The sequence below is a fragment of the Mus musculus genome, chromosome 13 (genome assembly GCF_000001635.26).
Source record: "Mus musculus strain C57BL/6J chromosome 13, GRCm38.p6 C57BL/6J".
NCBI classification, from domain to species: Eukaryota; Metazoa; Chordata; class Mammalia; order Rodentia; family Muridae; genus Mus; species Mus musculus.
This window is the reverse complement of record NC_000079.6, coordinates 52,485,090-52,546,037: the sequence shown is the minus strand read 5'-3', so window position 1 is coordinate 52,546,037 and position 60,948 is coordinate 52,485,090. Positions and strand designations below refer to the sequence as shown.

The 60,948-nt window shown below is 45.5% G+C and overlaps 1 protein-coding gene across 2 annotated transcripts; it reads left to right on the top strand.

Annotated features, from left to right (window-relative positions):
• Positions 1-14,683: 14,683 nt before the first annotated feature.
• Positions 14,684-41,663, top strand: Diras2 (DIRAS family, GTP-binding RAS-like 2). 2 transcript variants are annotated; one of them, XM_006516950.4, is made up of 2 exons: positions 14,684-15,009; positions 37,733-41,663. In XM_006516950.4, exon 2 carries the CDS (start codon positions 37,769-37,771, stop codon positions 38,366-38,368), a length of 600 nt encoding a protein of 199 aa, XP_006517013.1. In that variant the 5' UTR covers positions 14,684-15,009; positions 37,733-37,768; the 3' UTR covers positions 38,369-41,663. The 2 variants fall into 2 exon arrangements, with proteins under 2 accessions (XP_006517013.1, NP_001019645.1); NM_001024474.2 differs by lacking the exon at positions 14,684-15,009 and adding an exon at positions 15,202-15,618.
• The last annotated feature ends 19,285 nt before the right edge of the window (positions 41,664-60,948 follow it).

The window sequence follows — 60,948 nt, the reverse complement described above, 5'->3', positions numbered from 1 at the left end:
TGGGGGAGACACGAATGGAGGGGGCACACACTCACACACTCTCTGAGCATATATACACATGCCTACCACACATACATAATGAGTATGGGATACACTGTCTTTACTGGCTGGTTTGGTATTCAACTTGACACAAGCTGGAGTTATCACAGAGAAAGGAGCCTCCCTCGAGGAAATGCCTCCATGAGATCCAGCTGTAAGGCATTTTCTCAATTAGTGATCTAGGGAGGAGGGTCCAGCCCATGGTAAGTGGTGCCATTCCTGGGCTGATGGTCTCGGGTTCTATAAGAGAGCAATCTGAGCAAACGAGGGGAACCAAGCCAATAAGTAACATCCCTTCATGACCTCTGCATCAGGTCCTGCCTCAGGTTCCAGCCCTCTTTGAGTTCCTGTCCTGACTTGCTCCAATGATGGATTGTGATCTGGAAGTGTAGCCTAATAAACCTTTCCTCCCTAACTTGCTTTCTGGACATGGTGTTTTGTCCCAGACATAAAACCCTGACTTAAGACACCACTGTTGCCGGGCAGTGGTGGTGCACGCCTTTAATCCCAGCACTTGGGAGGCAGAGGCAGGCGGATTTCTGAGTTCGAGGCCAGCCTGGTCTACAGAGTGTGTTCTAGGACAGCCAGGACTACACAGAGAAACCCTGTCTCAAAAAATCAAAAAAAAAAAAAAAAAAAAAAAAAAAAGACACCACTGTTGTGTAGCGATTTTCTCCACAGGGAAACATCCCATCCTAGAGGGATGGAAGGAAGAGACTCATGAGACCCAGGAAGCAAAACGATTCTCAAATCTTAGGAAAGTCCTGAAACTAACAAGACTCACAGGGGGTGGTCTGATGCTTTGACTGGGAATCTGCATATCTCTCATCCACCGATGCAAGGGAACCTGGGTGGGGGCTGGTGGTGCAGTCCACCCAGAGCTTAAAGCGGGGTAGTAGAAACAACATGCTACAAGGGCCATCAAGGTGTGCAATCAGTAATAACTGCCAAGGAGACTAAGAGACTCAACTCTCTTACACTCCAGGGCATCTGGAGCTCCAGGGGCAGGCTGTGTGGGTCATTATCCAGGCTGGGTACAGCTGCCCTTGACACACTATACTTCTGTAAGTAGCCCTATCCATCCTATATGTAACTTCTCCATGCTCTGTAAGTAACCTCTATAAACTCACTGGTCTGCCAGGATGGACTTTGGTGGGATCATTACTCCAGTCTGTTATTGGTTTCTTAGAATAGATATTTGTGCCTGTCCCCCCAGGAAAAGTCAACATGGCAGTCACCCTGTACAAACTATATATATACATAATACAGAACACATATTGTACCATATGTACCTAACACATGCCGCACACAAAATCACATTCTACACACCACATATTGTACCCACAACTTACCTTGGTCACACAGAACATTCAAACTATGTACCACCACCACCACCACACACACACACACACACACACACACACACACACACACACAGAGTGTCTGCACTGACTAATTCTAGAGCAACCACTGAGCCAGATTCTTCAAAACATGCTGTTCTGTCTACATGACTGATGCTTTACAAGTCTATGGCCTGGTCCCTGAGAAGAGGGCAGGGCTTTGTTTAGTGAACTGTAGCCAAGAAAAAGAACTTGGCCCAGTTAATAAAATAATCCACGGAGATGAATTGCCAGGGTCTCAATGTCGCTGTGTAACTGGAGGAAATAATTTGCTAGTTAGAAAGGCATCTTCCATTATTACACAGGCCATGTGACCTAGTGGTAATGTTTAATGCCATCATAAGGAAACAACAAAATGTTTTTTTTCTATCATTATTTCTAATGAAAGACCATGAGGTGCGTGTGTGTGCATGTGTATATGTATATTAGTACACATACATTTATGTGCATGTATGTGCGTACACTTGTATGTGCAGGTATATGTGTGTACAGATGTGATAGAATGGAGCATTCATGTGTTTGGAAATTTATTTAACAAAGTGACAGTGACAGGCCAGCAATTCCAGTCTGTGAGACATTAGGACGATGACAGTTAAAAATAATGTATGGTAGCTGGACTGTAGGTATTAAGTACACACACACACGCATGGTTCACATGTGAAGTAACCTATTAATGATGAAACTGCATAAATCATCTCTAACAAACATGCATGCCAAGATAGCACAATGTCAGCCTCCAGCTACGTCCAATTTTAGTTTGTCCATTACTCCTCTAAGAAGATAAGGATACAGTAACATACCACAGGTGACTTCTTACTTTTATTTTTGGTGTCTCCCTTTGCCTGTGAGGACGGCTCAGTTTTAATGTGAAAATATTAAAATGTATCAATAACTTTTATGTCCGTTAAAATAACAGCAGGTATGGTTTGTGATGGAAAACCTTGGTCTTTCAGATGCCAGGTTCACCCGTTTTCAGCGCCGAGTCAAAACAAAACTTTCTGCTCAGGAGCGCAGTGCACAGGCAAGCAGGCAGTGTCCACATTCTCCCATCGGAGGTCCCAGCGGCTCCATGCCCGACACTCCAGTCTTTTCTTGGCAAAAGAATTCACCATGTACAGCATCTTCCCCACCCCTGCTACTTTTCTTTCTTTCCTCTTTTTCCTCTTTCCTCTTTTCTCCTTCCCTCCCTCCCTTTCTCTCCCCCTCCCTCCCACTCTTTTTTCTTTCTTCCCTTCCTTCTTCCATTCCTCTTATAGGATCTCACAGATCCTAGGCTGGTCGTGAACTCCACAGCCAGCAGAGGATGGCCCTGCATTTCTCACCCTCCTGATGCTCTTCCATGCTGGGATGGCAGGCATACCCTGCCCTACCTGGTTTTGGTGTTGCTGGGAATCGAACCTAGGCCCCTGCGCATAGCAGGCAAGGATTCTGCCAACTGTGCTACACCCCCAGCTCACCATAACTTAAAGTGAGGCTAGGGAACCCATGGGAGGGGAGTCTTCTGCAGGCCTCCTTAGGTGATAGCTTCTGCCCAGTCCTGGCATCCAGCTGTGTGCCCGCTGAGCAAATGCTGCAGAGGAGGGGGATCTGCCAGCTCCCTCTCAGTCAGTGCTTGACCTGCTGACACGGGGCTTTTCATACCCACTGACACTTCCATTTTCTGAAGTGAAGATGCTTCTATCTCCTCACTGCTCACTTCACTGCCCAGCCCAGGCTGCAGAGACAGGGGACAGGGGGCTGTGGCCGAGCGCCTTCAGCATGGGCAGTGTGGTCATGTGGTTTGTGGTTGGTCTAGAAGATGTGACATTTTAGATGACAAAGAGTGGGACAGATAAACGGATCAGAATAGCATGGGCTTCACTCAGGCAAATAATCTATATCCTTCCTGGGTATTTTTAAAACCCACACTTGGGGGAAAGGGGCTCCAGGGAGGGGTCAGGCCAACCTTCTTCTCTAGAGTCTTTAAGACTCTTGAGCCTCCTGCCAATCTCATGAAACTCCTATAACACCCACAACTCTGCTTCTAGCCTACAAACATCCTCAAGTTCTGCTCTCTGTCTTGAAGGTGTTGGGTGGCAGAGGAGACAGGGGAAAATGCTTTCAATACCAGCAGTGCTAACGTAAGCTCAAATGTGCCCCGAGGGTTGTTTTCACGCAGTGGTTAAGCCCCACGTTTACAAGCTGGTTGGCTTTGGGGCAAGTTACTTCTCCTCTCTGTTCCTGGTGCTCATTTTAGCACAGGGAGACATCATTGGATAACCTTCTGCATGGGGAGGTGTCATGAAATTCCATCAAGATTCTAAGCATGTTAGAACAATGACCAAGCAAAGCAGAGGATGGGGCAAGTCTCAACATTTCTCTCCGTTCCTCTCTGCTACCGCCAAGAGGGGTTGGCTGAAGCTGCTGTAATTACCAGGAGCTCTCCTCAGGGGGAGCGGGGTGGGGGGGCTTATTAGCTGTATGGATGCCCAAGACTAGTGTAGGATGCAAGAGGCAGGCTGCTGGGGAGAAGAAAGAGGACAGGCTCCAGGCACCTCTATGCCGTCAGGGTGCTAGAGGCAGGAGAGGGCAGGCTCTCTGCCTCTCTCGTCTGATCTCTGGCCAGAAGCGTCATTATAAGATGGACTTTTTGCACACAGCTTAGAAGAGCTAAGCCAACCAAAGCCTCCTCCCAAACAGAGATGCCCCGGTGTAGGTAAAGCTTCAGCCACAGAAGCAGCTGCAGCTCAGCTTCAGGCCTCTGTCACTGAAGCCAGGCAGATGGCTGTCTTGTTCTGTGAGCTGTCAGTCTAGTTGTTTCCACTAATACAGAGTTTGAATGCTAGTCAGCTTTTAAATATTTTTCTTTCTGTTACTTGAAGCAAAGTTTTTAAAAAAATGAAAAAAAAAAAAAGGATTTAACATGGGCTGTTCCAAAGTTGGTTAAAGGCACATTCCATGTGGGAAGCCACTGGTAATTCTGGCGCAGAGAAGCAGAGGATGAGGCCTGGCTGGAAGGGGACATGCTAGGCAGGCTGTGGCTAACCACACAAGCTAGCCAAAGGGAGCCAGCAGCTGGCACCTGAGACACTGGTGCCAGTATAACTCAGCCCCACTGACCACTGAAGGTCAGAGCAGTGTTCTGGGCTGCCCAATTTGCATTTGGCATTCCTTGGCTCAGATCTTTGATCTTAGAGCAGTGACATAGATTAACCATCCTCGCTTCTCCTACCCAGACACCTTTGTTAGGACACAGGAGATTATACTTGCATTTATCTGAGCTCTTCCATGGAAAGAGCCACAGCCACATTGCTGGATCCTGGAGGCCCACAATTGCTGAGTGTATTTTCCATTGACAGATCATGAAGTCAGTGGGTGTTTCATGGGCCATTAATAATGCACAAGGCAAAGGCAATCCAGTGTGCCCACGGCAAAGCAGCAATTCTGTGGCCTTGCATTGTTGAGTGTGTATTTGCACATGTGTGTGTATATGAATGTGTGCATGTGTGAATATGTATGCATGTGTATATGTGCATATGTATATGTGTACATGCATGGATATGTATGCATGTTTCTGTGTGCATCTGTACATGTGTACATGCAGGTGTTTATGTGTACATGTACACAGATGGATGTGTGTGAATGTGTGTGTCTGTGCATGTATGTGTATGTGTATCTATATGTGTGTACACACATGTCTGGATCTATCTATCTATCTATCTATCTATCTATCTATCTATCTATCTATCTATCTTCATTTGTCTGTGTATATGCATCTGTGAATGTGTGAGTGCCTGTTTGTATACATGCATATGTGTATAGATGTGCATATGTGTATATTGTATGCATATATTTTCTGCCATAATTGTGTTTTCTGCCACTGGGTCCTTAAACACCTGACTCTCAACGTGGTGAGTCAGTGGCCTTTTCTCTTCTCTGGTCCTAAGTAAGTAGAGATGAGCTGAATTGCTAGGCTCTCCAAGTCCCAGAGCCTGTATGCTCAGTGTTAAAGGCTCAGAGATGAAGTTGTAGATTCTGGCTTAGCCTGCTTTCTTAAAGGATTAATCACAACATAGCCTTTGCCAAGCATCTACCCTACACAGAACATTCGGTATGTTATCTCATAACCAGGGCTTCAACGTTGGGCTGAAGGTACCCAGTCAGATTGGAGAGTGACTGCTTCAGGCCTCCTCTGTGCCCAGGTCCTGTGCATCTGCTGTAGGTGTTTCTGGATAACCTTTCTGCCTTTCTGCCGAGTGCTACTTGGGTGCAACTGTTGCTTCAATGGCTGTGAGGAGATAGCTTCATGGTGGATAGCTTGGAGCCTTGCTACCCTGTCCTCTTCATGCTTCCCCGGTCTTCTTGTCACTCAGGACCGTGGCTCTTCTTGGAAGTCCTCTAAAGATTATCTTGGCTCTGTCTACCCTTTTTTGTTTGTTTGTTTGTTGGAGACAGTGTTTCTTACAGCCAGGCAGGCCTTGAATGCACTAGACTGTTAAGGATGCCCTTGGACTCCTGATCCTCCTGTCTCCACCTCCCGACTGTTGGCATTACAATCATGCATCACCATTCTCTGGTAAAGTGGTAAAGGTATAGCTAGGAGTAGCCTTAGACTCATTATCCTCTGCCTCCTCCATCCCCCTCAGACTTTGCTACCCCAGGGTACCATCACAAGGGATCTGCTTCTTTCATTGGCCTGGAGATATCTTAGGGTTAGTTCTCATACAAAGTTCACAAGCTTATCAGCTCTACAAATGGCCGAAGCTGGCCTGGCTGGTAGGCTTATGTGTACAGCTCCATGTCTCTGATGCTGAGGCACAATGGCCCCCTACACGCCCAGGCTGGGCCATAGTGGTTTTCCACATGGCCGGGCTGGGGCAGACTCAGAGGTCTGAAATCAGTGGTTTCTCCCTGGGTACCGTTCTGACTGACAGATGGCTGCAGAGCTGCCAGAAGCCTGAGGCAGAACTGTGGGCAGGAGCATCTTCAGGGAGATGTGGGTCTTAGTAAAGGCACCTCAGCACCTTCCAAAATCCTTTTTCGCCTACCTTCTGGGTTCCCTCTGTTCTGCCAGGCTCCCTCCACCCACCCATGAGTGATTTCCAGACTGGAAACTTGCATCTCTATACTACAAGGTATATACCCGAAGGAGACTGTTGTCTGCCTGACTCCAAGCCTGCCTTGGATCACTGCTTCATGGGGTGCATCTTGTTCTCTGATGCCTGTGTGTGCACTGTGTTTCCTGGCTCTCAGCTTTCTCTTTACCCTAGTCCTTCGCTTGGCAACATGGGTGAGTCAAGCCGTTTTCAATGGGAAAGAGTTACTTATCTTTCTTTTTCATTAGCTATGGTTCTGTCTATTGGCATCACAAGCATGGTACAGTCCCAATGGTTAGGTTTTTGTCTGCAAGTTTATTTTTAACGCCCTTTGATCTGTGTGCATTGAGTGCTTCTGGCTCCTTGTTTGTATCTGATTTCTTCTTGAAAAATTTGAATCTTTCCTTTGGCTACTTGACTGGTTTATTTAGAAAAAGGACATAAGCCTTAATTTCTGTCTCTTTAAAAATTAGCTTTATATTTAATTATGTGTATGTGTGGGGGAGGGTGCAGTGTGAGCACAGGAGTGCAGCGCTCACAGAGACCAGAAGAGGGCGAAAGATACCCTGCCCCAGTTGGAATTACTGGTAGTTGCAAGCTGCCCGGCATGGATGCTGGGAACTGAATGCTGAGCCTCTGCAAGAACAACAAGCGTCGTTACATGTTGAGCTACCTCTCTAGCCTTCTCAGTTTCATGAGTTGTGGCTGTTGAGCAAGGCTTCCTGACTATTGACATGACGAAAGGACCTCAGAATTCTGCCATGTCCTCTCCTGATCCTGTAATTTAATCACAAGGCTTACTCTTGTCTGAGCTGTGTTTGTAATGTGTGGATATCTTCCTGGAACCATAGTTCCTGAGCGCTGCAGCACATGCTCCGTTGTTCCTGTTCTCTTCCTAGCTGGCCTGGCTTTGCCTCTCCAAGAAGGGTTCGTCCCTGCTTGTATTTGAATTTGTGTGTGAAAATAACATCTGTTTCACCACTTCCTCTTTGTGAGTTGAGGGCAGGTGTCTGGAGCAACACTCTGGTTCCAAAGCGAAGGCCCACCCAACATCTGTGCGACCTCTCCCAACTGAATCCACAATACCGTGTCCAGATAAAACCCGACTGAGTCACTACCTTATCCGGGGTGTGGGGATGGGTAATCCTGGTCATTGGTCAACTTGATTGGACTGAGAAGCACCTAGAAAACAAGAAACTCTGGGCGTCCCTATATATCCTTGAAGCAGGGACTTAAGTATCTCTGTATTGGTAGACACTTTGTTGTTCATGGGGAACCCCACCCCCAAATGTGGGTAGAACCATCCCCTAGACCCACATGAAATAAAACAGGAAAGCAGGAGTGAGCCCCGGAGGGTGCAGGCATTACCCCTTGCTGCTTCCTGTCTAACCGGAAGTGAGATGTTCTTCAATGCCTTGGTTGCCCGGATGGACTGTGGAATACATCTTCTTTTAAGTTGTCTCGTTAAACATTGTGTCGTAGAGATGGAAGACCAAACTATCACAGTTCGAAACAGCTCATCCTTACACAAGGCGGTCAGGTGAGGCTTGCTATATTCACGTGCGTGCGTGCGTGTGTGTGTGTGTGTGTGTGTGTGTGTGTGTGTGTGCGCGCGCGCGCGCGTGCGCGTGCATGTTACTTGTCTTATTGCTATGACAAAATACCAGAGGAAAGCAGCTGAAGGAAGGGTTCCTTTTGGCTCATAGCTCCCCAGTATAGTCCACCATGGTGAAGAATGTGTGATAGCAGGCCTGTGAGGCAGCTGGTCACATTGGGTCTGTAGTGAGGAAGCAGGAAGAGATGGATGCTGGCGGAGAGTTCACTTTCTCCTTTTTACTCAGCACAGGACCCCATGCTACCCACATTCATGGTGGGGTCTTTCCAACTTCATCTACAGATACACACAGAGGTTTGTTTCCATGGTGACTCTAAATCCCATCTACTTGCCAATCAAGGTTAACCATCACAGATGCCTATGTCCCTGACTATGTTTCTACCTATACTTCAGGTGGACCTGAATAACCTCACATGAGGTAGGGACAAGGAACTCCCCAGGTGACAGAGAACAGATGCCAGTTTTAGCATTGTGGAGCTTGGATAAACTGTAAAGATTGAAAGGAGCGTGCCAGTGTGGTGCCTCCTTCTAACTGGAACACATAATATCCAAGGGGGATCAGGATAAGGCATCCAGAACCCTCATTAGACTTAAAAGCATCCAGTGTGGTTGGACTGAGCCCAAGGGGATAATTAAAAATACAGAATTAGGGCTAGCCCCCTTTATTCTCAGCAAAGAGACTCACCCCAGAAACCATTTGGCTGTAGCCACTGTCCTCTACAAACCAACCTTGAGAACTGTCACGGACACAACATATGCCACTCAAAACTGAGCACACTGGCCCCAGCATAGGACATTTGTGCAGAATAAGCTGCTCCTGTCCCTTCCCTAGGCATTGCCCTCTGCCAAAGAGAGGCACTTTGCCTGAGATGACATCCCAAGAACAGAGGAAACACACATGCAGAAGTAGCTCCTTTGCCACAATGTGGGCCAGCTCTGGTTGGCCAGCCCAGTTTGAGAGATCTTACTGTGGAGCCAGTGAACTTAAGATGAAACTCAAAGAGACCTCTTTGTTTTCTTCTCCCTATCTGGAGGAAGCCTTTGTGTCTCTCCCTGATGCACTGAGCTCTCTGCTAAGCAGAGCTCATGCTTTGGCTTGCAAGGCCTGGCTCCTCCCCGGATAGTGGAATGAAAATGGACACAGTTGTTCTGGGCAAAGGCACACCAGGGCTCATCTGGAAGGATTGGGAAGAGCAGTGATGTTTTCTGAGAAGCAGAATCCTCAACTCGTATGTGGTAAAACCTTAGCATTGGAGGGCTGCGGGGACAGCTGCCAGCTACCGTGATGCTGTGAGAATCTGTTGAGTTCTTCCTTCCAGACACATCACCAGGGCATGAGAGAGCCTCTGCCCTGAGCACATTCTCTCAAGATGGTATCTTGCAACATTTCTGTTTGTTTGTATTTTTTTAGGGAGATATGCTAATGTGTATCTGTGGAGAGATATAGTTCTGAAAAGATGAACTTGTATTCAATGTATTTAAAATTTTGCTGTGCATCAGGAACACTGGAGGTTGTTGGCTATGAATGCTGTAGCCGGCCTCAGAGTCTGTTTCAATGTATCTGAGGAGAAGCTACAATGTGCTCACTTACCTACCTACTTTCCTCTCTCCCTCCCTTCCTCCCTCCCTCCCTCTTTTCAGTCCTGCTACTGTAGCCCCTAGGATCTCACATAGCATGGGCTGACTTCAAACTCAGTATGTGACCAAAATAACCTTGAACTTTTGATCCTCCTGCCGCCAGCACTCCAGTGCTGGGTTGAGAGGTACACACAAGCATGCCCCATTTATGTAGGGCTGGGATGGAACTTTGTGCGTGTGGTGAACACTTGGCCACAGCGGAAGCCCTGCACGTATAATTAGAACAATTTCCCATAGTTCCTGAGGCTGCTGGCACTGAAAACCCCATCTTAGGAAAAAGTTATAAAAAGAGGGCAGACTTCTGGAGAACAGCATCAGACTTACATTGTCTCTAGACCCACAAGTGTCCCTGTTCAGCAGCTCATGGCTCTTCTCTCCTCAGCAGTTTATGCCCTCTCATTAGAGTTGAGCATCACTTCTTGCTGGTAATTACCAGCATGCTATAGACCCAGGGGTCAGTTGATAGCCCTCATACAGACTAGTGCAGAGTCGTTTGTACAGAAATCAAAGATGGCCAGCAGAGGGCGATAGTGGTACTGAGGTGCCTCAGAGGAGGCCTTCGTCGGCCCAGATTTCTGGAGGGGACTGTACCTGCCCAGAGTCCTCCTTAACTCAAGCCATGCATGTTTGGTTGTGGGGAGAAACTGTGCCTTCTGAAAACTTGAGCATTGGCTAAGGGTAAGTCCTAAGTTGTAAGAGCAAAATGGAGGAGGAGGAGGAAGATGAAGAGGAGGAGGAGGATGAAGAGAAGGAGGAAGAGGAGGATGAAGAGGAGGAGGTATAGAACCATTTTCATATCTACCCCAACACTCTGCAGCAATCTTTGAAGAAGGGTGGGGCTTTCTCAAAATCTTGACACCGTATTGGTAGGCTATACCATTTTTCCTTTGCACATGTGAGAGAGGAACTGTTTCTTCCTCCCCAGCATAGAGAAGCCACCATCACCTGTTATCTGGTTCTGCATCATGGTGGAACATCCCTTCCATAGACCCCCTGCTCTAAGCACCAGTCCCATTACCACAAATCCTATCTCAGACTTAATTAAGTCACAGATTCTATATTCATGGCATTTAATGAAGAGAGAGAGAGAGAGAGAGAGAGAGAGAGAGAGAGAGAGAGAAAGAGAGAGAGAGAGAGAGAGAGAGAATCCTTTTCTTTCCACTCTTTCCAGTAATTCTGATGCTTGTGACTGTTGCAAGAAGTCTATTGCTGGAAGCTTCTCCTCTCAAAGGAAGGGCATTATGGGGTGTGTGTGAGGGTATCTCAATTAAAGGGGGATTCTGAGGGTGAAGTTCCAAGGTAGGGCCATGTTATTCAAATGAACGTTGGGGTGATGTGGTACAATGGTTTAGACCTGCACCTGCATATGCCCTTTTTTGTTTGTTTGTTTTTGTTTTTAAACTTAGCATGCTGGACTGGAGTCTTGGATTAAGATATTTACAGCTGCCCTGATAACCAGAATATATAGACGGAGAAGGGAAAGGGGCCAGAAGCAAAGGGGACAGACCCTTAGGAGAGCATCGGAGGAAGTGACAGGGTGTCAGAGCCAGCAGCATGGGGTAAGGCAATGCTTTGCTACGTTCTGCCTCTGGCCACAGCCGCCCCCCCCCCCAGCTTCCTGGTAAACTCTCTGCAGGAAAGAATTTTTGGACAGACCATCAGGAAGAGGAGGTCTGTCTGTCTGTCTGTTAAGCATTTTAGACAAATGTAAGAACAAGAATTAGCGGGAAGGCATGAGGCACACCCTAGAGCAGCAGGATGGGCTGCTCGGGAGAGAGCCGCTATGCTGTGTCTTTGCAGTTGCTACATGTGCCACTTTCGGTGGCTTCTGAAGCTACACCTCAAGGCTTGCTAAGAAACTCATATAAGATCCCAGGAAGGCTCTGAGGTGCCAGATAGGATCTCTCCTGGAGGGTAAAACTCCATCTCACAGCATCACAGGGAAACCGGAGGCTTTGACTGTTAACAAAGGTGTACTTGTGTCTGTTAGGTCCCTGGAGGAATCTGAGGGAAGATGAAGACTGCATACAAGGGCAAGCAGGTTTGGGCCTGACATGGTTCACTGCGGTTGTAATGCTCTTCTCTGTAGAACAGGAATATGGTTGCTATGTTGGCAACCTTAGCAGCAAAGGTTCTTCACTATGCAATGCTGGCATTTCTGATTCTCAGCTGACAGGAATCTTAGACTAGCTGCTAGGAGGAGGGGCTCATGACAAGTGACAGAGAGGCTAGGAAAATCATTTTAGTTGTTCCTTCTTAAGCTGGGGGCATCCGGAGCCCCTGTGCCAGACTCTTAGAGAAAATGGTGATATGGCTGAACACAGGGCTCTGCAGAAAGATCCCTGCTCCAGCTTCCGGAGTGGAGCAGGCGTTGGCCTTCAGTGTTTCTCCCTCTTTGGTCTTTCCACTCTAATGCTTACATCTGAGGTTTCACTTCATCATTTAGCCCGTGTTTTAGTTGTCATGGCAAGCAGGAACCTAGCTTGTTAGCCTGGGTGTTTTTCTCAGTTTTTAGACTTAGCAGCAGCGTGGTCAACATAAAGATTTACTCTTCTGGGTTAGTTTCCCCATTATCACAAAGATCTATCTATCTATCTATCTATCTATCTATCTATCTATCTATCTATCTATCTATCTTCCTTCCTTAGTGTGTGTGTGCACACAAGCAGGTAAGACATGTAGAGGCCACAGAGGTCAACCAATAGTTTTGTACCTCAGGTGTGTCAAACATTTTCTTTTAAAACATAAGATCTCTCATTGATCTGGAACACACCAATTTGTCCAGGATGGCTGAATGAGGATGCTCCTGTTGTTATGGTGTTGAGAACAAGGAGTTAACACCAAACTGTGGCAAGGTAAAAACTTATTTTTATGGCCAGTCCAAACTTAGAACAGGAGGCTTTTTTAAAAAAAATAGCAATGGAGCCAGTTATTACAAAGCAGAACATTGCAGTTGTTTTTATCATCATAGGACAAGAACATACTGTGGATTTGTAGTCAGTTATTAGAACATAGCATGGGACATTTTATGGTCAGTGGAAGTGGAAACTTTTGGTTTCTTTGGAAAGTCATGCCAGTTGGTGTTTTGCTGGGGGCACACAGATGAAAAGGTGTTTTACTAAAGCAGCCATGTGAAAGACTGTTTTCCTGAAGCAGACACAGGTGAAAGGATGTTTTGCTATAGCAGACATAGGAGAAAAGATACACAATGTTCAGAAGGAATATAAATGTGACCCCACAGACAGTTGGACCTTGAGCACTGGTTTGCTCTGTTCTGCCTTGCTGTTCTTCGCTAACAACAAGCACGTATTGGTTTGCCTTACACTGTGTTGCTGAGCCCCGCTTGATGTGGTGATGTCATAGAAAATTGCCAAAGAACTTCTTGAGAGGCCTCTAGCCCCTTGGTGAGCCTTGCACTTTCTTCTGCACTGAACTGCCCTTGCTGGTTTTTATGTAGTGTCTGCTGAGAGAACTGACTACAGCTGCTGGTTCGTATTCGGTGTTTGCTACTGGACTGAACTGCTGGATACCATGACAACAAAGATTGGACTCACCTCTCCCACCCCACAAGAACTCTTTCTAAATAGGTTGACTTCCCCTGTGTCCTCATAACTTTTCTCTTCCACTACCTCTGGTGGGTGGTAGGCTAGAAGGGAGGGAGAATCCTTATTAAAATAGGTTTAGAAAAAGACAGAGTCAGTCAATTCTTGGAACATATCATGAAACAATTTATGATGAATATATCACAAAGTTATAGAGGAAGAACAAGTTTAAAAAAAAAAAAGACAAGGTGGCCTTCATGTTAGGACATGATTAGAGAAAAACACACAGTTAGGGAACAGTATACAAATAAATCAAGTTCTAACATTATGTTTAACTAGGAAAAGGAAGAAAAAAAATGGAGCGAGCTGTCCCCTAATACTGTCTCTGGCTCTACAACTCTGGGATTACAAGAATGTCAAAATGTTAATTTTTTTTTTTTTTTTTGCATGCATGGGATCAAGCTCGGATTCTTGTGTGTGCTCCCCAAGTCCTGTAGCAACTGAGTCATCTCCACAGTCATACACAGACCTTCATAATGGAGAGACTGTGGACATGTGGACTTCCTGCTCACAGGCATATTCAAAGTAGGGCTACATTTGTGAAGGCCACTCTCAAATGGCCTTGTTAAAAATGGTCTACTCCCTTCTTATTTTAGTAGCCATAGCACTAAGGCCAGAGTCAAGCTGAACTAAGGAACAAAGATGTTATCTTAACTGTAAATAGTGAAAGCATATCTTAGGTAAGATTTCAAAACAAACAAACAAACAAACAAACATGTTTCCTGTGAATAGCAGGGCAGAGATTTGCTTTGCAAACCAACTTCAAAGGATTATATCCTCTGAAATTACAGGACTCCAGAACTTACCCAAACAGAAAAGTGACTATATTATAGCTTACAGAATCTGTAAGCTAAGCCTAATTTAGAAGATACAGGCCCCATTTTGTAATTCTTTTACCACATCACCAAAGGACAAAGATAAGGATAAAAAAAGAAAAAAAGAGTTTCCTCCAGCCATAGAGTGCAAGTATGATATAGGTAGATGTTCCTGTCCAGCGCTTACAAAATGTCAGTACAGCATATTCTCTCTCTCTCTCTCTCTCTCTCTCTCTCTCTCTCTCTCTCTCTCTCTCTCTCTCTCTCTCTCTCTCTCTCTCTGTTAATTCTTTGAAATGGTCATGAAAAGCTGCTGAGCAGCGTGGTCCCCCAAGCTTACCCAAAGAGGTGATGTCAGAGCCCTGTCCTGTTAAAACGCTTGAATTCTTGTAGTATGGTTGCCTTTCAGGCAGGGAATTTCTTGGCACCTCTAAGTGACAGGCTGTCTTGTGATTTAGCACATGTGACTACTATTGTCGACTTGACAGAATCTAGAGTCACCTGGAGACGGGCCTCAGGCTTGTGGGAGGAGAGATTATCTTGATTACTTAAGTGTTGTGCAAAGGCCGGTCTTGACTGTGGGCTAGACCATTCCTGGGTACAGGATCCTGGACTATACAAATTGATCTCGGTAGCAGCGTGCTTCCACAGTCGTCTAAGTTCTGATTACCGATGCGATGTGATCAGCCATTTCAAGATTTTTTTTTTCCTGCTTTGCTTTTTTACTCTGAACTATGAGCCAGAGCAAACCCAGTTTTCCTTAGCTTGTTTTTGTCACAGCTACAGGAACAGAAACCTTGCCCAGTGACCAAGTCTTATTGCGTGGTAAGCAGTGATTAAGTACACTAGGGTAGGAGCATAGTTTTAAACACAGGAATCCACTGTCCTTTCAACGGAATGATTTTTGATTCATTTAATTTTCAGAAAATTCTAGTCTCTTGTCATCTATTCCAGAAGCTTTCGGTAGAGGGCAGCTGAAGGCTCCCGGTGAAAAGCAGGCCACCGCAACGAGCAACCACTGTGCTTGCAGGAGCTTGAGGAGGGTGGAGCCGGAGGCCGGGAGGCTAGAGCCAGAGAGCACCGCGTGGGAGGACTGCACAGGGCCAGGCGCGCGTGCGGGCGGTGCAGGGAGCGGTGCTGGAGGTTGTAAGGCTGTGCAGAGAGCTCGGGCGGGTGCATAAGGCAGAGAGGGGCAGACAGAGAGGGGCAGCACAGGGGGCAGGACGTTGCATTGGGCGTTGCACTGGAGGTGCAGGGCTCTGGACATTGCACTGGGGGTGCGGTGCACAGGGCGGTGCGGGGCGCAGGGCAGCTGACAGCGTCATCAGGCGGGAGCAGCGCGCACTCCGCCTCAGCAGCCACCGCATCGCGCTGCGCGCAGCGGGTCCCGGAGCTGCGCCTGGAGACCTGCGGCTCTGAGCCGGCTCTCCCCAGGTAAGCAAGCCACCACGGCTCTCGGCTGGAGCTGGATACAGCTCGCGGGTGCCCGGCGCTTTTGGCCAGTCCTGGGAGCCAGAGGAGCAGGATTACTCTCTGGGGCTGAAGATCAGTATGTATCCCAGGACTTGGAGAGGGGGACCAGCCAGCCTCATCCTGCATCCTTCCAGGAGGGGAGGGCGAGGACGAAGCCATAGCTCAGTTGGGAGAACGTTAGACTGAACACCTAACATTGCTTTGAAGGGGCAAAACCTCAGGGTCTTACCCAAGATTAGGGATCCCGTCCTAACAGGAGTTGCGGTTGGGGAAATTCTTTGACTGCAGGTATTCTAATGAATGCGGAAGATTCCATCGATTTAGGAAAAGTCTCCTAAAGAGGTACAGCTAGAGAAAGAAACATTCAGAGCCAAGAAGAAATGGCTAGGGGATTCCTGATGTTTGGATCCCAACCTCTAGACTTAACGCTCTGGAAAGGGACCCGCCCCAATGTCTCATTTCCTATTTTAAAGACCAGGCTTGGGATATCCACGGGACTCCCCTTCTTCTCCCGGTGGGAGCTCAGGCAAGTCTCAGCATCTAGTCCAGGCAGAAGAACGTGGGTCTCCATCAGAGGACAATGACAGCTGGCTGCCCAAGGGTTGGACTTCCCCACCCTGCTTTGCGATTCCATGTCCCAGTTCATATTCTTTGGGGTTGGGGGATCTTTGGAACTGGACACCACACATCTCGGTTGTTCCATGCCTTCAAAGGTGGAACACAGTATAACTTGGGTGGAGGAATCCGTGCCCAGCCAGCCTTGTTTAGGAATTCATTTCACATTTTGGTTCTTGTTAGCTTTTAATCGGGCCCCCGTGCATACTAGTTTATACTAGCAGAAGTTTTGTGATTTGCTTAAAAGAAAAAAAAACCCATAAAATATTATTTTAAATGACTATTTTCTAAGTAACAGCAAAAAAGCTGAAGTATTTTAGATCTCAGATCAGTCTAGATGTGTTCTTTCCCACTGGCATTTGGGTTCGAGGAGGTGGAGTGGGTGGTAGAGAAAAGGGAATAAAATTAGAATAAATTTAACAAATTTGTATGGGAATCATACTTTAAAAAAAGAAATTGTTGTTGCCTAAAATTGCAAACTATTCAGTTTTATCTGTGCCCTTCGAACTGGAGAGGGCCCTGAGCACAAGAAGACACAACACCCCCCGCACCCCCATCCCAAATATATCAGAGAAACAGAAGGTGGTACAGGTAGGAGGTCCGTTTGACTGAAGATTTTACATTTAGTGCAGGTGGCTGTCCCTGGAGAACCCAGGCAAGGAGCGGGGAGAGGCAGGGCTGACACAGACTGTAGCCAGGCTCCGAATCCTGTTCAGTTTTCTTGTGTTGGGGACCCGTGTGTAGGGCTTATACAGGAACCCCCAGAAGCTTTTTCATGAGTGCCTTAGCAGGGTGCTCTGGAGGCTTCAGACTCACAGTTTGAAAGGCAAGCTGGGCAGGGAGGGGACTCCAGCAGCTGGCTAGCAACCAGCCTTGTCAACAGAACTATTTCAGCCTGAGAAGGGCAGGCGGGGACCTTGCTACCGGCTTCCCATATGTGTCCCGTTTTCTACGGCACACGGCATTCTATACTTCCCTAGAAACAACTTATTCTAGCAACAAATGGTGGGCATCCGATGGGGACAGACAAAACCTCTGAAAAACTAATGGGGCTCTTTTTATCAAGAAAGAAATATACCTTCTTGTAGTCGAAAATATATTGTAGTCCAACCAAGGGATGGTTGACATGTTGAATTCAGTCAATGGCTTTAGATAAAAGGCATCGTGTGTCCAAGACGAATGCACCATGCTCTTGTACCAGGGAGTTTCTGTTTGACAGTGAGAGAATTTGGTTGCCTCCGCTGTGCTGAAAGTACTCAGCCAGCACTTCCTTCTCAACGAAGCTAACCAGTATCCCATTCTCTTTCGCAAGCCAGCTCCAACCTGCCTATTGATCATCCGTGCTTCTGGAGAGAGCACATTGGCCATGGACAGGTGTCCTTTTCAGGGCTAAACTGATTGCTATGACATTAATTGATTTGGGTAACGATTTTTCCAGGAAACAGCTGATCTATCAAAAGTGAAGATGATGGCTTTCCATGTTGTCAAAATTGCTCTGTGTGTGTGTGTGTGTGTGTGTGTGTGTGTGTACATGCAGGTACCCATGGGTGCATCTGGACACATGTGCACATGCTTGTGTACATCTGCACACATGTGCACACACATGTGCATTAATTAGAATGGTGACCAGAATCATTACCAAGGGTCTTCTTTGGTGGCATTCTTACTTAACCTAGAGCTCGGCGTTTGATTAAGTCTCTGGCCGATGAGTCCCAGGGACTCTCCTGACTCTGATGCCTCAGTAGCAGACATGAGCTGTTGTGCCTGGCTCTTTTATATGGATGCCATGGACATGAACTCAGGTTTATTTTCTTCCACGGCGAGTGCTATACTGACCAAGCCAACCAAGCTGTCTCTTCAGCCCTGGTGGCCTTTTAAAAGTTAAGTTTACAAATGCCTGCACACAGCAGGCAAGAACATAACATCATCTATTTGCTTCCAAATAATGCTTTAGTTTTTGATTACCCGGCAGGCAAGTTCTCTTCCTTGACCTGGTGAGACGTTTTTTGAAGGGATGGGAGCAGATGTCCCCTCTCTCTTCCTTGCTGTTGCTTCTGATGAAGCTCTGGAGAGAGATTTTGTACAGTCCTCACCCTGGGGCAGCAAGTGCTGTCCTGTAAACCAGTGCTGTCCAGTTGACACATGATAGGAGTGCTCCATGCATAATTCAGATTGGGTGATTAGTCACCTCAGAAGAGAAAGAGGAGCGGGGAAATCAATTTTAGTGTTTCCATATTTAACATTTCATATATTAAAACCCACCACTTAAAGGTATAGTCAGTATAAAAACACCAATACTCTTTTTTTTCCCTCTTTTTCTTTCCCCATACTAGATCTTAGACTCACAAGACATTTCAATACAGATCAGGTAGTCCGTGTGGCCAGGGGATGTTAAAAGCTAAAAGGGGCCCACGAAATGGCTTAGTGGATAAGGGTTACCACTACCAAGGCTATTGACTCAAGGTCAACCCTGAGACTTGCATGGTGGAAAAAGAGAACCAGTTCTTGCATGCTCTTTTCTGACCTCCAAACATTCACCTTCACACATCCCTCCACGTATACAAAATAAATTAAATGTAACAAAATATAAAATAATAAAAATAATAATGAAAGTTAAAATGTCAGGGTCCATGGCCAATTTAAGGCCATTACAAATAAACAAATGAGTCTCATTGATGTGAGACTGGGCTCTTCTTTCTTTGCAGAAATCTGAGCCTCTTCACTTCTCTCTGTGTGTGTGCATGGGCCAAGTGTGTATATATGTATGTGCCTGTGTGTATATATGCATACATGTATGCAGAGGCTAGAGGATCATGTCAGGAGTTCTTATTTATTGGCACAGAGTCTCTTGCTGAGCCTGGAGCTCACTGACTGACTAGATTAGCTGCTGTCAAACCCCAAGACTCCACCTGTCTCTACTTCTTCAGCACTGGGCTTACAAATGCGCACCACGTTCTGGCTTTCTATGACACTGGGCATCAAATTCAGGTCCTGTTTACACAACAGCCCTGTACTGACTGAGATGTCTACCCAGCTCTCTTATTTATTTCTTTGCCAGTAAATAAAGAGGACTAGCTCAAATAATTGCTCTGATTCTATGAGAATTAGCTGTCTGCATCCAGTCTTCCTGGAGAGTCTGCTGTTGCAGAATAGGCACCAATTTCTGTCCCAAGGTACTGGCCTGGATTTGCTTAAGTCAAGTTTCATATTCAAGTTCCTTTACTGAGAAAGTACCAGTAAACTCATGGGTAAGCTCGTGACCACTGGGCAAGCAGTGACATGCTATGTGGCTAGACATTCTTCTGTCTCTGACCTAGGCGTGCTGTCACCAGTCTGAATATTATCAGTGTTTAAAGCTGCTTGTTTTTATGCCGCCAGACAAGGCTTGTATGAAATGTAACTCTCCACACTTCACTAATGCAACCTGCTTGTAACTTGAAGCCAAGTCGTGAGTGACTTGAAAGGGAGGAAGGGTGTCAGGGTAGTTCTGCAGGCCAGTCAGGGTTGGAGAGGCACCTCCTGACGCCATTGGGTTCTCTGGCTCAGAATTCATCATGGCGGACTTTGAATGAGAACAGCGTTTTGTGTCAAAGGATTTCAGGCAAAAAAATTCTCAAGGCTAGTTAATGTCTGGCAAGGGACTATTTTTCTTAGAAAACGGGGACATTGGGGAACTTTCCACCAGGGCACATCCACACGTCCACACATCTGGATACCTACAAGTCCACATTTTTACACACTGGCACACCTACATATTCATACACTTCCACACAGACATCCACATACCAGGAGTCTTACACAAACACACACACACACACACACACACACACACACACACATGTACACAGACAAAGACACACATACAACCACACACTCACATATTCAAAATATCTACACACCCACACCCATGTACACACACACACACACACACAAACAAACACACATTCAAAATATCTGTGCACACATGCACACATGCGCACACACACACATACACACACACTCATAAAAGCACATACCACACTTCTTTCTTTAATGTCTCCAGAGGAGTAGGGTTCAGACATGCATTAAAACTCTAAGAATCCTTTGGGGATTCTTGCCTGTTATCCTTAGGTTTCCAGGTATTTGTATGTGTGTTTGATGCTGGGATTGAACTCAGGGCCTCCAGCTGATTTCTTATTGTAACAGCTTTGAAGCATTTGAGTTCAGGGTCAGAGCCCATGCCTCTGCATTCAGGGCAAAGCTAGGTAGAATCCACTCAGCTCTCTATAGTATTCAAATCCAACCCTTCAGAACAGTCCAGCTCAAGGTTGGACCTCCATAAACATAGAATCACTTTCCCCACGTGACAACCTAGCCTGGACTGTCCCACATGCATGCACCTGAAATCAGTAAGCTACCTTCTTGTCTCCTCACTAGTGAAATGGTGCCCAAGAGTTAAAGAGCAGCAGCTATAACATACCCCTATTGCTCAGTGGCTTGGCCAAGCATCTGGCTTCATTGTCTTGACCTTGGCCCCTCTCTCATAGGACCACTTTGGACTTCAATGGTGGTCATTAGATACAGAGAGCGGAAGGGAAGGTGGGGAGGAGGTGACCAGCGGATACTTGTTTTCTGATAGGAGCAAGGTGCTCCGGTGTGCCGTGGCTCAACAACCTCAGATGATAACAACTAACGGTGTGTTTCAAAAAGTAAGGAGAATTATCCAGCAGAGTTCTTACCCTAAGCCAATGTCTGAGGGGAGAAACATGCTTAGCATGATTTACAGGACACATACAAGTATCAGCATGCAGCATGCTACATCCTTAATATATGTCTGCATGTTTAGAACTGGTACTTTTTATATAAATTTCATTACAATTTTAAAAGGATGAGCTAGGGAGATAGCTTGGTCAGGAAGGTGCTTGCATCACAGGCACTGGGGTCTGTGTTTGAGTCTTAGGATGCAAGTAAAAAAAAAATGCAGTGTGGGCACATGGGCTTGCAGTCCCAGTACTGAGAAGATAGAGACCTGGGACTCACTGAACAGCCATTCTAATGTAATAGGCCAATGGGAGACCCAGTGTCAAAGGAATGGATAGCATTTCTGAGAGCGCTGTTTGGCTGCGATGTGCTCACAAGTGCAACTGTGCACATATTAACACACATACACCTCCACACACGCATACACTGCAAATTTAATTAAAGACAGTGAATGGGAGGAGGATGTGTGCGCTCCACAGGAATCCTGCATGGCCGAGGTAGTGAGGTCTGCATGAGTGCTTGCGAGCGAAGAGGAAGTGTGGAATTAAAGGAGAGCAGATACGGCTGGGTGACCTAGATTTGAAAAGCTTCTAAGTTACCTATATTATCATGATGAGCAAGCGTGGGTTTTTGTTTTGTGTTTTGATTCCCCAGGTGGGTTCACCTGGGAAGGCTATTCCGTTCTTTGAATGTCGGTCTGAATCCCTCCAAATACATGTGCGGCAAATTTCAGCAATTTTTAGGGAGGAGAAAATGAATCAGGGTTTTGGAACAAATATCTAAACATAATGCAAATGTAAATATGGGGGAGAATGCACAATAATCCCAGAGTAGGGAGGATTTTTCTAAACTGAGATACTAAAAAAAGATTTAAGTCAGAGTCATACAAATTCTGCATTTCTGCACAAATGCTACCAGCAACATCAAAGAATAGCTCTTTGTGACCTGTTTCAGGTGAGCCTGAGTTTTTAATTGGGTGGAGTTTGTAGCTTAGACTCATCAGAATCCCTTGAGGGGTTTGCTGGGCTCTTAGTTCTAAGACTTGGAGCTGAAATATAGTTTGTCGATAGAGTCCTTACCTCACCTGCAAGAGGCTCTGGGTTTGATTCTCACAACAGAGGGACAGACAGATAAACAGACAGACAGACGAACTCTGAGCCACTGATTCAGCAGATATGGTTCAGATCTGGCTGTTGTTGACTCCCATCAGCCATGAGGCCTTTGAGAGAAACTCATTGTGTATACCAGGTTGGCTTTGAACTCCCAAAGACCCACTTCAAGACACAAAAGATAATGCAGTGTCCTCCATTCATGCCAGGAGATGTCTGAGCAGAAGGTGAGATCGTATGGGGTCCAGAGATACAAACTCCAGCTGCTTCGAACAGGTGAAAATATGCTCGCTGTCTCTGGTCAGAGGTCACAGATCAGAAGGAGAACTGGTCACCCATCACACAGAACAGAGAATCCAACACCATTCTATATCAGGCAAGCTCGAGAAGTCAGCATTTGCATCCCAAGGAACATGTGAGGTGGAGAGAAACTGGTGGTGACTTTGGAGTGGAAAGTCCAAATGTAGTGAGGTTGAGATGGATTCTGTCAGTGGGTCTCAATATGAGGGTTGTGACACCTTTGGTAACCCTCTGTCTCCAAAGGCAATTTTATATTACAGTTCACAGGAGTAGCAAGATTTCAATTACGAAGTATCAATGAAATAGTTTGATGGTTGGGGCTCACTACAACACGGGGAGCTGTTATTAAAGGTTTATAGTATTACAAAGATGGAGAACCACTGGACTAAGTCCTTTAACCTAGAAGTTCTATGCATAAGAGATTTTTTTCCTCTACAGATAGGTTTAAAAAATGAGTTACTTTTGCAAAAAGGGCCTTATCTGAGTAAGAGACTCCCCAAAGCAGATTTCTGTGCAGCTGACAAAGAGCAAACTGTCTCTCTCAGTAGGCCAGCCCCGGACGGACTTCCTGGACACTGTGTTGAGATTTTTCTCTCTAACTTCCCACCCTCAAGGTTGATTTCTCTCTAACATAGACCACTGCATTGTTACCTCGCCACAGCAATAGACCTTAGTGTCTGCCCAAGGCTATCAACCTGCATGCTAAATGTTTCTTTTCCTCCCCAATTATACACTGGAAAGAGAGTGCCCTTGGCAACCAAGTCAGAACTCACATCAAACCAGTGTGAAGTGGTGAGCCTGTCCTGAGCATAGACCAGAAGATATTGGAGTTTTTCTGTCTTACGTGGCTTGCATTTCCTGACAGGTGGTAGCATTGTTTTTGCATTGGTAATGTTTGGGGAGATTTCAACAGTGACATTTAGAGACTCTTCTGTCCTGAAATTCTCATCTTTTAGAAACAGTTCTAGCCATTCCTGAGACTCCTAAATGGAAACGTAAGTCAAGCTTTAGGGCAAAGGCAGCTTGCTCCACAGCCCTGCTGAGACTGGCAAAGGGACTCAGACCTAGGAACTGTAGAAACTGAAAGAAAGTATGGGCCTGGGGCTGGTAAACTGGATCTGAGGATGCAAACATGAGGACCTGAGTTCAAATCCCCAAAACCCACTGAAAAGCAAGATGGTGCCACATGCCTGCAATACCAAATGTTCCTACGAGAAGATGGGAGAGTAGAAAAATTCCCAGAAGCTCACAGGCCAGCTAGGGTAGTGGTTAATAGCAAAGAGACACGGCTCAAACAAAGGAGGGAAATCAAGACTGACTTTTGAGGTTGTTGTGTGTGCCTGTATCCTTTCTCTGTCTGTCTGTCTGTCTCCCCCCCCCCCCCGTCCCTCCTCCATTATATAACCCTCTGCACACATACTGTATACAGGCATGCACATGCACACAAACTTTTTCTTTCTATACCATACAACCTCTGCACAAAACCATACACACACACACACACACACACACACACACACTAGCAGTCTTGTTCTTTTACACCCCCCCAATACTATATACATATATGCATATAGACAAGCGGCCCTCCACACTATGCACACAATGCTTTGGAACCCAGAGCTCCATGCTGAGTGGCTGCAGGCCTCCATTGGATTGCAAGTCTTACTGGATTCGCTGTCTGGACAGTGCCTGGGTATAACATTACATGACTGAAGCTTCTGCAACTAGTATCTTGTATGGTAGACAGTGCTTCTCCACAGATGACTTGTCTTGTTCAAAGCTGACCTCGTTTTTTCTGGTCCTGTGTCTTCTTTCTCCTCCTCCTCGTGCATTTACGCTCAGGTGAACTCGAGCTGAAGCACCCCGTTTTCATTAGGCAGCAAGTCACTGCTGCTGGGAATACACAGTCTTCCTTCATCCGGTGATGTGGCCACTGACAACACCCTCAGACTCTTGCTGAGTGTGTGCGAGTAGAGAGTAGCTGTGAATGCATGTTCGTGTCTGTGCTGGCGGGCATGCACGTGACAGTCGGCAGTCAAGTTCAGGTGTCATTCCTCAGGAGTTATATGCTTTGTTCTAGGAGACAGGGTCTCCCATTCAACCTGGGTCTGTTGATTCAGTGAGGCTGGCTGGCCTGTGAGCCCCAGGGATCTATCTCCCCAGGGATGCAATTACAAGAATTCCCCACAATACCATCACGCTGCATACGTGTGTGGATTCCAGGGCTAAGGCTCCGTTTCCTCAGGCCTGCACAGCATCCGCTTAACGACTTAACTTCACCTCTGCCCATCAATCACTAGTTGTTCTTGACCTCTGCACAGCACTAGCTGCTGCCGATGCCCCACTGTTTTCTGTCTTCACTCTGCACCTCCCTTGCTTCAGACCTTCTTTGTCCCTCTGTAGAGTGGTCAGGATCTCTTTGGCTATTCCTGAGATGTTGGTTGGGCCTTCTCTTGCTGCTGACAGTGTTCTCCCTATAGCATCAAAAAGGCTCCCACTACCTTCCTGTGCAAAACATCTGGCCTTGAACGAGATTAGACAGTGATCTTTCAACAGAGAGCCATTCGTGGGCCAGGGGACTAGCTCTGTTGTCTTGCTATGGTGGTAATGACATAGTCCCCTGCTATTGTAGCTCAGGGATCACCCAGGACTCACTCATGGGGCTGGAGAGATGGCTCTGCAATTAAAAGCATGCACTGTTCTTACAGATGACCCCAGCGTGTTTCCCAGCACTGACACGAGCAATTCACAACTGCCCATAACTCCAGTTCTAGGGGACTCTAACATTCCCTTCTGGCCTCCAAAGGTACCATTACTCATGTGCTCAGACATACAAATAATTTTTTAAAAAGAGGTATTAAAGGGGCTGGGGGTGGGGCACCCAGTTCACTAAAACACCTGTCACTACCACAGATTCATGAAAGGTGCCAGAGCAGGGACCATGGGGACTAGGGCAGAGTTCTGTGCCCAGGGATTGTTGCCCACAGCCAGCTGATTAATCCACCCTTCTCAGCTTGTTCTTTAGAAGCAGAGTGTAGATCCTTTCATGCCCCAAACAGACTGTTTGTACACACTTTCTGTGGGATGGCAATTCTCACCCCTTGGGGACCCAGCAGTAGCAATGAATAGAGCAGATAAAAAGCCCATGAACAGCTTTTATAAAGCATGGGTATAATCAAACTTCAAAACAGGGGAACTGTGCAGGAGGCCAGGAAGGCATGTGTGCTCCAGAGATGAGAAAGAGAAGGCCAAAGGCCATCAGGGGTAAGACTGGGCTGTAAAATGAGGCAGCTGGACCAGAGACATCCTCACTGAGAAAGCTGATCCATGAGCACAAGCCTGTAACCGACCAGGATGTGAGGCCCGTGGAAGTCTAGAGAAAGAGCAGTCTGAGTAGAGGGAACAGCCAGTAGGAGATTCCTGAGGCAGGAGTATGCTTGGTGTTATCAAGGGGGCAGTGGAAGCTTGTGTGGCTGGGAAGAAGTAAACTAGGAGCACAATGGTAGAAAATGGGTGTGTGTGGTGTACATAGTGTGTGTGTATGTGTGTGTGGTGTATATGTGTAGTGTATGTGTGAGTGGTGTATATGTGTAGTGTGTGTGTGTGTGTGTGTGTGTGTGTGTGCGGTGTGCATAGTGTGTGTGTATCTGTGTGTGTGATGTATATGTGTTGTGTATGTGTGGTGTGGGTGTGTGTGGTATGTATGTGTGTGTGGTGTATATGTGTAGTGTATGTGTGTGTGTTGTGTATATAGTGTGTACCTGTGTGTGGTGTGTGTGTATGTGTGTGTCGTGTAAGGCAAATCATCAGCTTGTACTTTCAAGACGACACCACAGGGGTTGGTTAAAGAGTGTAGCATAATGAATGTTCTGGAGCCCAAGAGCCACATGACACTGGCCATCTGGGTAACACCTTCTGAATGCCTGGTACCAGATCTGAGTGCTCACAGAGCCAGTAGCAGCAGTGGAGAGTGACCTGTGGGTGTGTCTGAGTATCTCCTGAAGGTGTTGCTAATGGGGTAGATGGGAGGCTTGTGGGCATCTGGGTATAAGGAAGACTCCAGGTTGCTCGTAGCAGGGAACTGGGAGGATCCTGTTGAAAGGAGCTGAGTGGTAGAGGATGCTGCAGGGGAGTCGGGAGTGGCTGTGTGGGAAGCTCGGCTTTGCTCGGGGAGGAGTCAAGGAAGCCATCCACGCCTCTGCCGCCTAGGGGAAAGGTCCTGGACACAGGTCGTGAGGTCTGTGGCTGTTGGTATAGGGGTGACATTAAAGTCAAGGGAACCTATGTGTTGGTGGAGTAGCTGTGAGCAACCAGGGCAGACACACAGCTCTGGACAAGCACACAGAGCTCTTCTCTTTCCTTCCCCAACCTGGCAGAGCTGTTCTAAGAATGGATTGGGATTGCTGGCATCTTATGGCGGGTGGGGGGTGGGGGGTGGAGATGGGGGTGCGGGTCTGGCTCCAGGCTTGCCCTGCACCTGCAGGGTCTTCAAGCTGGTTGTTTCAGTTTAAGTGGACCACTATGGCTTCCCTGTGTTAACCTGGTGGTTTCCCATTCTGTTCACGTTAAGACCTGATGGCTGGCCCACTCCCCCAAGTTTCCATAAGACCTGTCTGTTCCTGTTTGTGACTTTGCTGTCTGTCTTAGTTAGGGTTTTATCACTGTGAAGAGACGCCGAGGTCACAGAGACTCCTATAAAGGAAAACATTTCACTGGGGCTGGCTTATGACAGTTCAGAGGTTTAGTCCATTGTCATCACAGGGCAGGAGGTGTGTGTGTGGGGGGACGACGACATGGTGCTGGAGAGGAGCTGAGAATTCTACCTCTGGATCCCGCAAGAAGCAGGAAGAGGTTGCCATACTAGGCGTGGCTTGAGCATCTAAGACTCAAAGCCCGCCTCCAGTGACCACTTCCTCCAACAAGGCCACACCCACTCCAACAAGGTCATACCCCCCTAATTCTGCTGCTCCCAATGGGCCTATGGGGGAGGGGGGCATTTTCATTCAAGCCACACACTGACCTTGTGTGCTATAACCATGGGAGGGCTCCTCCTTGTATCCAGAGCCTGTAGTGCCAATGTCTGTGTCTGCTGCCCTGTGCTGGACAGCTCCCATCCCCCCCATAGGATGAGTGTTCTCTCTTGGAACATTGCTCAAACATCTCACTTACCCAGTCATACTGCAAGTTCTTCAAATGGAACGGGACACATTGCCTTGACATATCTTAACCGTGTGGCCCCACACTGATGGAAACCTTCCATTTGGAAGTGTTTTCTAACAATTGGATTTTCAAGTTTGTAATTGTGCCAATAGAGTTAAATCTGTCATTGTGGTTATCAGTTTATTTATTGTAAACCGTCTACTTATTTATTGTGTTTGCACTCTTGTGCATGCACAAGTCAAAGCACTATTTTTGGGGTGTTGGCTCTCCCCTACCATGTAGGGTTAAGGAATGAAACTCGGCTCTTAGTACTTGACAGTGGTAATGTTTATCTGCTGAGCAATCTCATTGAACCAGAAGGGAGATGTTTGTTCATTATATCCCCCATCTCTCTTTCTCTTTCCTTCCTCCCTTCTTTTCCTCCTTTTCTTCCTTTTTCTTTCCTCCTGCAAGCTCCAAGGACCTTCTCTGCCAGTGTTCTTACACAAGGCGGAATGGTGTCCTAACAAGAAACTGGGGAGGAGGATTCTCAACTGCACAGTCTCCCTTACCCATGCTTACAAACTTGAGAATCCATGGGGGCATTTTGCTCTTCAAGTTGCTTGAGAGAACAATGGGGATCTATAGATGCCTTGTGCCAGCCCTGCAGAGGATTTATACATGTATTTTTTGTCTATTTCATTTTCTTGAGACAGATAGTACAACACAGATTGGCTTTGAACTCCTGAATGTCCTACCTTTACCCACTTAGTACCAGAATCACAGATGTAAGCTACCACATTCTTTCTGTAACCACATTTAAACGATTTAAAAGACAGGAGTAAGCAAGATGGCTCAGAGATTAAAGATACTTCCTGCCAAACCCGATGACCTAAGTCCCATCCCAAGGGCCCAGAGAGTGAAGGAGAGAACTGACTCCCAAAAGTTGTCTTCCAATCCCCACATGAGCACCACAGCTCTCTCCCTCAGCATGCACAATAAATAAATAAATATTTAAAAACACAGAGGTGATATTGGTTTAAATAATATAGGTATAAAAATAAGGATGGAGGGTTATCATTTTAACATGTGATCAAGGTCAGAATCATGTGTGAGCTGTCCAAATCAAAAGCCTTCAAATCCAGTACTGCCTGGTTTGACAAAGCCCAGATGTGCTAGCTCCTAGTAGCTGGTGGCTACAATGCTTAAAAGCGTGAGCTGGCTTGGCTCGAAGTGCTGGGCCCAACAGTCCCCACTCCTCACCGTCATTAACCCAAAATAAAATTAGAGCTGCAAGAGAGGTGTGCATTTTCATTGGTCTTCTGGAGAAATTAGATTGGGGAAGCGGCTGTCAGACCAGATTAGATCTTCGCTGTTTATACCATGTAGTACAGACAACAGAGGAAGAGTGTCTGCTTGGCTAATATCAACACTTAACTGACATTTCTTGCTAAAGGATTAGAAAAAAAACCTTTTTGTATATGGTCTTCTATATTCTTACTGTGGGAGAATCTTCACAACATAAAATCTGCCACATTAACCATTTCCAAGTGCAGAGTCTGATTACATCAGTACAGCCATGTTGCCAACACACAGATCCCATACAAACCCCCATTCCACCCTGCAGGTCCTAAATTCCACCCATTCAACAGCTCCCATTAACCCCACAGCCCAGTTCAGTGTTCTGCCTCTGTGATTTTGAACATGGCTTACATCCTCACAGATGAGCCCCTAGGCTCCGTGTTTATGTTTTTCATGTTGGCGTGTGTGCATGTACGTACTGAAGACACCATATACCTCACGTTTTGACACTTGGTCTCCTAGTCTGGAACTCTTCAATTAGGCCAGGCTGGCTGGTTAGCAAACCCCATGTCTCTTCTATTTCCATTTCCTCAGTGCTGGGGGTCAGCTATCACATCTGGATTTTTTTTTTCTAAGTGTGTGTTGGGAATGCTCCAGTGGGCCATCCCCTCAGCTTCAGCATCTTTTGGCAACTAGCTTAGCTCATCTTACTCACACTGTCTTCTAGGTTGGTGTGTGATGTTGGAATTTTTTCCCCCAACCCCGACCCAGGCTGAAAGATGCACCTTCTCCTGCATATATTCCATCTTGTTTATCCCTTCATTTGCCTGTGGGATTTGAAGGGCTCCCAGCTCTTGTGAATAATGGTGGCTGTGAGTTCTTGAGGGCCAGCAATCTGCTGGTGGCCCATGTTCTGGGAAGCAGAGTTGCTGAATCATCTAGTAATTCTATATTTAGCTCTCTCCAAAGAGGCGGCGCCATAGTTTACCTCTGCCATCATAGGAAAGCATTCCTGCTTTTCTACATCATTTGTTACTATCCTGTTTTAAAATGATCTCTCTCTCTCTCTCTCTCTCTCTCTCTCTCTCTCTCTCTCTCTCTTCTGTATGTGAGTGTTTGAGTATATGTGTGTGTGTGTGTGTGTGTGTGTGAGTGTGTGTGCCCATGGGAGTTGGGGGGGATGTTAAGGCTACTTTGAGCTATCTAACTCAGACACAAGGAACTGAATTTATGTTCTTTGGAAGAGCAGCAAACACTCTTAAGTGCTGAGCCATCTCTTCGGCCCTCATCTATGATCTTATTTTGTTTTGAACAGTTATCTTGAGTGAGTATAAAGCAATCCTTCACTGGGCTTTGGGTTTCCGTGTCTAATGGCTGGCGTCAGACCCTTTAAAGCGGGTGCACTTTAGAGAAATGTCTGTGGAGATTCCTTGTTGGTGCTCTGTCTGCTCATCTTTTGCCTTCTCAGTTGTAGATGTTCTTTCTATATTGAGGGTCCAAATCCTTCTGAGACTGTACATTGGCCCCTCTTCTCTGGACCCCCCTCACTTTCTCAGTGAAAATCCTTTGCTGGGCAAAAGGGTTGAATGAAACCTAACTTATCTACTTATGTGGGATGGTGAGGGGTCTTAAGTGCTTCAAAACAACCTCAAAAACAGAGAATAAACTTGGAGGTCTCATACTACCATTCACAAAGTTACCCCAGAGTTACAAAATTCAAAGCAGTGTGGCACTAGCATATGTCTATCTAACTATCATCTATCTATCTATCTATCTATCTATCTATCTATCTATGAAAGTATAATGTGGGGTCGGGTGGGTGTGGTGTACCACTTTTCTGGGACTAGCTCCAAAAATCCCAGCATTTGGAAGGCTGAGTTTGAGGCCAGCCTGGGCTGCACAAGATCCTCTGTCCATATTCTAATATAACAAAGAATGGCTTACTTGGAAAATTCATAGATGTGTTTTTAAATTTCCTGTGAAACCACCCCTTTTCCATGTTGTAATATCAATCATAGCCACTGTTCACTTACCTTTCATGAATAGTTCAGTTGGGCTCTGAAGGGTCAATATTTTGGAAACATTTAAAGGAAACAACAAACTCAGTGTAGGATGCCTTTAGTTCTGGTACTCAGGAGGCAGAGGAAAGCAGATCTCTGTGCATTTGAAGCCAGCCTGGTTTGCATAGTGTTTCTCAGGCCAGCTACATTTCTAGACAAGGGTCTGGAAAGGCTACATAGTGAGACCCTGCCTTGAATGAGATAACTAGAAAGGGAATACTGTTACAATATAAAGTGTTATACTGAGGGCAAGTGCCATGGAAGAGCAAGGTGAACACTTCTCAAGGGTGGCATCTGCACCCTGCAGGAGACATGAGAACCTCTGAGCTCAGGCTGGGGATGTTGTCTGCAGGAAAGGAATCCAAGATATTGCACGTTTTCAAATGCTGAATTCCTCAGGATTTTTCATTTCAACTCCCCATCCTTGATATCCTTGCGTCCCAGAAAACACCTCTCCCCAGAATACAAGTATCCTAGGGTACTCAGGTCCCTCATCTAAAATGTAGAGTGTTTGCTTAGGACAGCCACATACCTTTCTATAGACTTTCAACTGTACGCTCAATATAATGTCAATCATGTTACACTGTGTTGCTCAGAGAAGAAAAACAAATGAATGAATATGTATACTATGTATATTAAATATATACAATCTTTTTCTTGACATCTTTGATCTGAGGTTGGTTAAATCTGAGGATGTAGACACCAAGAGGGCCTGCTGTGTAGTCTTTGTAGACAGGAGTCAGTCCTCAGGAGATGGGCATTCAATCAGGTGAGAGGACTTGAGAATAACCATTGAAATACCACCCATATTAACCAAAATTATGTTACAATAATGAAGTCCCTAAGGCAGGCTACTTTCTTTAGCCCATGGGTCTTGAGGTGCATGGTGGAGAGGCACATCTGGCAATAGCTTTCTTGATGGTGGCATCCAGAGGTGGTGCGGGGCATAGCATATATGCACATGTGACATGGTTTCTGTCCTTCTTATAACACCACCAGGTTCAGTTGTAGGGAGCTACCTTGTTTTCACATTTTCCCAAATTTCCATCTGTAAACACTAATACTAGAATGAGTCTTACCCCCTCGACTCTTCCCCTCTGGGATTAAAACTTGAGGGATGCTAAAATCACACAATGGAGCCACAGCTTCATTGAAAATAATTTACCAGTCACGTCTATACCCCAAACATGCAGTGTGTTCAAGGCAGCAGACAAATTGAATGAAAAGAAATTGGGAACTGAGAACAATTTAGGGGGAAAAAAATTCCGAATAATTCCAAATGTTGCAAACAACCAATTAATCCCCAGTCAGCAAAGTGTGATGGGAACAGGTGTCCTTTCCTGCACAGATGGTCTGTCTTGTTGTCTACTCCTGTTTGAAATCCTGTCCGTGGTGTCCATAGACAGGGGCTGGAAGAAACCCAAAGACAAAGAATGGAATGCTAACTTCAAGGTTTAGAACAAATGGCAAATAGCTTTAGAGGATTTAAATACTGGGATCTATCTAATTCTACTTATCATCTATCTTCTATCTGTCTATCATCTATCTATCTATCTATCTATCTATCTATCTATCTATTTTTCATCAATTTTCTATCTGTCTGTCTATCTGTCTACCCATCTATCATCCCTCCCTGCCTCTGGTGCTTTCTCTGAATAAAGACAACCCTGCCACATGCACTGGACTCTGGGGCTTCCTGGACCCTTCCAGATGGTTTATCCAACACTGAATGTACACAGTATTTCCCACTCCTCTAAGCCCTGTATGACTCTGTCCTCTCCTATCTTGTCCCTTAGTTGCTACATTTCTTTAACGAGAGCTCTACGTTCCTCGTCTGGTCTAGAGCTGTCTCATACTCACTACTCTGGTGCTTCCTGCCATGACGTCCGTCCTCATTCCCCAACTCCCCCTGCTACTTCCACCAGCGCATCTCTTGAGTGAGACTCACTATGTCTCCACTGAACTCCCAGTTTTCCAAAGACCTTTGCTCTATGTGTTTCATAGCACAGCCAGCCTTCAACCTGAGAGTCAGATGACAGAGCCTTCTGGATTCCCTAGAATTTTATGAATTGCTTTAAAAGTTTGGATTTCAGGCAGGTGGATTTCTGAGTTTGAGGCCAGCCTGGTCTACAAAGTGAATTCCAGGACAGCAAGGGCTACACAGAGAAACCCTGTCTTGAAAAACCAAAAAAACAAAAAACAAAAACCAACCAACCAAACAAACAAAAAACACAAAAACAACAACAACAACAACAAAAAACCCCAAAAAACAAAAACCCAAAAACTTTGGATTTCAATTCTATGCTAATTCTAAGTGTATAAAAATGTTATTGGGAATGATCTAGATAACCACCTTATGTAATGGCACAGCCATAGCGTCAGTTCCACCCCGCCTCCCTTCCCCCTCCCCTGCCCCCCATGTCAAGATGTTCCACTTTCCTAGTCCCCAGCAGGCAACTGTCAGTTTTAATCAGGCTGTGGTCTGCACATTCTCTCTAGCTCTTCTGCTTACCCTAGGAATGCATTTACTCTGCATGTGGCTTCTCACAGCGGGCTCTTCTGTTGTGAGTGGAAGGCCAGTCCCATTATCTATTAGGAGCACCATCTAACCTGTTGTATTTCATGTGTTATTATCACAAAGGGTTCATTTCCGTTCCTTTGGGTCTAGGAGCCAGTTTTAGAGCCAGCAGACACCGGGTTACACACAGGTGATTACTGCTTCCATCAGCAGTTTTCTTAACTAACAACTTTACAGAGAGATAATTCACCCAATTAAAATAATTAAAACTTATGATTTGCTGCTTCTGGCCCCATCACCATTATCAATGGTAGAGGATGTACCCATACCTGACCAACCACCTCTCAGCCCTCAGTTTCTTCTCACCTCATCCCAGGGCAACCACAGAGAAACTCTCTCCCCCTGTCAGCACTGTAACAAACACCAGAGGCTATCAACGTAGGAAGGGAAAAAATGTTGTTTTGGTTCACAAGTTTTAGGAGGTCCCTCCAATGACCGGTTGATAAACCCCTGCTTTGAGCCTGGGTGATGTTTCATGGTAGGAGTGTGCGCCAGAGCAAAAGAGAAAGGTGGGACAGATCACAGACCCTCAGCCTCCCCCGAGCTTTTCACTAGACCCCACTTCTTAAAGGTTCCACAGCCTTTAGCACATAGCTCCTTAGAAGATGGGCAGGAATCTGACACAGGCTTTTGCTTTGTGTTTGCACCTGAATTTCCTTTGCTGAACACAAGCTGGGAAGGTCAGAGCCAGTACCTTGTCTTTCTCCCATTCTGAGGGAGGCACATTTAGTCTCTACCCTTAATACCACCCACACTGAGATTTTCACAATGCACCCTCTGTCTAAGGAATTTTCCCTTTATTACTGGTATGTGTGTGTATGCTTGAGTGTGTGTGCATGAGTGTGTGTGTGCTATGCTTACTGTGACACATACATAGTGGTAATCCCTGACAGGCGTCAGGTCTGTCCTTCCACCATGTAGATCCCAGAGATTGAACAGTCCCCTTTCCCTGCTAAGCCAGGTCCCATGATGTCATTTAATTTTCAAGTATGAAGTAACTTGTCATTTTGGTATAAATCCATTTGGCTTGGCATACGATCTCTTTATATGTCAAGGGTTTCATGTACCTAGTACTTGGTTGAGAATTTTTCTATCTATCATCAGGAGATCCTAGTATATAGTTTTCTTGGGACATATGTCTGGCTTTATTATCAAAGTAATATAATGTAAATCTCAAGAAAGAACAAGGAATAGTGTTTCTTCTTTAACTTTTCTGGGTAAAAGTTTATGAAGAATTGATACTGTTTGGTTTTTAAGGGTTTGTGGAACTCACTGCTAAAGCTGACTAGACCTGTTTTTTGTTTCTTTGTTTTTTTAAGGGTTTTTTTTTTTTTTTTTGTAGTAGCTTCTGGCTACTGGTTTAATACCTCAAAGGACCCTCGTGGTTTTTATTTGTATTTTTTTGAATCCATTTAGCCAACTTTCATTTTCTTCTTTTATATTATCTGCCCTGTTGTCACATGGAAGACCAGGAGCCCTTCATATTCCTTATAGTCTTTATTTTTGTAAGGCCAGTCATACTGTCTCCCATTTACTTCTGATTTTAGTCATTTGACTTATTTGTGTTGCTATCTTAGCTAAAGAGAAATCAATTACTTGCATGTGAAATGAACCAATTTGAGGGATTTTTGTCTTTGTCTTTTGGATTCTCTATTTTTTTTTTTCAGTTCTACCATAAATCTGTGGCCTACCTGCATCCTCCCCGCCTCCACTTTCACCTTGCTAGAATTCACACAGTTCTTCACACCAAACCCCCCAGATGCCAAAGGATACAAATGTCCTGTTTTTCTCACATTTTCTGCTTTCCATATGGCCCTGCCTTGGGACCAACAAGCCTATCATCCACTTGCCATCTGGCCAACCCCAGTCATCCATGAGCTGTTCCCTGGGCTCCAGACAGAGTCCTATGCCCCAGTGAATCCTCTTGCCTTCTGTAATTGTGTAATAGCATATGATGTGTGGGCCATACTGGATAATTCTTGTGTTTTGGGGCCCTAGACTGCTCTAGGCTTCTTTTGGGTAAATATCGAATTTGCAAGGTCTATGGGAGTATTTTATGGACATGAAATTGAACATGGGGCTATGCCCACCTGTCTCCCATTGAGCTTCATGTTATACTTCACACCCTTTGAGTACACTGTCTCAGGTCCTTGCAGGCACAGTAGCTTCTTGGACTCTCACCAACCTGGACTCTAGCCAAAACAAAGTAGATATTTCTTTAGACAGATAAACGCTGGTAGCCATGGACACTAGTATGTTTATTTAGTATTGCTTCTTGGGTCGGTTGAATTATGAAGAGAGTGCAACATGAGGCCCCATGTGCCAGCAAATTCTTCAAACTCTTGTGGTGTGGACCAAGAGCTCTGGGGGCAACACTAAGGTCCAGAGTTAAAGACATGTTACTGTCTAGCTGGGTCCTTCCATTCAAGCTGGAGCTATGTAGTTATAACAATAGCCAAGAGTGCCTGAGAACATAACCCTCCCAACAGTGAGGGCCTCCCACACTGAGGCTGGAAAGGGACATTTCAAATCAGATTCCAGATGCCACTGATTTTGTTTTGAAATCTAAATTTCAGGACAATTTGTCATAATGCTGCATGCCTAGATTGGTTTTAATTATCTCATAAACATCTAATAGACTTAATCAAACTCCTGAGCAGACTTCCATTAATTAATGGTCTGACATCTTCTGGTTCTATTTTAGTACTGATGTTTAGTTAGTTGTTTGGTAAGCCACAGTATATTCCATAAAAACTGACAACTTAATCGAATCAGTTGTGTCTTAGTTTAGGGTTTCATTTCTGTGAACATACACCATGACCAAGGCAACTCTTAAAAGGACAACATTTAATTGGGGCTGGCTTACAGGTTCAGAGGTTCAGTCCATTATCATCAAGGTGGGAGCATGGCAGCATTCAGGTGGGTATGGGGCTGGAGGAGCTGAGAGTTCTACCTCTTGTTCCAAAGGCAAACAGAAGATTGACTTCCAGGGAGATAGGGTGAGGTCTTAAGGCCCATGCTCACAGTGATATACTTCTTCCAACAAAGCTGTACCTCCTAATAGTGTCACTCCCTGGGCCAAGCAGATTCAAACCACCACAAGTTGTTTGGTATTCTCTAGCACATTCCAGAACACAGCAAACTTAGTTGACTCACTACATAAGCAAATGTGGAAGACGTAGTCAGAAGATCATGAAAAGCCTGGGATTCATGTTCCCTGGCACAAATCCGTCTCCTGCCACTATTTACTTACAGCTGATAGCTTTTTACTGGACTCTGAAAATTATTTTGGTCAGCCATGTTTGCTATTGTTCCACAGTGACTCAAAAACTAAGAAAATGAAGTGTTAGCATGCTGTTTGCCTGGAAAAAAAAAAAAAAACAATAGGCACCATGTTTCACATGCTTGCATCTAATGTTAATTTTAGTTCAAATGTGGGCGTGGCTTAGTTTCCTCTGGTTTTGTGAAAGAAGTGCCTTTCTTTGTCTAAGAAGGTACAGAGTAAAGGTATTTGATGGTTTGTAAATGAAGAGAGTACATTTAAACTATTTTATTTTTCATTGTGCACCATTGAGGATGTGTGTCTGGGTGTGGGTACGCGCCTGTGATGGGTACCAGATCCCATGGAGCTGGAGTTACCGGGAATTGACATGGGTGCTGAGAACCATGCCCGGGTCCTCTGCAGGGACAGAAGGTGCTTTGGATTACCAAGCCATTTCTCTAGCTCCAGAGAAAGTATATTTACACATCTTTTATGGTCGTGGGTAATACTTGCAAGGAGCGAAGATCTCGCTGGATTAAATCTTAGTAACGATTAATACGTACCTTGTATTGCTGTACTCATAATGGCAGGATTTAGGGCTTTTTAAAAATAAAGCATATACTTGTTTCTCTCTTTCTCTCTCTTTCTTGTTTCATTTCTTTCTTTTCATCTCTCCCTCCCTCCTTCCTTTCACCCTTCCTCCCTCCCTCCCTCCCTCCCTCCCTCAGTTAGCTACAAAGTAGACCTACTGCTTTAGGGGAAACTGAGGACTAGTCAAGAGAATTTGGGTTTTGAGCTGTGGAAGTGGCTAAATATAACTGGGAATTTTTTTTAGGTGGAGATAGTGAACACAAACTTAATCACTTCATTTTGTTTGTTTGTTTGGTTTTGTTTTTCAAAAAAAAAAAGGCAAAATCCATGCTTTGGGGGGTTTCAAATTAACTCTCCCAACATCTGCTTCCTCTGCTAGGTATCTCCTGGTCAGTAGCTGGAGTTCTGAAGCAACATGCCGGAACAGAGCAACGACTACCGGGTGGCGGTGTTTGGGGCAGGCGGTGTTGGCAAGAGCTCCCTCGTTTTGAGGTTTGTGAAAGGGACCTTCAGGGAGAGCTACATCCCGACTGTGGAAGACACCTACCGGCAGGTGATCAGCTGTGACAAGAGCATATGCACGCTGCAGATCACCGACACCACCGGGAGCCACCAGTTTCCGGCCATGCAGCGGCTGTCCATCTCCAAAGGCCACGCCTTCATCCTGGTCTACTCCATCACCAGCCGGCAGTCCCTGGAGGAACTCAAGCCCATCTATGAGCAGATCTGCGAGATCAAGGGGGATGTGGAGAGCATCCCCATCATGCTGGTGGGTAACAAGTGTGATGAGAGCCCCAACCGTGAGGTCCAGAGCAGCGAGGCAGAGGCCCTAGCCCGCACATGGAAGTGCGCCTTCATGGAGACGTCCGCCAAGCTCAACCACAACGTGAAGGAACTCTTTCAGGAACTCCTCAACCTGGAGAAGCGCAGGACCGTGAGCCTCCAGATCGACGGCAAGAAGAGCAAGCAGCAGAAGAGGAAGGAGAAGCTCAAGGGCAAGTGCGTGGTCATGTGAGAGGCCTTCGTGCAGGAGCTGCTGCTCTCGGGCCTCTCTCTTCCTCCCCTCTGTGAACCCCCACTGTCGTCAGGGCAGCATGTCCGATGCCCGTGTGTTAAACATTGCATTTGGCTGCGACACACCCTGCAATGTCCTTCAGAGGCATTCCACACACCCCACTAGCCCACCCCCCTCAGGAGATGCAGAACCTGCGATGCATCTTAGCATCCCAGGAAGCTGAGGCCAGTCCTGAGTGGGCTTTAGCCATTTGAAGATGAGGGGACTCAGAGCTGTGGACACAGGAGAACCTGAGAGTACTGTGTGATGCATGTGACAGCAGGTTAGACCATGGCTACCAGTACCATCCTGCATCAGGCAGCTTAGTTCAGAAGTCACTAACATCTTTGGGGGAGGAGTAGGCAGGCAGATGAGAAACCAGTTGGACCTGTGGATCCCAGTGGTTCCCGTGAGTGGATTTTTAGTGGGATTAAAGACAAAATACCATAACCCCCATCTAAGCGATACTCATGCTATTCCTACTGACACACACTGAGGGATTGCCCCCCTTTTCCTCAAAGCCTTCTTTGTAAGCACCGGGTCAGCCTGTTAGGAGTATACACTTCATATGTAATGCCAAGGCCACTTGTGGCATGATGCTGTGTCAGCATTTCTTCAGTTTTTGAGTCAGGACATTGTGACATCATGTAAACATTGCAATAACCACCCTGTATGTGTGTGTGTGTGTGTGTGTGTGTGTGTGTGTGTGTGTGTGTGTGTGTATGTGTGTGTGTGTCCCCTATACTTTGAGGGTTCTAGAAATGTGAACTGACTTTCTTCTGACCTTCGAGGGTTGCCACTTCTTGCAGCCCTCTGATTTTTAAATAAAAGGAAATAAAGTAGGCATGTTTTTAGACTCCCTCTTCCCCTCCCCCAAGATGGTTTTCCTGTCTTAAATAACTCCACGAGTACCCAGCTGGGAACCAGCCAACCAAGAGCGTCTAAATAACCAGAAGCACATCCATTTTTTTTCTAAATGACGCGAGCATGTAGATGCTATGCGTTACACCTTAATGAAATACTTTGAAGCAGACGTCGTTCACTGTGTTTTTAACGATTTATCTACATCAGAAGTAGATTGCTAGAAAATACATTTAATTTGTAGTAAATCTTCTCCTCGTTCCTTGCTAAATGCTCTTAAAAGTTCCTCAGAGCAACGTGCAGCCCAGACGCAATCCTCTCCTAAGGACTTTTGAGTGCACCCCGTATCCTTCAGAAGGAATCATAGCTACTGCGTGAGGGATCAGTGGCCACAGTGGCTGCAGATAGGTTGGGCTAATCTCTCTTTCCTGGGCACAGTGCCCACGGCTTAGTGTAATTTGCCTGCCATCCTGGAGTTCGGCTGGATTTTGATTCTTGGAAATTCTTACTTCTATAGTCAATGAGAAGGCACATGCTGGTCTTGGGTGCCAGCTCGACCATTCTCTAAGCCATCTTACCACTGACCAGTCCGCAGGTAGAGGAGGCTGTAGCACTGTGTGAGCCTATACAGTACTCTCATGGCCAGCAGGCATGGCCAGTGGGCAGAGGTCCCAATGCTGGGGTGTTTTGGTCGGCCTCTTGCTCCACCAAAGCCTCCGAAGCACACTGTGTTCAAACACTTGCTTCCTTCAGACCTCTATAATTCAGTCTGGCCCTCTCTGCTCTGCCAATCATAACTCACCCTGGTGATGTGCTGAGGGCCAGGGAGTTCCCTCAGAAAACCGTATGCCTCAGCAATCTTACCATCTCCTTAGACCTCTAGAACAAAACCCTTGGGGTTATCTGGGCAAGCAGCCACACTGAGAAATGAGGAAGCCCAGGAACCAAGCAAGAAGAGCCTGGAGCCCTTGTGCCCCATCCAAACCCACTCTGAGTCTCTTCTATCTTCCCCATTTGTTCCCAGTGGCCATTCTCTATCACAGTGAGATGGAGTTATGGAATTTTCTAGAATGTCTTCAATTTGTTGTTCCATTTCTCCTCTCAGAGAAAACATATCACCTTGTCGTTTAGATTTGGGGAACAGCGAGGGAAAGACCACTGCTCTGTGGATGATGTGACACATACGTTATCTACACATCATATAGGATATATATATATATATATATATATATTTATGGCGATCCCTTTACAGTAAAATCCTGTCTGTCCTACCGACTGTCACCGTGCTTCAGACACAAGCATTGTGCCCCATGATTCCCTGTTTCCAGTGACCGCACATCAGGGTTCTTTCAGCCCTGTATGTCAGTTTCCATATTCCTAAGTGTTTCAGTCTTCATTGACACGAGGATCTTGCTATAGCTCCATCCACAGTCTTTGCTCCTCTCTATGCTGTCTGTGAGTTTAGAGGGTGGGAGGTGAAGCCTCCCTCCTTGGGCTTCATTTTGACACTACATTCTATAGATTGAGCCGAACACTGGGTAGCTATCTTAACATCACCTTTGGCAAACTTCCCTCTGACTCAGGGGCTGAGGACACAGTACTATCGGGCCAGTGGCTTTCAGCTTTGCTTTGGTCCCAGCCCAAGTCATGAAGCTGAGACTCTTGGTAATATCCTACATTGCACATGGGACTGGAAACTTCTGACCCAGCCTCAGCTCATTATAAAACTTGAAAACTTGCTTTGAAGATGGCACTCTGGGGTTAAGCACGGGACTCCATGAGCTCCCTAATCCCCACTGGTCCCCTCTCCATTCAGTGACAAGCCATGGGCAGGCATCTAATGCATCAAGTCCAACACAAGAGCAATATCCAATTGTCCACTAGATCTAAAATTATATATATATTATGTAATTTATCTTCCTGCACTTTTGAAGCATAAAGTAGTAAATTGTACATATATATCTCTATATATCAATATGCTAGTATATCGGTTTCACTCTTTGTAACATTCTTTGTAGAAGAAGATGTACTAAATATTTTAAAATTGCGCTGTGATATTCCTCCCTACCCCAAGTTTGTAACGTGTCGCTCCTACTCAAGCTGTTTGGAAACACCCAAAGCCAAAGGGGCATATGGAACTCCTATAGGAAGGACACCTCCTGGGATTCAGTGGCCCACAAAGACCTTGTGTCAATCAAGCATCTGTGATCAGAGTGATCATTGGCATGTGAGACGCCGGCACATGCTTCCACTGCAGCCCTTGCTGTTTCGGTTCCATTTCTGGGTGTGTCTAACTACTCTGTGGTTACGAGGATCACCTTGTATAAGGTTCTAGTGGCAGCGATGGCCCCAGTCCATGGAACCAGTTACAATAAAGCTCAGTTACAGCACCCTGGTTGGAGTTTGTTTTTTTTTTCTTTTGTTTATGTGTGTGTGTGTGCATGGACCTGTGGAGGTGAGAGGTTAACATCAGGTGTCATGTCTCAGGAGCCAACTATTTTGTTGTTATTGTTGTCGTCATTGTTGTTTTGAGACAGTGTCTATCACCGGGACATGGGGATTGCTGATTGCACTAGTGTGGCTGGCTAGAGAGCCCCAAGGATCATCCTATATCCCTCACCCTGTTACCCAGGCCCAACTTTTTAAACCACAACAATGAAAAAACCTATGGGCTCTGGATTCAGATTCAGGGTCTCATGTTTGCATAGCTTTCATATTAACAAGCAGCTATCCCTTCTGCCTCAGGACCTCTTAAACACACACACACACACACACACACACACACATACACACACATACATATATCAGAATGAAAACAAGATAATGTTTTCAAGTCTAAATTGATGAGTTTCAAATGCTAGGGAATGACATACACACACACACACACACACACACACACACACACACACACACACACATATACATGATATACATATACAGATTATTAGGATTATTAGGAGATATATATTTTACTCAAGCCACACACACACTGTGGCATGACATAGAGAGCTACAGAGAGTCAGGTTACCCCATGCATCGTCTGGGTTTTTATGTGGCTGTCTGAAGATCTAAACTCGGGTCTTTGCACTTTGCTGACTAAGTCATCTGTCCAGCCCTGCACTTCAGATGTTTAAGGGTTGATCTGGCTGCCATGGTGTGGACCTGCTGCTCTGCCAGCCCCAGCCACATGGCCTTGGGGGAATTAAAGGTTCTGAGCCTGTATTGGACAGTAACAAGCTCCCCTGGAGGGTTCCTGGGAAATTTTCCTCGTTGCTCCTGGCCCTGGGTGGAAGTAGGGGCTGATGCCTCAGGCATGGACAGGGGAGGGAGAAGGAAGGTGAGACACCGACTAATCAGCAAGGAAACCAGTTCTGCACACTCGCTTCCTTCAGGTAATTAAATAAGGACAAACCCCCTAGCAATTGCTTCTGGACTTGGGTTCTGCCACCTGTCCATTCTTCTTACTCCACAGACTGTTAAATAAAGCCTGCTTTTTAAAAAATCCAGTAAACAGACCAGAAATGATAGTCCTGACTCTGCTGCTGACCGAGTGACTGTGGTTGGCTTCTACTCTGTGCTTCTGCAGAAGGGGCATGAATCTGCAGGGTGGGCATGGGATTCATTTAATGCAATACCCAAAGCGCTGGGTGCTGGCTTGCCACATCTGAGCCTTCCGTGGAAGCAAGCATACATATGATAGGGAAGGTCTGCAGTGCAGAATTTGTTCTGTGCAAATACAAAGGTGCAGAAACTTTCCCATTTTAGAAGTCTTTTGAACAGCTTTTTGGTCATGCTGTCTGCACTCCATGCCTTCCAGTTCCCGTCTGCCTTTCAACCCGCCCTCCCCATTTCACAATCAATGATGCTTTATCCAGCCTTTCCTATCTATGAGTGGGTCCCATTGGTTTCCCCAGAGTGTAAAGATATTCTGGTTGCTATTTATCAGACTCCCCTGAGCAGATGAAGTGTTACAAAGGGATCTAGACTCAGGAGCATCCCATCCCAGCATCAAGAGATGTCCTTCCAGTCTTAATTATATAAGATGCATGCACACACACACACACACACACACACACACACACACACACACACACAGAGAGAGAGAGAGAGAGAGAGAGAGAGAGAGAGAGAGAGAGAGACATACACATACATGCACACACTTGTAGGCATGTCTGACAGCATGGAGGTTCATGTATTCCTAGATGGCAAGACACTATTTTCACACTAGTCATCTCCAGGCATCATTGGTGACTTAATCAAAGAAGACTTAAATTAGACTTACAAAACCAAGACTACATATGTACACATATATTATATGCATATTCACACACACACACACACATACATCACACACACATCACATGAACAAAATGTTTTAATGGAAAAGTTTCCCTGCTAGAGCTTAATTAAGCCAAGTAAGGACTTAGATTCCCCAGAACACTCAGAGAATTGAAGACTCCTCTTAATTGAGTTTTTTTTTTCCTAATCACCTTTGAGTAAATGAGCCTTGCAATGTGTTTGGAACAGGGCCGCTGATTCCTGTTGGAGGTAGTACACAGCCTTTTCAGGGAGAGAGAGAGAGAGAGAGAGAGAGAGAGAGAGAGAGAGAGAGAGAGAGAGAGAATGAATGAATAATCTTAGGACTATGGCTGAGGCAGAGTCATCTGCCAAATCCTTCAACTATGGTTGGAAATGATGAAGCATCTCTTTAAATTGAAGAAGCCCACCAACTACATAACAGCCCTGCGCTGTCCCCGAGTGTGCCTTCCACATGCAACATCCTCCAGAGAAAGAGATTCTCCAGGCCAGAAGCTGGAGATGGCACCCAGCCAGCCAGCATCAAAACCCAAGCCTTCTTTTCCTTTTCTGGCTGCCAGGCTGGGCTTTCCACTAATGGACGAGGACTCATCTCCGGCACGTGGTCTGGGATCGCTCTGCTGGGATCTGTCTTTTTTAGGTCACATTTTTACTGCTTCTCGTTACACTCCAAACTCCGGGCTGTCTGCTTCCATTCACACATAGCCCAAAATAGCAGCTCTCAGGAAGCACTAAATATAGGAAGCTTCAGACTGCCATTTACCTTCCCATTAAAGAAGCCTTCCTTTTGAGTTCTCTGTGGAGATGGCGTGTGGTGGGCTCCTGCTCCCAGTGCAAGAGCAGACTTCCCCCTCCTCATGCCAAAATTACCCTTGCTCCAGATACTGGGTCAGCCAGGACCGAGGGACATAAGTGAGGGATGGAGTCTTCCTGAAGGTCCTTACCCTCCGTCAGCAGCAGCAGAGACTGTAATGGGCATTGGGTGTCATCCCCCAGAAGGCCCATGAAGTAGAAATCTCCTAGATAAGAGCTGGGGGTGATGGTGGTGGTGAGATTTTTTTTTTTAGTAGGGTATGGTTATGAGGGTCTCCTTGTCTGACAACCCAGGGGACCTGGGGATTTTTGTCTGTATTTTTCCAGCTTGGTTACAGGTAATGGAGTCACAGTAGACAGCCCACAGGCAGAAGGCAACAAGAGAAGAATGACTGTTGGGTAGGTCATTATTCCATAGGGGAGCTTTGCAGGATCCCTGGCTTTATCCTACCACTCTACTGCTTTCTTTGGCATTGTTAACGTGGTCATCTCCTCATCTGCTGGAAAAGAGCATCAGCTATAGAACTCACAGGTCCCAACTCAAATTCCTAATTCCTATTCTGGAAGGGTGAGAATGGGCAACACAGCAGACTGTCCACTCATTATCTGCTTTATCGTCTCTGTGCACAAAACCATGTGAGTGTGGGCCACACCTCCTCCTTATCTGCAAATTCTGCATGCTGAATATTCAATACAAAATCTAGTCACAGTGACACACACCTGTAATCCAGGCGCTTGGGGGATAAGGCAGGGGGGGGGTCATCAATTGGAGGCCAGTGTGAGCTACACAGAGTGAGACCCTGTCTCAAAATTACATCCTGAGAGAAAGAGAGAGAGAGAGAGAGAGAGAGAGAGAGAGAGAGAGAGAGAGAGAGAGAATGGTCTGCTCATGTGTGCCATCCAGACTCTCCCCTATATGGATAGTGCTGCCCACTTGGAAGGGACTCTTGCATAACCAGTTCTTTGACCTAGTATGCAAGCATCTCCTGAAAGCATTTTTACAGACACCCCAAGAGGACTATATTCCCAACCCTTTCAGCATCTCTCAATCTGGTCAAAATATCATCACAGCTGGAAACTCAAATTGTTTTTCTGTTAGATTGTACCCACCTAGAATCCATAATTTTTTTTCCATTTTTATTAGGTATTTAGCTCATTTACATTTCCAATGCTATACCAAAAGTCCCCCATACCCACCCACCCCCACTCCCCTACCCACTCACTCCCCCTTTTTGGCCCTGGTGTTCCCCTGTACTGGGGCATATAAAGTTTGCTAGAATCCATAATTTTAACTGAGATATTCGTTTATAAAGAAAAGTCAGAAGTCAATGTAGAGTAGGATACGGGACACCCTAGGTGTGAGAATAAGAAACAGGACCTCATGTAGTAAGACAAGGCTGGCACCTGCATGCGGGCCACTCCTCTCATTGTGGCACATTGCATACCCACTAGGCTTCAGTTATTTCCAGTTTCTACACAATATCCATTTGCTGTGGATTTAGACAAGACCAGAAGGACAAAGTCTCATGAACTTTTGAGTCTTGCTGCAGGAGGTTTTGTTGAATATGGTCTTGAGGGCAAGAGGATTCCTATCCAGAAGGTAGAAGAAAAGTAGCTTAGTTCCTTGTTAATGAAAGGAATGATGGAGTAGGGATGTAGCTCAGTTAATAGGATGCTTGCCAAGTGTTAAAACCCCTGTATTCTATCCCCAGTACTGGTAAACTGGGTGGAGTCGTGAATGTAATCCCAAGATTCAGGAGGATCCAAAACCCAAGGTCATCCTCCAAGGCCTAGGGAGTTTGAGGCCTGATTAGTCTACATGACAGCCTGTCATAGAAAATCAATAAAAACCAGAAAAGGCAGGGGAGAGGTAGGGCAGTTGAAGGTAGGAAGTTCTGGGGTAGCTGATGTTGGAATCATGCTCAGGGCAGACAGGGATTCTAAATGCTAAAGCTTGTCACCATGGCAATTAGTCAAAGGATGGTTAGGCTGTTATTCAAAAGAAGAGTCCTAGATTATGTGAAGGAATAGACACTCAGCTTCCACATCATCTAATTCTGCAAGGCAATGTAATTAAATGCCACTTAAAGTTTTGCATATAATATCTATTTCATTGTGAAGCATGGAGGGAACAGTATGAACCCAGCTAGGAGCCATGGGTAGTCTGTCAAAGTCTGAGAAAGCTTGATTTCTAGTTCTTCTTTCCCTACAACCAAAAGAAACAAGGCATAGGAATGAGGAAAGTGATCAAATACTATGTTGTTGTCATTGCCCTGACCAAAGACTTGACAAGAAACAGTTTAAAGGGTGAAGGGTTTATCTGGACTTACAGTTAGGAGTGATACAGACCATGGGAGGGAAGGTGTGTTCATTTGCAGAAGAAGAGAGTTGGTCACATCACATCTGAAGTCAGGAAGCAGACTAAGTCAGGAAGTGCATCTAAGAAATGTGGCCATACTATCAACTCCTCTTCCTCCAGTAAGGCTCTACCTCTTAAAAGTTCCACAACCTTCCAATTCAGGGCCAGCAGCTGGAGACCAGATGATCAAATACAGCAGCCATTGGGGGAGCACTTCATCTTCAAACTTCAGCAGATACAAAGACCAGAGATAACATGCAAGACCTTTTATAAATAAGGAGAATAATAACCAAGGATTTAATATATTATCCTTGTTCAGCTCACATCTGGGCAACTTGTGAACTTAGGTCTCACCCAACAAGAGAGATAAGATGCCTGGAAACTTGGCTGACTACTTACTTAGTGCTAATGAAGTCATGGTTATTGGAAGAGAATCTACAATCAATAATCTATATAATCTCTAGCAATAATCTATAAACTGATAAGTGTGGTCTTCACCCCTCATCAAGGAAACATCTCTCAACAGATGGAAACATTGTAGAAAACCACAGGCTATATCACTTTTACCAAGTGCTATCTGTCCTTCTTTCAGTCTACTTCACGCATTACCACTGAATGGAACTTTCTTCATCTTGAGGAAACTTCAGTAGTCATCATTTTTAAGGAATTGCATGAATAGATGGTCCTTTGTTATTAAATTTCTCTTATCAGCCTTTGAATGTCAGTGGGATCTGTAGTGATGGCTGCTCTCTTATTTTTATGTTGTGTCATGTAGCTATTTCCGCTGGATTGAAACATTCTAGGCAGAAGGAAGGGGCCTTATAAGACTCAGGAAATTCACAAAACTTACATGGCCTAAGAAACTCAGAAAGTTACAAGATTTGCAAGGCCCCTCCCCGATGATATTAAAGTATTTATAACTTCTGAGAGAAGGAGACTGACTCATCAGTACAGCCAACTGCAAGTTAGGCACATCTTTTCTGGTTTCTCAGCCAAACTTCCCTGGGTCTTTGAGTAATACAACTTTACTTGATTCACCCCTGCTCCTGTAAATACCCCCACGTGGTAGTTTTAATGAGAATGGCTCCCATAATCTTTTATACGTTAACATTTGGTCCCCAGTTGGTGGAACTGATTGGGAAAGATTAGGAGATAAAGCCTTGTTGGAGGAGGTGTGTTACTGGGGACAAACTTTGAGGCTACAGAAAAATCTGGCTGTCATTCTTAGTGTTCTTTCTCCCTGCCTTCTACTTATGGAGCTCTCAGCTGTTCCTGCCACCGTGCCTTTGTTCTACCCTCATGGACTCCTACTCTCTGAAAACGTAAGGCCCAATAAACTTTATTCTATGAGCTGTTTTGGTCATGGTGTCTTACCACAACATTAGACAAGTAAGTAACTGAGTAAACCCACTGGCTGCAAACATGACAAATTAAAAACCTGGAAGTAGGGAGCCAATACTGTATGGTCCAATGGTCCTCAGAAGAAGAGAAGAGAACCTCCAACACAGGGAAGGAGGAGGAGGAGGAGGAGGAGGAGGAGGAGGAGGAGGAGGAGGAGGAGGAGGAAGGGAAAAGGGTCAGGAGCCAACAGGATGTGGCACTCAGGAAGTTACAAGATTCACAAGGCAGGAGACTCTAGATGGAACTGAGAGAGAGAGAGAGAGAGAGAGAGAGAGAGAGAGAGAGAGAGAGAGAGAGAGAAATGGATTTTCTTTAAGAGCCTTCATGGGTGAATGCTGCATCAGATCCATTTTGAGCTTCTGACTTCCAAAACCAAAAGTAAGACTTGCATTGCTTTATATTGCTAACATTGTGGCGATTTGTTGCAGCCAGCAAAACATTGCTACACTCTGATTTAGTATGACATTTGTTCACAAACCCTTCAGTTAACATACTGCCAGTTCCAAATCCCTCTGTTGCTTTGTGGCTCTTGCCCAGGCCTCTGCTCACGAGCTGTAGACACTATCATGCTGCCATGATTTCCTACTGCAAACACAGTGACTCTGTTCAGCCATGTGCACGTCAGACTGTACCTTATCTTCAGAGCTCACAGTCACCTTTCATCTTTATGGCATCACTGTTTCCTGCCACACCGGTCTGTCATGAAGAGACCAAGGGTTACACCTTGCATTTGGGTGTCAGGTGTCCATGTTTAGTTTTTCACTCCAAGCAGTTCCAGGCTTTTCTGCTTTTTCTCCTTTCATGGTATTGCCCATTGTTTTTCAGATTCTTAGCTACTTATTTGGTGGAATATCTCTCTCTCTCTCTCTCTCTCTCTCTCTCTCTCTCTCTCTCTCTCTTTCTCTCTCTCTTTCTCTTTGCAGAACATTATGACAAGGATGGTGACATTACCAGGGTATTATAACAAGACAGACTGATGTTGTTATATGTGTGTGATTATTAATTATGTTTATTTATTTGTGTGTGTGGCATGAGTATTTGTGATACATATGCATGTAAGTATACACATGAGTGCACACACAGAGAGACAAAATGTAGATGTAAGGGGTCTTCTTTTGTCACTCTTTGCTGTATTTTTATAATACAGGGTCTCTCACCATCAAACTTCCAGGATTCTGCCTGTCTCTTCTTTCCAACATTGGGGTTATAGACTCTCAGGTCCTCGTGCCAACAGAACAAATGCTCCTATTCACTGACCCATCGTTAAAGCCCTAAAGTTTACTCCTTTAAAATGCATTATCTCTGGTATACAATTTTATGAATTTGAGTGTGTCCAGAGTCCCAGATCCTGAATCTAGACTAGGAAATACTTCCAATCCCTACAAGCTACAAGCCGCTCTGAATCTGGCCACGGAGCTACTGGATTGAACCGCCCTTTAACAAGATCCATGGTCAACACTCGAGCATATTAACTTCTGAGATGTGCTGGCTTAGAGGATTTAAGATATTTGCAAATTTCCTGACACCAACCGCCATCAATAAATCATGGCTGTTTTAAATTATTCTCTTTCATTTTTTCTTTTAGTTTCTAATTCATACATTCATGTTGTGTGATTTAGGAGAGATGGACACATTTGTAGCTTCAATAAAGTAAGCCACACAGTCCTCAGAGCCAGATCAGGCCTTACTTAAGTCACTGTCAACTGTTTCCTACCCACCTGGTTAGTTTTGAGAAACTTCTGTTGAAATTGTTGCCTTTTTTTTTTTTTTTTTTTTTTTTTTTTTTTTGACCTAGTGTTACTGTATATTCCCGGTTATCCTGGAACTCACTTTGTAGAACAGGCTGGCCTCAAACACAGAGATCCCTCTGCCTCTGCCTCCAAAACTCTGGGTAAAGGGGTGTGTGTCACCACGGTGCTGAAACCGCCTTCTTGGTAGTGATGTTTATACCCGGACATGTTTATAGTCAGCCTGACTCACAGAAGCTTCTGTTCACAGTGGGCCATGGGTAACGGAGAGACTCATAATGAGTCAAAGTGTTAAGAATAAGTGACTGTTCCTTCCACGGCTCAGGGGAACATCAAAGAGAAAGCAAAAGAAAGATCGTATTGCTAGAGGATGGGAAGGGGTGCGGCGAGACACTGTCTTCCAGACATTCTGTGGCTGGTGTCCTCATTAAATCATAGTCCCTGTATAAGACTGGGGCATGAATATTCCCTCGTGGATGGGGGAAAGGCTCCTTGGGCTCTATTCCTCCCTTAGGAGCTCTGTAGTTACTGTCAGCTAAGGGGCAGGACACATATAAGTCTCAGAATACTGTGATGGCCACTTTGGTTGTCAATTTGATTACATCTGGAATTAACTAAAACCCAAAAGATGGCTAGGCACACCTGTGAGGGATTTTTTGCTTAATTAAGTCATTTATAGTGGGAACACCCACTTCTAATCTGGATTGTTGAGATGGGAAGGCACACCTTTAATCCAGGTCTTTGGAGGCAGGAAGGCTGGTAGCAAGTCCATGTCTTCACTGGCCTCAGAGTCTACTTCTTTGGGATTCTGGCTTAGAATTCTGGCACTGAAGACCAGCTGAGGCATCCAGCCTCACACACTGAAAAAATACTGGATTCTTCAACCTTCTAAGGCAGCCATTGTTGGATTAATTAGACCACAACCTATAAGTCATTCTAATAAACCCCACATACATATGGGAATATATATATACATATATATATATATATATATATATATATATATATATATATATATATATATATATGGTGTCATTTCATATATATTGATTCCCAGCATCCACATGACAGCTCACAATTATCTCTAACTCCAGTTCCAGAGGCTCTGATGCCCTCTTCTGGCCTCTGCAGGTATCAGGCATGCACACATTACACAGATATACAAGTGGGCAGGAGACTCATACACCTAAAGAACTCAACAAGAACAACAGCAGCAGCAGCAACAACAACAGCAAAGCTCAGTACACCTTGGGGTGTACAAGGTAATCACTGCTGGCACTGATAGTGGGTCACAGGGATGATTTTTGAGAATCTGTCTAGAATATAGTGGATTTAAAAAAACAACAACAAACTCAGTGTTTTGTTTACATTTTGTTCTAAGAAGCATTCTAGAAACCCAAGAGAATGCTTAACAGCACAAGAAAAAACATTCTAATATGTGAATTTATTAGAAACAACCAGAAATCACATTGTGTGTGTGTGTGTGTGTGTACTGGCTGGTTTTGTGTGTCAACTTGACACAAGCTGGAGTTATCACAGAGAAAGGAGCCTCCCTTGAGGAAATGCCTCCATGAGATCCAGTTGTAAGGCATTTTCTCAATCAGTGATCAAGGATGGGAGGGCCCAGCCAATTGTGGATGGTGCCATCCTGGGCTGGTAGTCCTGGGTTCTATAGGAGAGCAAGCTGAGCAAGCCAGGGCAAGCGAGCCAGTAAGCAGCATCCCTCCATGGCCTCTGCATCAGCTCCTGCTTCCTGACCTTCTTGAGTTCCTGTCCTGACTTCCTTTGGTGATGAACAGCAGTATGGAAGTGTAAGCTAAATAAATCCTTTCCTCCCCAACTTGCTTCTTGGTCATGATGTTTGTGCAGGAATAGAAACCCTGACTAAGATAGTGTGTGAACCATGTTAGTGCTGGTCCTGCACAGGAGTCTCATGGTCCTTGACTGTCAGCTGTTAGTTTCCCCAAAGGATGCTGAGAACTGCTGATTCCACCAGGCTGATGTTAGCTCGTAGTGACTGTGGGCAAATGTTATTTGTGACGGTGATGTCATGGCTTTGGAGGGGAACGAAGAGAAAGGGTTATGTAGGGCTTTGGAAACCAGGATGGGATATTTAATTTTTAAAATTTTACTTTGTATGTAAGGAGTTTTGCCTGCATGTATGTCTGTGCCCCCACATGTCTGCTTGTTTCTGAGGAGACCAGAAGACAGCATCAGATCCCCTGGAACTGGGATTACAAATGTGAGCAGCTGTGTGGGTTCCTGGAATCCAACCTGAATCTTTCAAAAGAGCAGCTGGTGCTCTGAACCTTTGGGCCATCTCCAGCCCTGGAATCTGTGAATTCAAGGATCTCAGAAGGAGAACTGGCTAGCGTTGGGTGGGAACCATGGAAACAGCATGGGTTGGTGTGTCTGATAGGGCGACAGGGCTTCCAGAGAAGGCACTGGCTCTAAGGTGTTCACCTTGACAGCAGAGTATGTATAATAGTTGTTTTATTAATTGAAGTTTTCACTTTACTTTTTTAAAGATTTATTTTATTTATATGAGTACACCTTAGCTGTCTTCAGACACACCAGAAGAGGGCATCAGATCCCATGACAGATGGCTGTGAGCCACCATGTGGTTGCTGGGAATTGAACTCAGGACCTCTGGAAGAGCAGTTGGTGTTCTTAACTGCTGACTCATCTCTCCAGCCCAGCATTTTCACTTTAAAGCTTTTTACTGTGCACGTGCATGGGCGCGGACATGAGAGGACAACACTGTGCAGTTGTCTCTCTCCTTCCGTCTTTGCATGGGTGGGGTCTGGGGATGCAACTCTGTTTTCTAGGTGTTCACAGCAAGCACCTTTGCCCCATGACCTCTCTTGTCAGATTCAGCTTCTTCTTCCTCCTCCTTCTTGTCCCCTCTTCCTCCTTCTTCTTCCTCCTCTTCCTCCTTCTTCTCCTCCTCTTCCTCCTCCTTCTCCTCCTCTTCTTCCTCCTCCTTCTTGTCCCCCTCTTCCTCCTCCTTCTCCTCCTCTTCTTCCTCCTCCACCTCCTGTTTTATGGCCATGCCTTGCCATCTCTGCAGCCCCTGCCCCATCTTATCCTTCTAGGGAGCAACTCCTACAGGAAGCAGCTGATCCTAGTCTCAGGTAGCTCAGAAGTGGAACAATGTCTTTGCCCTATAAGTACTTAGTAAAAGGAGTAAGTATGAGCTGAAGTTATAAAGAAACAAGATCCTTTCGTCTTCGATAGAGAAGCCCCTGGCTTCTGCTGGCATCTGAGATCTGATGGTGACAGGACACTGTTGTGATCTGCTTGCTGTCCTGCTGGAAGGACATGTGTACATCCGCCAGGACTAAAGGGTACTCAGTCGCAGGAACACTGACCTCCAGGGCCTCCTCCATCCCTTACCATCTGTACCGTTTCTTTGCTGTGTTCTGGGGCTGAGTGGATTATTCTGCAAATGCTTGAAGGGAGAAGGAAGGCAGTCAGATTAGGGGCCTTCTGCTGCTAACCAGCAAGTAGAACACTGTGTGTGTGAACACCAGTGGCGTGTGCTGTGAGGAGAACAGAGATGCTTTACAGAGGCTGTGAGAGACACAGACTGGGCTCAGCAGGGAGCAAGCACTCAAGCCCTGGAGAGTCTGAAGTGCTGCTCAGCACCTGCCTCTGGGGCTGTAATAGAGGCTCCCAGGGGACTCTGCTTGTCTGCAAGGCTTCCAGGCTCAGCACCAAAATATACATCCTGAAATACACATGTCCATTGAGATGCATCTTAGTGGATGCAGGACCATGCTGCTGATGGATGATTCAAGCCTTTTTAACCTGTAAACCAGAAAGACAGTACAGTCCCCACCCCCCTTTTCTCTCTCTCCTCTCCCCTCCTCTGCCCTTCCCTCATTCCCCGCCTCATTCATCTTTTGATCCATTCTCAGATATTTCAGGATGGCCTCTAACTCACTATGTAACTCAGGCTAACCTTGAGCATCTCTGCCTCTACCTCTCAAGTGCTGGTATTCCAGGTATGCCCCACCACGCCTGGCCATGTCTTGTTGGAGATGGAGCTCAAGGCTTTAGGCACAGTAGGCAGGCTCTGTTAACACCTCTGTTTTTTTGGTTCCTATGGAGTGTTTGCTTCTCCACCTTTAATTTTGTAGAGCCCTTTGGATAACCAGTGGGTTTTGTTTAATGATACTGGCTCTGTTCCTAAGGAGTTATGTTTTAAACTCAATCACACTTCATTATTATGATGTTAGGATCTCTCATCTGCATTTATGACTGCCTTCAGTCATCAACTAAGTTCTTTTAAAAATAGATTTGTTATTATTTTTGTTTGTGTTGTGCTAGTATTTATATTTATTCTTGGGATGCACACCCCTGTGCAGTTGCCTGGAGAGGCCAGTAGAAGGTGTCAGGTCCCCTGACGTTGGCGTGACAGGTGGTTGTAAGCTACCTAAAATGGGTGTTAGAAACCGAGCCCAGGTCCTCTGCAAGAGCAGCAAGCCTTCTTCTTTTTTTCTTTCTTTCTTTTTTTTTTCCTTTAAAGATTTTATTTATCTATGTATATGAGTACACTGGTGTGTCAGGCACACCAGAAGAGGATCCCATTTTACAGTTGGTCAGTTGGTTGTGAGCCACTACATGGTTGCCTGGGATTTGAACTCAGGAGCTCTGGAAGAGCAATCAGTGCTTAACCACTGAGTCATCTCCCCAGCCCCACAGCAAGCCTCTTTAACCGCTAAGCCATCTCTCCAGCCCTTGCAGGGACTCCTTTAAACAAGACTTTAATGCTAGCACATAAAAAGAACAGAAAATGCTGGTTTTCTTATCCTGGCTGAGTCTGAGGGTAGTGGCCATCTAAAAAGATACCACTGAGCCACAGGGTCTCAGGGAGAAGTGATTCACTGAGGTGACCTGAATGTGTGAGCCTTCTAAGGTGTACACCCCTCACCCCCACCAACCCATACGTACATGTATACATATGGTTATAAATAAAAAGAAATATTTTAATGCTTTTATTTATATTTTACATTTTCAACTATTTCATGGCTACCGAGGGATATATTTATTCTTCCCAAGTATCAAATATGCATACAACCTTACATTAATTTATTAACACCTTAGAGCATGAAGAAGTGTGCTAAGGGCAAGCTCAGCCCTCTTTTGCTGTTCTTCACGTGGTGACTTGGCAAGACGATCTCACAGCTCATTGGAGATTTGGAACTTCCTGCTTTCCAGTATGTACAAAATAAGTTTCTCTCTTTCCCTCTCCCTCCCCCTCCCTCCCCCTCCCTCCCCCTCCCCCTCCTCCTCCCCCTCCCTCTCCCTCCCCCTCCCCCTCTCCCTCCCCTCCCCCTCCCCCTCCCCCTCCCCTTCCTTTCCTAGTGTTAGGTGTTTCAGTCCAGCAGTAGCAGGATAGGAGGCACCCAATGAAGGCATATAACATCTTCATAATTAGCATCTTTTCCTATCTTCTGAGTTGTAGCCATCAGTTCTGGGTGGTTCCTGCAGTGGGTAATCAACTTTACAAGGTCTGGAATCACCTCCCAGACACTCCTTTGGATTTTGACAGAGTATCCAGGGAGGTTTAATGGAGGAGGGAAAACCCTTCCATGTTTAGCACAGCTCTAGGGACTTGACCTGACTCGGGTGCCAAGAGAATAAAGAAAGTGCAAATATGGAGACATACAGAAATGTCCGGTTCAGGTGTGCTGGGCTCTCTGATGGAGAAACCACAGGATCCTGGATTCTTAGTTTGTTTGTTATACAGAGTTGAATAGGAAGGTGGGGTTATTGCAACCATCCGAACAAGGAAGAGATGCTGATGTATACAGATAAGTGAGATATATAGATGGATAAAGGAGCTGGATTTAGCTAATCTCAGTAGGAGCAGTCTCTTAGAGGGAGCAGTCTTCAGGCTATAAATATCTGCTGGAAGAAAGCTACTGTGGACACTTTCAGCACACACCATCAACATTAGAACTCCAACCATGATGGAAGCTGAGCTGTTTCACATGGGAAAATGGGCCATGCTCATGTCAACAGCACGCATTGACTCAGGACTCACTCCGGACTCCCTCTGCCCATTCATAAGACTCACCCTGTATGTGCGTGGTGACATCACACGGGCTGGGGTCCTACGCTGACTATAACGGAGAAGGTACGCTGAGTACCCGTGTTCATCTCTCTCTGTGCTTTCCTGACTACAATGGGAACAGCTGCCTGACACATTCTGACCATCTTGCCTTTCCTGTCATGATCGACTGCATTTCCTCAGAACAGGAGCCCAAATCGTCCTTGCCATCCTTAAGTTGTTTTTGCCTCAAGAAAAGTGACTAATCTTGCTCCCAATGATTGCCACCCTCTGGCATTCTCTGTGGTGAGAACTGAATAGAAAGACTCATTTCTAACACATAAACATTGGAAAACGATAGGAGGTGACTTCCGAGACTGCTTTATGGAAGGTTCTAGCTCTGCCCTGCTTATTCTCTCTTTAGGTCTGAAAGAACCTAGTGGGGAAAACCCCACTCAACTCCTGATTTGGCGTGTACCCAAGAATCACGAACAGGCTGTCTTGATGTAAATACATGAGGTAGTTTAATGGCAGAGCTCCAGGTTGAAACGTATCTCACGCAGGAGACAGTGGATTAGACCAGGAGGCTTGGAAGCTAGGGGTTTTCATAGAAAAGGGGCTGGGGCTGGGGGAGGAATGGTGCAGTTTCACATGATTGGTTCATTTAAACATCAGCAGGCTGTACATGCAGATAACATTTAACTTAGGTCAGAAGGGCGGGGGAGGCACCAGGCCAGTCCAGACATGTCATTCTCTTTATCTTTATGGCCAAGCAGCCTCAGGAATGTCTTAACAACGGGCCTGCCTGGGCTTGTCCTGGCCTGTTCTGCTATGTTCTCAGCCCCAGGTTTCAAAGCTCACAAACAACTCCTTGGGCTATTTGACATAAATTACATGAATCACATGTCTCAAGTTTTATTTTCTTTCAGCTCTTTATGTTTGTTCGCTGTGCAGCCCAGGACATGAAGACACCGGCGCAGAGCTTGTGACAGCCACAGTGCTAGCTGTCACGCTGGCATCTTTGCAGATCCCAGCTTTAGCCTAGGCCCAAGCTGAGTCACAGTTAAGATTCTGACCCTCGGGGACTGTGAGGTGATTCATGCTCGAACTGATTCAATCATGCACAACTCAGTTTGCAACAACAGACAGCAAAATGCTGGCTAATTGTCAATCTACACCATGTTATTCATGCCCTCTTCATACAGCGTGGCTGTCTTCCTGCCTGGAAAGGGGAGGACTTGCTTGGCTATGGCAGGATTTTTAGTACTCAGAAATTCAATGTGTTGAAAATATCACAAATGCAAAACTCACTCTGTGCCTAAAGCACAGCCTTGGGCCTTGGGAAGACAAGTGTGTGACTGTTCCACTCAGAACATCCAGTTCTGGCTGTGTCAGTCAGGTGTGAGTTGACCTGGGACACTCACACTGACCAAAGGAAACCCCTTCCACCCATTTGCTTTATAAATAGGACTGATGCGAACAGCCCCAGCTCTAGTAAATTGAATCACTCTGGTCACACAAGGAGATGTGTGGATCTGCTTTTGGTAGAGGAAGACGCTCATGAACACACTACATTCTAGGGAAAATAGAAAAGAAGGAATTAGAGCCAGAAGAAATAGGATCCTCTCCAAGATTGCCATGGGCTTTGTCTGCAGGGTATAGTGATGCCTGCTTAAGTTGTAACCCTACTGAGCGTCTGGATACACTGGTCCTGGGCGTTGTGTTGACTTTGAACCTGTGTACCTGTAGCACATGTCTAGAACAATATTAGCACTGCTAAGGAATTGGGCATCTAGTTGCTACTTAGAGTAGTAACAGGCTCCCCAGCCCTTAGCACAACTCACTCCATGGTCGAAGGGCACTTAAAACCCAGGCAGTAAAACTCAGCACTTTGACAGCACCACCTGCCAAAACAAAAACAAAGGCCTAACTCATTAGTATCCATAGCTCTGGGGAAATCTCTAATCTTGCTTGTCTTGCTTCTATAGTTCTGGTACTGGCTAACTGTTCTTGCTAACTGAAGTATGTCAGCCCAAGATAGGATTTTTGGGTTTTAAAGCTCACCTGAGAAATTCTCAGGGCTACATTGGGATTCCAGACAAACCAGTATAGTCACTGGCTGGCTAATAAAGATTTTTCTATTGGCATAAGCTGGTGTCTGAGTAGTCTTCTTTGGTGAGTAGCCCACAGCACAGCAAAGATTCAGTTACAAGTATAAGGTTCTATGATTTGAGAGTATTCTGAACAGCTCGAACGAATGACATTTCAAGATAATAGTTGTCTTGTGTGTTGCACAGTATCCTGTGAACTCTGAGAGGTTCTGTGGTAAATAAATACTGTTAAAAAAAAAAAACAAACCAAGCTAGGCGGTGGTAGCACGTGCCTTTTATCCCAGAACTTGGGAGGCAGAGACAGGTGGATTTCTGAGTTTGAGACCAGCCTGGTCTACAGAGTGAGTTCCAGGACAGCCAGGGCTACACAGAGAAACCCTGTCTGGAAAAACTGAACCAAACCAAACCAAACAACAACAACAAACAAAAGAAAACAAACCAGAAGTGGTGCGTCCCATGCTCGCAGTGAAGTACTACTGACTGACAGCTTAATTACAGCTTTATTATTTACCATTCATTTGGCTCCTACAGAGTATATATTCCTTTAGGGAATACAAAAAAATTATGTTCTAATTAAAGAATAATTATCCATCAAAGATGGAAGATCAGAGGCCATAGACTTCCACTCATCACAGCTATAAGCTCAGGAAACTACTTCAGACTCACACAAGGGGACACAGGTGCAGGCACACACAAATGCACACAAATGAATAAATACATACAAAATTAAAAAAAAATCAGGCGCAGGGTGTGGTAGTGTGCATCTGTAATCACAGCCCTCAGGAGACAGGCAGGGAAGGAGATCATTGTGGAAAGCCTTTTGTGGTACCACTGGGCAGGAGTTTGACATTGGCTAAGGACAAAGAAGTGGGCTTCAGACAGAAATCTGACATTGGCCTAGGACATGGAAGTAAGCTCAGGCAGGAATCTGACATTAGGGCAAGATAAGGCAAGAATCTAACTTTAGGCTGTGATTGGGAAGTAGGATAAGGCAGGAATTTTAGTGTTAGGGTGGAACTAGGACTCAGGCAAGATTTTTGGGCATGGATGAGGAAGTGGGCTCAAGTATTTCGGTCATTATGATAAGCCCTTTTTAACAACTATCATAGGAATAATCAAGGGACTTCGCTTGCTGCTTTGTTAGCAGTTCCTTATTGTATTGCTTGCCCAAAATACTTGCATGTAATTAAAATGGTATAAAAGGTGGGTTGGAAAATAAAAATTTGCCTTCAGTCTCAGAATTGACTGGGGTCACGCTACAATGTTGTCTAACTGTCCTTTTTCTTTTTAATCATCTCTCCCACGCTGAAGAACCTGTTGACTGACTGAATGGGCTTGGTCAGATCATCAAAAGTTCAAGACCATCCTTGTCTACATAGTGAGTTCTAAGGCATCTAGGACTACGCAGTGAGACCTTGCCTCACAAACTGAAAACACAAATAATACAAAGAAACTAGACAATTGACGTTCACAATTTGCTCAGGATGATCATAGATGGACTTGGGCTCTTGTCCTCTGGTGACTGTCACTTGTGTCCCACTGGGGAAGAAAGGAGGGAGCCCAGAAACATTGAAAGTAATAGAAGAGAAAGTGGGGAAGAGCCTCGAACACATGAGCACAGGGGGAAAGTTCCTGAACAGAACACCAACGGCTTATGCTCTAAGACCAACAACTGACAAATGGGACCTCATAAAATTGCAAAGCTTCTGTTAGCAAAGGATGCTGTCAATAGGACAAAACGGCAACTAACAGGTTGGGAAAAGATCTTCACCAATCCTTCATCTGATAGAGGGCTAATATCCAATATATACAAAGAACTCAAGAAGTAGATTTGAGAGAACCAAATAACCCTATTTTAAAATGGGATACAGAGCTAAACAATGAATTCTCAACTGAAGAATACTGAATTGCTGAGAAGCACCTAAAGAAATGTTCAACATCCTTAATCATCAGAGAAATGCAAATCAAAGCAACCTAAGATTCCACCTCACACCAGTCAGAATGGCTAAGATCAAAAACTCAGGTGACAGCAGATGCTGGTGAGGATGTGGAGAAAGAGGAACACCCCTCCATTGCTGGTGGGATTACAAACTGGTACAACCACTCTGGAAATCAGTCTGGTGGTTTTTCAGAAAATTGGACATAGTACTACCTGATAACCCAGCAATACCACTCCTGGGCATATACCCAGAAGATGCTCCAACATGTAATAAGGACACATGCTCCATTATGTTCATAGCAGCCTTATTATAATAGCCAGAAGCTGGAAAGAACCCAGATGCCCTTCAACAGAGGAATGGATACAGAAAATGTGTTACATTTACATAATGGAGTTCTACTCAGCTATTAAAAACAATGACTTCATGAAATTCTTAGGCAAATGATTTCTAGTTCCATTGAACTAGAAAATATCATCCTGAGTGAGGTAACCTAGTCACAAAAAAACCACATATGGTATGTACCCACTGATAAGTGGATATTAGCCCAAAAGCTCGGAATACCCAAGATACAATTCACAGACCCCAATGAAACTCAAGAAGAAGGAAGACCAAAGTGTGGATGGTTCTGTCCTTAAGAAAGGGGAACAAAATACTCACAGGAGGAAACATGGAGACAAAGTGTGGAGCAGAGACTGAAGGAAAGATCACCCAGAGACTGCCCCATCTGGGGATCCATCCCATGTACAGACACCAAACCTAGACACTATTGTGGATGCCAAGAAATTCATGCTGACAAGAGCCTGATATAGCTGTCTCCTGAGAGGCTCTGCCTGCAATCAACCAGCCTTTGGACTGAGCACAGGATCCCTGATGGAGGAGTTAGAGAAAGGACCATAGTAGTTGAAGGGGTTTGTATCCCCACAGGAAGAACAA

Coding starts and splice junctions, on each gene's coding strand:
- Diras2 (XM_006516950.4), top strand. CDS start 37,769: ATGCCGGAACAGAGCAACGACTACCGGGTGGCGGTGTTTGGGGCAGGC.